Here is a 70,765-nt window from a genome sequence, read left to right on the forward strand (position 1 = left end):
ATACAGTGCAACTCCACCTCCTTTCATGGGCTCTGGGGTTTCTTGAACAGTTTGTATCCTTCTATCAGTATGTTCCAGTCATGGGTTTCGTCCCACCACCTTTTTGTGATTCCAACTACATTGGATATCAAGAATCAAGATCAGGTGAAGTGTTAATACCATTTTATAAGGCCTTGGTAAGGCCACACTTGGAATACGGCACCAGTTTTGGTCGCCACGATGTAGAAAAGATGTGGAGACTCTAGAAAGAGTGCAGAGAAGAGCAACAAAGAGGATTAGGGGACTGGAGACTAAAACATATGAAGAACGGTTGCAGGAACTGGGTTTTGTCTAGTTTAATGAAAAGAAGGACTAGGGGAGACATGATAGTCTTCCAATATCTCAGGGGTTGCCACAAAGAAGAGGGAGTCAAGCTATTCTCCAAGGCACCTGAGGGTAGAACAAGAAGCAATGGGTGGAAACTAATCAAGGAGAGAAGCAACTTAGAATTGAGGAGGAATTTCCTGACAGTGAGAACAATTAATCAATGGAACAGAAGTTGTCTCCAGATGTTGTGAATGCCCCAACACTGGAAATCTTTAAGAAGATAGGCATTTGTCTGAAACGGTATAGGGTTTCCTGCCTAGGCAGAGAGTTGGATTAGAAGACCTCCAAGGTCCCAACTCTGCTATTGTATATTATTGTATATATCTACGTTCATGTATTAATAATTCAAGTTTACCCTGTTTCTTCCCCAAACTTTGTATATCGGCACTTGAGATATTTATGTCTGACTCTTTATGCTTCCTATGTCTTCTACTTGGTGTTTGTCTTCCTTCCCATCCCTCCTTATCTGACTTAATTTGACTTGTTTTCTAGGGTTTTTTGCTTGGAATTAGATCCTGGAGATTCTAAAGATTGATCGACGATTGATTCTCCACTCCAAATTAAGTCAAAAAAAGAATTATGTCCAGATTTTGCCACATAAATAAGCTTAAAATCTATTAGATAAAAGCCTGTGCCAAAAACATATTTTCATGATGAAAACATTCAAGAATGCATGGAAGTTCGGAGTTGTTTACCAAACTTTTATTAGGCCTGCTGAAATTGTATGCCGATGCTATGCCTGGAAAATGAATACCAAATCATAGCCATTTTAGCATGAGCAGTAATAAGCAATTCTCAAGGTTGAAGAACCCAACGTGACATTTGCCAAATAAAGATGGACCCTCAATTGCCCCACAACTACTAGTAGCAAATGCACTTGTCTTTGCCTGTGGAGATTCTCAGTCACCCAGCTCATTTTTTTTTTCAAAAGACAACTGGACTTTCTTGTTTTTCTTTGAAGATGTTTCGCTCTCATCCAAGAAGCTTCTTCAGCATGGGATTGAACTAGAAGACCTCTAAGGTCCCTTCCAATTCTGTCCTCTTATTCTGAATATCAAACTGGGCTTGATACGCCCCTAATCTGATTTTGTCTCCTTTCCTTCAAGCTCCTCGGTCACAAGGAAGTCACAACACCACAAACGGTCAGAAGCTTCTGCTCAGGCATGAAAGAAGCAGATAAGGGTGGAATGAGAGATAACCATTGATGACTGGGGTGACAATGAAAGTGGATAGAACCACCAGATGCTCTATCTTCCTTGAGTCACTAAGTGGGACCTTTGGTGAAGAGTCCTTCAGTTGATTACTAGTAGCCCTCGCCGCATGATGAGGCCAGGGGAAAGAGCGTTCCAGTACGGGCCCTCCCGAAGAACAGGTACAGGAAGGCACGCTAAATTTCACGAAGGGGTATGTGTTCTGTCCCCCTTTCTCCGCTTGCTAACAGACGACAGGCAACCAAACTTAAAAGGAACTCTCTTTATCAGTTCTCGGCTCAGACTGGCTGCGAGCCCAAAAATAAACAGAAATAAAGTCTCTTTCAAGAAGATAACAAAATACAAAACAAAAACTCTTACAAGCAATGCACTTCTCCAAGTGCCTCCTTGAATCAGGGTTACAGAAAGCAAATCACTTCTCCAAGTGCTCTCAGATAAACCACGACCGATGATCAATGAATGTTGAACGAACGAAGGAATGTTAACTCCTGCAACCAGGGCGTGGCACCATCTGTCCTTTTATCACCAGAATACGCCACTAGCAAGCCCCAGCTGCATTGGTCATCTTGCATCCTGAAAAGACTCACAGAAGACGTCTGCTGAGTCACAACAGGTATGTGTGTACTGGTGCGTACCGGCTGAAACCCACCCATGGTACAGGACCACATGGGTTTGAGGTCCTGGTGCAGTTGAACACATGGAGAGTGAGGGTTATATATACCCTCTCTTGGCCCTTGACCTTGAGCTTCCTGTTTCTATGGCAAGGGCATGTATTCTATTGGTTGCTGTCCCACTCCCATGCGGCCATGCAGTGGGTCATAGCTGATTTTATAGGTTATCTGAGTCAAGCTTGGTTGAAACTCGGGCTGATGCAATGCAGTTCCTATTGTGGCTGATTGGCTTTGCTCTGAATAATAATCCCATCATCCTGGAGCTGAAGGTCTTTTGTCTTGTAGACAGGATGGGCAAATATCTGCTGGGGGCAGGAAGATGAAGCTGTGAATTTCTGTCTTTAGAAACATGTTTCTCCTTTAGGGAAAATATAATATTCTGCCTTCTTTGAGTTGTTCTATGCTTTGCTAGTGTTAGATTTGATGGTGTCCAGCCATCCTATTCTTTGGTGGCCTGGTTTCCTTTTACCGCCAATTATTTCAAACATAATTGCATTCTCCAGTGAAAGGCCCCAAAAATGGGACCCATTCTAAGTAATGGTTTGCAATAAGAAGAGGGAACTAGCAAAGTCAATGAAGGAAACTGTATTTGCTTAATTATGGCTTGATACACTTAACAACTACAGTGATTCTGTCAGCTTCTGCCTTGCTGTTGCTTCAGCTGTCATGAAACGGGGAGGGAGGGTTGGTATTTGGGAGGGGTTATTCGATGTGCTGGAGGAATGTTCTAGTATGTACCAGATGGTTGAATTGCGCATGCGTGAGTGCTTCCCGCCTGGACCAACGGCCTCGACATTCCATCTTCGTGATGTCTTTTGAAGTTATCTCACACCTGACATTTGAAGGACTTATGATTGGCCTGAGGCTATGATCCCAAGGGGTGGGGAATGGACTATTCTATATATCAATCGCTTTCGCGCCTAATTAAGCAGACTTTGCTTCGCAACTGCTCGCTAACCATTTGTAATTAGTAAAAGTACTTTTGATTTCCAACACATGGAATCTCTTAGTCTTTCTTTCCTAATTATATAATGGAGGGATGCTGACAGATTCATTTAACAACCCGAGCAAAAAAATGATAAAATTGGGCATGATTCACTTAACAGCTGTCTTGCACCCACTCTTTAATGGATATATCTAGTCTGACAAAGAGAAGGACTGGGGTGACACGATAGCTGTCTTCCAATATTTGAGGGCCACAAAGAAGAAGGGCTTAACCTACTGAGCACTGAAGCACCTGAAGGCAGGATCAGAAGCAATGGATGGAAGCCAACCAAGAAGAGAATCAACCTGGAATTAAGAAGATATTTCCTGACAGTTAAAATAGTTAAATCAATGGAACAGCTTGCCTTCAGAAGTTGTGGATGCTTCATAATTGGAGGTTTTTAAGAAGAGATTGGACATCCGTTTGTCTGAAATGGTATAGGGTCTCCTGCTTGAGCAGGGGTTGGACTAGAAGGCCTCAAAGGTCCTTCCCAGCTCTGTCATTCTGATCGATTAACCCAAAGAACAAATAAGATCTCTCCCTTGTTGCACACTTGCCCATCCTATTAATTCCCGTCTCATTGTTGACTTCCATCACTGACTCATTCTGTTCTTTCGATGAATGCATGCACAAACCCAACTTCCTGCTTGCCCCGCCATGTCAACCCACATGGCTTTAGCCAGCCCAGCCATGGGATCTTCCAAGGTCCCTTCTAATTCCGCTATTCTGTTATTCTCTTAGCCTTCCTCCTTTGCTTCTCAGCCTCAAGAGGAGCAGCCTGTCCCACCGAGCCTCAGAGCTCTTCTGCCACCTTCGCCTTCAAAAGCCCTCAGAAATTGGAGGGAGTCTCCAAGGGCAACAGTGGGCAGAAATTGCTGCAGCCTGTGATTGGCTGCAGAGGAGGAAGCCATCACCCAATCGGAATCCCCAATTTTCCCGCCTTTTCCCCCCCTCCTCTCTGAAGTACAATTACAGTACTGGGCAGCTCTTATAATTTTATTACAACATTAGGTTTTTATCCTGCTTTTAACATAGAACTCAAGGCAGCAAACATATACATACCTCCTGCCTCATATTTTCCTCACAAAAAACAACCCTGTGAGGTGGTTTGGCTGAGAGAATGACTGACCCAAAGTCACTCAGTTAGCTTTTATGACTAAGGCAGGCCTGGAAATTATCATCTCCATATCTAAGCCAGCACCTTCACCACTACCCCAAACTGGCTCTCTTTTATGGTTCAGAGGATAGCATGCTTTAAATTTTGTTTTTATTCAGAACAACCGGCATTTCCTGTCTCATGGAGTCACAGCTCTTCTTTAAGACTTGTGAACTTCAGCTCCCAGAATTCCTCAGCTAGCCACACTGGCTGGGGAATTCTGGGAGCTGAAGTCCACAAGTCTTAAAAGTTGCCAAATTTGTAAACCTCTTTCCAAGGGCAACAGTGGCAGAGGTCATTGGACCCTGAATTTGATCCCCCTTCTTTGTGGCAGCCCCTCAAATACTGAAATACTGCTATCATGTCGTCCTGAATTCTTCTTTTCTTTAGACTAGCCAGACCCAAATCCTGCAGCCGTTCTTCATATGTTTTAGTCTCCAGGCCTTTGGTCATCTTAGGTCTTCTCTGAACTGTTTCCATCTTTTTTGTAGTATGGTGACAAAAATTGGTTGCGGTATTCCACCTGTGGTCTTACTAGGGTTTTATAAACTAACACTTTGCGTGATCTTGATTCTATGGCTTGGACTGTATTAGGGATTTTTTGCTGCTACTGCACACTGCTGGGTGATGAAATGTCTGCAAGAAAGCAGCCAAGCTCAGAGAACAGCGCGGGGGGTGTCCCACAATCCAATCTTCAGCTACAGTTACAAATATTTTCTTTTACTGACAGCCCAACGAGAGACATTGAAAAGGAGTCGGATATCAGTTGTTCTGCCAATTGTTACTACTTAATTGGTATCCATTGCCGATTGCTAGTTTTTAATCTTTCTTATCCCATGCCATCTTTTAGTTAGGCCTAAGTATCAGCTGAGAAGCACAAAGCCAACGTAGCACCACCCACAATACGGCAATTAAAAGATTAGAGTAGTAGTAACAGGATAACAGATTTGAAAGTGACCTTGGAGGTTTTCTAATCCAACCCTCTGCTCAAGCAGGAGACCCGAAACGATTCCAGACAAATAGTTGTCCAATCTCCAGGGTTGAAAACCTCCAGGGATGGAGCATCCATAATGACTGAAGGCAATTCAGTCCAGAATGCAGCCACGCGAGCGATATTGTGTGTACCAAGGTACACCCGTATTACACCTATCCTCCGCGAGCTGCACTGGCTTCCCATTGGTCTCCGAGCACGATTCAAGGTGCTGGTTATCACCTTTAAAGCCCTACATGGCCTAGGACCCGGATACCTGCGAGACCGTCTTCTGCCACATACCTCCCTTAGACCAATAAGATCGCACAGGATGGGCCTTCTCCAGGTGCCTTCAGCGGGACAATGCCAGCTGGCGACACCTAGGAGTTGGGCCTTCTCTGTTGCCGCTCTGGCCCTATGGAATGAGCTGCCCCCAGAGATCCGGGCCCTACCCACTCTCATGACCTTCCGCAAAGCTATTAAAACCTGGCTTTTCCGGCATGCCTGGGGCTGTTGACCTCTTGATTGAGGTCCAGCCCCACTCTGATTGGGTGTATGTTGTGCTTCTTCTTAACTTTGTTGTGTTTTATTGTTTAATTCTTTTTTAATATTTTTCATTTCTGTAAGCCGCCCGGAGTCCTTTGGGATTGGGCGGCCTAGAAATTCAATAAATGAAATGAAGCCCATTCGCTGGTTGATTGCTCTCACTGATGAGAAATTTCTCCTTAGTTCTAAGTTGGTTCTCTTTTTATAAGTTTCCAGCCGTTACTCCTTGTCTTGCCCTCAGATGCTTTGGAGAATAGGCTGTCCCCATCCTTTCTGTGACAGCCCCTCATATATTGGAAGACTGCTGGCATGTCACACCCCCTAGTTCTTCTCCATGTTAGACTAGACATATGCAGTTCTTGCAACCATATATTTCATCCAGTCTAAACTAAGCCGAAAAGGAAATATGTCCAGATTTTGCCAATTAATTTTGCAAATTAAGTTAGACAAAAGTCTGTACCAAAAAGCATATTTTCACTAATATTCAAGAATGCAAGACAGTTTAATGTCCAATGCATATAAAGAGACTATATAATGTATTAATAGAAATGGATTCGGAAACAGAATTAGTTAAAGACTGTATGATAAAATGGGCACAAAATTTTGAAGAACCAATAATGTTGGATACATGGGAAAAGATTTGGGTAAGAAATGTAAAGTTTACACAAGCCCAAAATTTGAGAGAAAACTTTTATGTTTTATAGATGGCATTTAGATCCTAAAAAACTGGCCTCTATGTATCCAAATTTACAACCTAAATGCTGGAGATGTGATTGTGCTGATGCTACATACTATCATATATGGTGGACTTGTAAAGCATTTTGGATAAAAATATGGTGATTATGTAAAATGTTCTTAAAAAAGGATAAAGTTTACCCCTCGGTTATTTTTGTTAGGTATAATTACTGATTGTACAGTTGTAGAGATTAATCTGATTTTGCATTTAATAATCGTAGCAAGACGATTATTAAATCGTGGCGCAATACTGGAAGAAGCAAGATTTGCCTACTATTCAAGAATGGACATTAAAAGTAACAAACTTAGCAGAGATGGCTAAAATATCAGCACATCTCAAGGACCATTCAAATGAGAGATATAAACTGGAGTGGAGAAGATGGATTGACTATACTCAAATTAAATATGGGACTAAGAAATTCCAGATAGTTTATGACTGAAGAAACAAGGGATGATATAATCTGTTTAGAGCTAGCCTAGCAAAGAGGAGTTAAAGCTCAAATGAAAGATGATACTAAGTTTATCTTAGAATATCTTTGTTAAAGATTTATACCCTGTATTGGTTCTGGGAAGCCGGGGGGGGGGGGGGGAGATTATTGCCAAACCTTTATAGGTAGTCCTCGACTTACAACAGTTCACTCAGTGAACATTCAAAGTTGTAACAACACTGCAAAAAGTGAGTTATGACCATTTCACATCCCCATGGTCACATGACTTACATTTGGATGCTTGAAATCTGACTCACATTGCAATGTCCCAGGGACACGTGATCAAATTAATTGGCAATTGGTTCATATTTATGACCGTTGCTCAGTGGTGGGTTTCAAAAATGTTTCGAACCTACTCTGTGGGTGTGGCCTCCTTTGTGGGAGTGCCTTGCTGGCCATGTGTTCCCTCTCTCTCTCTCTCTCTCTCTCTCTCTCTCTCTCTCTCCTTCCTTTTGTCTCTTTGACACTTTTTCCTTTTTTTCTTTCATCTCTCTCTCACTTTTTCTTTCTTTTTTTCTTTTTTTCTTTATTTATTTCTTCCTTTCTTTCTCTTTCTCTCTCTATGTGAGTCTGTCTGTCTGTCTGTCTGTGTGTGTGTGTGTGTGTGTGTGTGTGTGTGTCAGTGGTGGGTTTCAAAATTTTTTGGAACCTCTTCTGTAGGTGTGGCCTGCTTTCCGGGTCCACTGGTGGAACCCCTTCTAACCGGTTCGGTAGATTTGACGAACCGGTTCTACCGAACTGGTGCGAACTGGCAGGAACCCACCTCTGCCGTTGCTGTGCCCCAAGGTCATGCAATCCCTTTTTCTGACCTTTTGACAAGCAAAGTCAATGGTGAAACCAGATTCCCTTAACAATGTGTTACTAATTTAATAACTGCAGTGCTTCACTTAACAAATGTGGCAAGGAAAGTCGTAAAAACCCACTTAACAAATTTCTCACTTAGCAACTTTGGCCACAATTGTGATTATAAGTTGAGGGCTATCTATATTGGGCCTGCCGAAATTGCACGTAGATGCTATGTCTGGAAACAATAAATAATTCACAAGGTTGGAGAACCCATTTTCACAAATAAAGATGGACACTCAATTGACATATTCCCCACATGTTATTACCCCACAGTTAGTAATAACTGCCATTGTTTTTGTATCTCCTGCTTGGGTGGAGCAGAGTGGAGCTCATGATTTTACCAAGAAGCAAGATAGACAGAAGAGCTAGATAGAAATCAAGCATGAAATTTATCTTCATAGGACATTAAAACGGCTGCAACCACACAAAGTCAACAAAATTTCCATGGTTAGGAGATACGATTTAGGTCAGCAATCTAATCAGTGGTTTTCTTGCAGCTATTTTGCTTTATAGGACTTCCTTCCCCCCAAATAAAATCTCCAAGAAAGAAAGTTGAAAGATCATGATCTTACTGAAATGGGAAAAAAAACCATTACTTTCTAAAGAATTCTAAAGATATGCTCTTTCCTTGTAAATGTCAATTAAGGGCAGTGGGAAGTGGCAATTATATGTTCGCTTATAAAAGGGGCTGCTGAAGTTTTGTTTAACATCTGCCTTTCTGCCTTCTGTATACACCTGTTGAGGTGAGGTTCCAGTTGGCTACCTCAAACTTTCCAAAGATGTTCATGCTCTCATTTAATTTAAGCATTTATTAACAATAATTGAATAGTTTTAATCTGTTTTTTTAGCACTGTAAGTGAGGGTTTGGAACCTGTTCTCAACCAGATGTTACTGGGCTGTAACTTATCATGGTGCCACATTAAGGCTGAGTTCTTCAATTCTCTTCTTTTCCTTCTCCTAGAGAAGGACAATGTTGTCCGTCTCGGTGGTGGCCCTGATCTGGTTGGTCTCCCTGAGGACCTTGTCCACAGCTTTGGATCCAACCCTGGAGGGGACATGGAGAGACTGGAAGGCCACTCACGGTAAAGAATACACTCAGGTGAGTTTGCTCCACTGATACTCAAATGAAATTGCTGTATACTGCTTTAAAAATTCCGATACAGTGTGGGCTGGCTGTCACTCCTGATGTTCTTCTGTAGTTTCTGTCCCAGTTTCCAGTTTCCAGTTTAATAGAATTTGTATGCCGCCCACTCCCATTGGGACTCTGGACGACTCACAAGCAAGATAAAAACAATTTAAAAGTTTAAGAAAAAATACAGTTATTAAAATAATACACCATCCATTCAGTGTAAGTGGGGCTGGATGCAATCAACAGCCCCAGGCCTGCCGGAACAGCCAGGTCTTGGTCGCTTTACGGAAGGCCGGGAGAGTAGTAAGGGTCCGGATCTCTACTGGTAGATCGTTCCACAGGGCCGGTGCAGCTACAGAGAAGGCCCTCCCTCGGGGGGCCGCCAGCCGGCATTGTCCGGTTGACGGCACCCGAAGGAGGCCCAACCTGTGCGATCTTATTGGTCGTTGGGGGGTAAATGGCAGGAGGCTCTCAGGTAGCCAGGTCCTATACTATGTAGGGCTTTAAAATTAACGACTAGGACCTTAAAGCGCGTCCGGAGACCAATGGGGAGCCTGTGCAGCTCGCGGAGGATAGATGTAACATGGGTGTATCTAGGTACACCCATTATCGCTCGTGCGGCTGAGTTCTGGACCAACTGTAGTCTTCGAACACTCTTCAGGGGCAGCCCCATGTAAAGCGTGTTACAGTAATCCAGTCTTGAGGTGACGAGGCCATGAGTGACCATTCGAAGGGCCTCCCGGTCCAGGTAGGGCCGCAATTGGTGCACCAGGCGAACCTGGGCAAAGGCCCCCCTGGTCACAGCTGACAGATGGTGTTCTAACGTCAGCTGTGGATCCAGGAGGACACCCAAGTTGCGGGCCCTCTCCGAGGGGTATATAATTTCACCCCCCCAGGCTAAGAGGTGGAATGTCTGGACCATCCGTGGGAGGAAGCATCAATAGCTACTCGGTCTTGTCTGGATTGAGTGCAAGCTTGTTCGCTCCCATCCAGACCCTGACAGCCTCCAGGCACTGGCACATCACTTCAACTGCTTCGCTGAGTTGGAACGGGGCAGACAGATACAATTGAGTATCGTCCGCATATTGATGAAATTTGATCCCGTGCTGGCGTATGATCTCACCCAGCGGCTTCATGTAGATATTAAATAGGAGGGGGGACAGGACCGAACCCTGCGGCACCCCATATTTGAGGGGCCTAGGGGTCGATCTCTGTCCCCCAACCAACACCGACTGTGACCTGTCCGGGAGGTAGGAGGAGAACCACTCTAAGACGGTGCCTCCCACTCCCACCTCCCATAACCGTCACAGAAGTATACCATGGTCAATAGTATAGAAGGCCGCTGAGAGGTCAAGAAGCACTAGGATAAAGGAATGTCCTCTATCCCTGGCCCGCCAGAGATCATCGATCAGCACAACCAAAGCAGTTTCGGTGCTGTAACCAGGCCTGAAACCCGACTGAAAGGGATCCAGATAATCTGTTTCATCCAAGGTCCGTCGGAGTTGAAAGGCCACCAACTTCTCAACAACCTTCCCAACGAATGGGAGGTTGGAGACTGGGCGATAGTTGTTCAAGATGGCTGGATCCAGGGAAGGTTTCTTAAGGAGGGGTCTCACCACCGCATCCTTTAGAGGGTGCGGGAAGGATCCCTCCCGAAGAGAGGTGTTAACAATCCTCTGGAGCCAGCCACGTGTCACCTCCCTGCTGGTTGAGACCAGCCAGGAGGGACACGGGTCCAGTAAACAGGTGGAGGCACTCACTGCTCCCATGGCCTTGTCCACTTCCTCAGGAGCGACAAATTGAAACTCGCTCCATAAAATCTGATCAAGACCTTCTCCCGGCATCTCGGCTGGTACCGTCCAAGTGGAGTCCAGGTCCGTTCGAATCCGAGCGATTTTATCTGACAGAAAGTGAACAAACTCCTCAGCTCTAACCTGTAGAGGCTTGTCCGCATCCCTCCCTTTTAAGAGGGAGCGGGCTATCCTAAACAGGGCGGCTGAGCACGATTCTGCGGATGCAATAAGAGTGGAAAAATGCGCACATTTTACCGTCTGTATCGCCACTAGATAAGTCCTAATAAAGGCTCTTAATTGTGTTCGGTCGGATTCAGAGTTACTAGCCCTCCAGGGTTGCTCTAGGCATCTCTTTTGGTGCTTCATCTCCCGGAGTTCCTCGGTAAACCAAGGAGCCCTCCTGGATCCACTGCCGCGGAGAGGCCGTAAAGGCGTAATCCGGTTTAGAGCTTCCGCCGCCGCTTCCAACATAGTTGGAAGGTAGGTACATTAGAAACAAACCCGCTTGACCCCCAAGGTCCAACTTCACCAGAAGGGACTCACACCCAACAGCCTCCGGAGCAGGGATCCTACAAGAAACTAGTGACTCTCAGATGATGACTGCCCCTCCCCCACCCCTTCCTGGTGTCGCGACTGGTGGAGCACCTGAAACCATTCTGGGCACATTTCAGTAAGGGGGACTCCTCCCTCATGGCCCAGCCAGGTTTCAGTAATACATGCCAGGTCTGCCCCCTCGTCTAATATTAGGTCCCGGACGAGGGGAGATTTGTGAACCACAGACCTGGCATTTAGCAGCAGCAGCCTGAGACCAGAGCCCTGACAAGTCTCGCCATCTGGTCCTGGAGTGGAGCTAATAGGGCGGAAGAGGGGATAGCTGTAACATAGCGAACCCACCTTCCCCGGTAATGGCTAGCCCTACAACTCCCGTCAAACCTGTCTCTCCCAACTATGACCGGGACGCACCGTCCCACATGAACAAACATCCTACTTTCACTTCAAGTGTTCCAATTCCATAAAATTATCTTGATTTCAACTTAGAATAGCAATGTTTAGAAACTTACTTTCTGCTCTCTGTCTTCATACATGCTTTGCGAGGAATAGTGTCCTGTGTACTAAATGAAAATTGAAGGGAATTTCTTCCATTCCTGCGTGATTGAATTCTAGTCTGAGAAATCTTTTATGGAAGAGAATATGAGTTCTAGATCTTCTAGGTGCCACTTGTTTACGCTGATGCAACTAAGGGATCTTCCCTTTCTTGGCTTCCCAGGAGGAGGAGGAATCCTTTCGAAGAGCCGTGTGGGAGGAGAATTTGCAGATGATCCAAGACCATAACAAGCAGGCTGACCTGGGGAAATATACCTACTGGCTTGGCATGAACCACTTTGGCGATTTGGTAAGCCTGGATCATTTGTCTGTCTCTCTGTCTGTCTGTCTGTCCATCCAACTGTCTATCTACCTACCTATCTCTGATTTCTTTAGCCTCCATCTCAACAAATGACTGTAGTTTTCACTTATTTATTAGGCATAGATTTCCATTTTCCTTGAAGTTCCAGATGCCGAATGTACGATCCCCACTTCCCATGTCAAAAACCACAAGACAAAGATTGGGGTGCTTGCTCTTTCTCAGCCCAAAGGCCCCCAGTGAGCTTCCATGAATGAAGTGGTCATGGACTTTTCTCTTTCCAGTCTCTTTCCTGGCTTTTATAATCATACAATATTAAAGATTGAGAGAAATTTAGATTGAGATTTGTTTTATTTATATGTTTATTTATATGTTTTATTTATATGCCGCCCTATTCCCGGAGGGACTCAGGGCGGCGAACAACTCAAAGGGGGAAAGGGAACACAAAAGTACAAGACAAGCATTTAAAATAGCCAAGAGCCACACAAGTCGAGAGGGGAAGGGAGCTCATCAACCCCAGGCCTGCCGACACAGCCAGGTTTTAATGGCTTTTCGGAAGGCCTGGAGAGAGGTGAGGGTCCGAATCTCTGCGGGGACTTCGTTCCAAAGGGCCGGAGCTGCCACAGAGAAGGCCCTCCCCCGGGTCGTAGCCAGATGGCATTGGCTGGTAGACGGAACCCGGAGGAGGCCAACCCTGTGTGATCTAATGGGTCTTTGGGAGGTAATTGGCAGCAGGTGGTCTCTCAAGTAAAGAAATTGAATCAATGACCAATGTTATATTGATGACCGCATGATTGCTATTCTGACATCACATTCATTTACATCACATTGTAGCTTCAGAATGCCAAGAGCACATCAAGCAGACCCAGCCAAAGGCCACCAGCAACGGAATTATTGATAATTTGCAATCATTTCATCTGAGTAGAGTTCTAATATTCCAGCACTTACAAATATATAATTTTTAACACTGGATGCATTTAACCACCTCTGTGAATTCATCTTTACAATCTCTCCCAGTCTATTATCCAGAATGGGAATGTTAGCATTTTATCTGCCAGGTGTTTGAGCTGATTCACGGAGGCTGCAGAATTCTGGGAGTTGAAGTCTAGACATCCTAAAAGTTGCCAAAATTGGGAAACATGCAGTAGACTTAACTATACAAAAACTCCTCTGTGGTAACCAGATTTTGTTTGTTCATAAAATAATTCTTTGCATTTGATCATAGGATAAAACTGATTAAGGAGAAATATGAGAAGTAGAAATGGAGATCTGTTAAGATTGTTTTTCTCCTCCTCAGACCAATGAAGAACTTGGCAAGAGGCTGCATTGCCTGCTTTCTCATAATGTAAGTAAAGTCAAAGGGATCCCGTTCAAATCTTCAGAAAATGCGGATATCCCTGACCACGTGGACTGGAGAATCAAAGGTGGTGTCACCAAAGTCAAGGATCAGGTGGGTTGTGGTGGGTGGTTCTGGGTATTACGTAGAAATGTTTTGAAGGAAAAGAAGAGTGTTCTGATCTGTCCATTTGGTCCCATTAGAATTTGACAGATTCACAAAGACTTGCAGATAAAGCTAAATTCTTTTCTCTTAACTTCATCCCCAAAACTTTAATCCTGTTAGAACTCATTTTTGTCCACCTGCTTTCTACCAAGTACTGAGAATTGTTAAAGGAATATAAATTGAGAACAATTAATCAGTGGAGGGGCTTCCTCCAGAAGTTGTGTGTGTTCTGTCACTCAAGGTTTTAAAGAAGAGATTGGAAAGCCGTTTGTCAGCAATGGCATAGTATCTCCCGCCCAAGCAGAGGGCTGCAGATGCACTACAAGAGCTTTGATTTCCCTTCCAACTCTGCTCTTCTATATTGAGGTTTCACATGCTCAGTGGATCACTCCAGCTTTTCTTTTTTCTTTTTTTAACCCAGGGTGAATGTGGCTCTTGCTGGGCCTTCAGTGCCACTGGTGCTCTGGAAGGCATGCATTTCAGGAAGACAGGGAAGCTGGTCTCGCTGAGCGAACAAAATCTTATTGACTGTTCCGGTGGCCCAGATTATAAAGGGTGCCGGGGTGGATTTGAGTGGAAAGCTTTTGAAACTGTGCGGAAGCGAGGTGGGATCAATTCAGAAAAATCCTACCCTTATGACAGAACGGTAATAAACTATGAAATCTGTGTATGCCTCTGTCCATTCCTTCTGCATGCTTTAAGCTGAACTGTTTTGCTCTGTCTCTAGTTGATAATGCCTCCAGCAATAAGATGGAAATCGTTTGAATCATGGATGGAGACAATTTCTATTAAATCCCTTCAATGGCAACAATCTCTTAGAATCACCATTTTCTTCTGCAGGATGGTATGCCTTGTCGCTATAAGCCTGAGGAATCTATTACCAGATGTAGCTCATTCGGAAAGATCATGAAGAAGGATGAAAAAGGTCTTCAGGAGGCTGTGGCCAGGATTGGTCCAGTTTCTGTTGGAATAGATGCTAGGAGTAGCAAGTTCAAGTTCTATAAGTCAGGTAAGGTTCCTGAGGGGGCTCACATTTGACCTTGTGGTTCTTGCCATCTCCTCTGCCAACTAATATTTAACACTGATGAGGCCATACTCTTTCTAAGTACTTTTCTTTCCAAGATGGTGACAAGATCAGCTTATGTAGATTTTTCTATTAGGTAGGGTGATTTGTTTTGAAGGCTTGGCTGTGTTGAATGCACTATTGCAGGCTAACTCTGCCAATTGCCAGCAGTTCGATTATCACCAGCTCGAGGTACACTAAACCTTCCATTCTCACAGGGTTGGTAAAATCAGGAACCAGATTGTTGTGGGCAAAATGAACTCTGTCAATCGCTTAGAGAGGGCTGTAAAGCACCCTGAAGAGGTATATAAGTCTGTGCTATTGCTCAGGCGGTTATTGGGGCAATTTTCATTTGGTCCCAGAGACTTCTCCGGTTGCATCATCGCTGGGATTGTGGGGCCAGCTATATGACTCTTAGAGCCCAACTTTTGAACACAGCTCCTTCCTTGGAGATGGTCACTATTTTCCATCTTCCTGGCCAACTAACAGCCTGGTGCCAATCAATATTCTCCACCATTAACTGCTTTATTTATTAGTTATCTGTCTTGGAATTGTGTGTATCTCTGGAGAAGAAAAATGGTTGTGTGACAGAATGCCTATCATCTTGCTTCTCCTGGACCTTTGCTATTCCTTGTCTGTGGGTAGTTTCCTGCATCTTTTGTGTGATACAATGGGATGGGCTGGGAGCATTTGGTCCCAACAGGATCAAATATTTTGGGGTTTTGGCAATTGAATGTAAGCCCAGGATGGCCTGGAAAAGGGGCAGAGAAGAGCAACAAAGATGATTAGGGGACTGGAGGCTAAAACATATGAAGAACAGTTGCAGGAATTGGGTGTCTCTACTCTAATGAAAAGAAGGACGAGGGGTGACATGATAGCAGTCTTCCAATATCTAAGGGGCTGCTACAAAGAAGAAGGGGTCAACCTATTCTCCAATGCATTGGAAGGCAGGACAAGAAGTAACCAGTGGAAGATCATTAAAGAGAAATCCAACCTACTACTAAGGAGAAATGTTCTGACAGTGAGAACAGTTAATCAGTGGAACCGCTTCAGAGGTTGTGGATGCTCCAACATTGGAGCTTTTCAAGAAGAGATTGGAGAGATGTTTGAACAATATGCTGTTTGATGTCTTGATTGAGCAATGTTTGGAGTAGAAGCTCTCCCAGGTCCCTTCTGATTCTGTTATTCTGTCTCCTTTAACATCAGTGCCTGACATTTCTATATGGCGCTGTTCACCTTTTGTTCCTTTGGTTCCCTTATAGCTTCTGGGTGGAGTTAATAGAAAATAACAGAATAATAGAGTTGGAAGGAACCTTGGAGGTCTTCTAGCCCAACCCCCTGCTCAAACAGGAGACCATTTTTGACAAATGGTTATCCAGTCCCTTCTTAAAAGCTTCCAGTGTTGGAGCTCCCACAAACTTTGAAACCAAGTTTTTCCATTGATTGATTGTTCTTACTGTCAGGTTGATTTAATAAAGCCACCATGTTTCTCTGGGGTGCTTCAGACAGTTGGAGAAATTGTTAAGGCTATTCTTTGAAATACAAAAGAGCTGACTAAGGTGCTTCAGGAATTTAAGGTCCAGGCTTTCGCCGACGACCTCGTTTTTATCCTGGAGGATCCTATGGCTTCTGGGATACAACTTTTACGTAAAATAGAGGGGTACGGTAGGATAGCGGGGCTACGTATAAACAAAGAGAAGACAAAACTGTTAATTAAGAATATGACTCTGAACCAGAAAAGGGAAGTACAAAGCCTCTTAGAGATTAAAATGGCCCATAAAATACAATACTTGGGAATTTGGCTCACGAAGAGATGTTCCTCTATCAAGGTAGATAATTATATGAAATTGCTACAGCAGGTATCTAAGGATATGACTAATTGGAGTGGTAAACAACTGTCTTTGATGGGCAGGATTGCAACAGTTAAGACATATGTATTACCGAAATTTTTGCTTCTGTTTCAAGCGGCACCAACTAAATTGGACAATTTTTTTAAAAAATCTTTGGAGACAATAGTGGCTCGATTTATATGGCAAGGCAAGAAAGCACGAATTAAAGCCCAAATATTGCAAAAACGTAAAGAACTGGGAGGCTTCGGAGTACCCAACTGGGAAGCATATTATAATGCAGCAATTATGACATGGGTGAAGGATTGGGTGATGTTGAGTAGAAGGCGCCTATTGGCTATAGAGGGACATGACCTCCCCCAGGGATGGCATGCCTCCCTCTGGCAAGAAAGAGACACCCCCCATAGGTACTTCATGGGACATTATATTCGGAAGATTTTGATGGGGGTCTGGGAAAAGATGAGGAAAAAATACTATCTTAGGGTTCCGTGCTGGTTGGCACCGTTAGAGGCCTTAACGCATCCCAGTGTATTTAATTGGACAAGAAACATAACATATAAAGACATTATGACAGAAGATGGCAACATGAAAACAAAGATGGAATTAGAGCAGCAGGGCAGGAATCTGGAATGGTGGGAATATTTACAGGTTAGAAACAGGTTTAAAAGCAATAAGGTATGGTTTGGGATCTACCCAAACCCTCAGGGGCTAGATAAGATTTTGTTTGGCGGAGACAAGAAAATGTTATCGAAGATTTATCAATTTTTGACCTGCCAAGATGCTAATGAAGAGATGGATAAAAGCCTTCTAATAGCATGGGAGAGAAACTTTGGCTATGAGATTGAAATGGGCAAATGGTGGGATCTATGGAGTAAGACCATTAAACTTACAATATCTACAGCATTCAAAGAAAACATATAACCAGAGATGGTTTATAGGTGGCACTTCCCCCCAACGAGGTTAGCCAAAATGTTTCCTGGGTTATCTCCACTGTGTTGGAAATGTGGAAGAAAGGATGGCACATTCTACCATATTTGGTGGTCCTGTACTGAGGCCACGAAATACTGGAGAAGGATTCAAGAATGGCTAAAAGAGGTTACCGGGGCAAGCATGGAATGGGAACCCGAGAACCTTCTACTAAGCATTAAACCAGAAAACATGAGCAATTCAATATGGCATTTGAGCCTACATATAATTGTGGCCGCAAGAATAACTTATGCACAATTTTGGAAATCCACTATCATACCGTCAGAAGATGCTATAATTAAAAAGATCTATAAATGTGCAGAAATGGACAGAATGACGGGTTGGCTGAGGGACAAAGGAGAAACGGAACATTACCTTAGCTGGAACTTATGGTATATGTGGGCGACAAGGAGAAGAGCAGGGACTTAAAACGGGGAAAGTTAAACAGCAGTTGTTAGCAATGGGAACTAAAAGTGAACATGGGTATTGTAACAGATCCCTGAATTTTGTAATGAGAAGATGTGGCTTAGAGACCTAACAATGAGGAAGGAAAAAAAAAAGTTGGGCTGTGAATGACTGTCACCGCGGGGGGGGGGGTTGTATGTTTAAAATTGTATTTGTATGTTTTACTCTCTAAAAAAATGTATAACTAATAAATATTACTTAAAAAAAAAAAATAAAGCCACCATAGTTTCTCTGGGGTGCATCAGACAGTTGGATAAATTTTTAAGGCTATTCTTTGAAATACAAAAGAGCTGACTAAGGTTCCAGAAAAATCTCTATTTACTCATCCCACTGGGATCCCAACCAGAGATTGTCATGTTTCCTCCTGGCTTCAAATCAGAGGTGGGTTCCTACCAGTTCAGACCGGTTCGGCCGAACCAGTAGCGGTATGACGGGCTGGGTCACTGGAACAGGCAGCGACCCAGGCCTGTCACACCCCGGAACCAGTTTCCCAGTCGCCGCCCTCATCTTGTTTTTAATTGAACTGCACATGCACGCACAGCGCGCACGCTCAAGCAAACCGGCAGTAAAGCCGGCCAGAACCCACCCCTGTTTTAAATGTATATATTGAGTATAGAACTGTTAAGTTTATAACTAAGACACTGGTCCTATGAACCCAATACATTGGAGGCACCTTGCAAGGGGGATTCATTTATTTAATTATTGTCTCTTGGTATTAACAAATTTATATCTCAAGAATGAAGGTGAAAACACATATCCCAGGATAATGCTGCAGGATTGAATTTGGGTTGGTCACCGGGACCAGAGATTGTCGTCTTCTGAGCTTTTGGACTCATGCTGGAGAGAAGTTCCCTGAAGATGAGCTCCAGCACCAGTCCAAAAGGTCAGAAGACAAAGCCTCTGGTCCCGGTTACCGATCCACATTGGATCCTGCAACATTTCTATCTTACCATTAATTTCCTCCCATATACCCTATTCTGAAATTAGACAATGTAATTTATTTTATTTTATTGATAAGATTGCAAGGCTAATCAGTTAATCAACTATCATGTGAACTGTTAACACCTCTTTATAATGCCTTGGTAAGTCCACACTTGGAATACTGCATTCAGTTCTGGTCACCACAATGTAGAAAAGGTGTGGACATTCTAGAAAGAGTGCAGAGAAGAGCAACAAAGATGATTAGGGGACTGGAGACTAAAACATATGAAGAATGGTTGCAGGAACTGGGCATATCTAGTTTAAGATAAAGAAGGACTAGGGGAGACATGATAGCAGTCTTCCAATATCTCAGGGGTTGCCACAAAGAAAAGGGAGTCAAACTATTCTTCAAGGAATCTGAGGTAGAACAAGAAGCAATCGGTGGAAACTAATCAAGGAGAGAAGCAACTTAGAATTCAGGAAAAATTTCCTGACATTGAGAACAATTAATCAGTAGAACAGAAGTTGCCTTCAGAAGTTGTGAATGCCCCAACACTGCAAGTCTTTAAGAAGATGTTGGATAGCCATCTGTCTGAAACAGTATAGGCAGGGGGTTGGACTAGAAGACCTCCAAGGTCCCTTCCAACTCTGCTATTGTATTATTATACTAGTATGCAGAAGTAAAGCTCAGAATTTTTCTTGAGTTACACCAAACTACACAAACCCTTCTCAATCGATAGAAGAATATTTGAAGCTCAGGGTTGAAATGAGGGTTCATTGGTGTTCACTGAGGTTGGTTGTTTCCTTGCAGATGTTTCATCGCTAATGATGTTACCCAGTTCAGTTATGAAACGTCTGCAAGAAAACAGCCAAGCTCAGAGAGCGCCAAGGACCCTTCTCAACATTCTTTATTTTTAGAGTGACTTTTTTCTGCAGCACAGGATAAAATAGTTGCTAAACATATTAAACAGACAAAAAAGAAAAAGAAAAACTAAAGGACTCTCATGAAAAATAAGAAATCTCTTTGATCAACATAGTCGTAGGGGATTGGTTCTCTGGAAAAAGCTGGGAAATACCATTATAGCCTAAGGGTTTCGTCCAGTGCCTGCACAAAGGAGGCCCAGGGAAAACATCTCCAGTAAGACATATTTCAAATTAGAGATGCAATCATTAAAAAGGCCTCTGCTGCAGCTAAGATAGAGTGGGGCATCTGGCTGCCAGTAAGGATGGGTTATTCACTAGGTTGTTTCTTATTCTCTCTACCCAGGTATATATAGAGAAGACTATCGTGGAAAAAGACACATAACTCATGCTATGCTGATTGTGGGTTATAACAACACCAGCGGGGGCAAAGGCTATTGGATCGTAAAGAACAGGTGAATAAACAGACGTCAGTCTGCAGAGGTGTAAAAAATGGGAAATTCACTTATTGTATAACATACTTGAATGCCCTCAGTTTACAGTCAGTCATGATATGATATGCAGTTTGATATGGGACCCCACAGAATGGAGCCGGCTATTATGTCCCATTTGTGCAGTGAGTCCCAGCAGATGCTGTGTGAGGTCTGCAGGCTAAACATACCCAGATCTTCTTTTGCTTAGTTTCCATCTTGAAGTCGGGTTGCCTATTCTCTGTGAAGCCATGGACCAGGAAGTGGTCTAATGTTGCCATATAGATTATCTTTTTAAAATGTTGGCCTCCCTGTTAACGCATGGCAAAAAGCCACCTTTTGCACCGTGCTTTTGGAGATGGCGAAACTTCAGCTAGAATCATGAATGATCCACTGTGCTGCAGAACTGCAGAAATAGAATCAATAGAATGAATGAGCTGGAAGGGACCTTGGAGGTCTACTAGTCCAGCCCCCTGCTCAAGCAGGAGAACCTATACTATTTCAGATAAGTGACTGTCTACAACTCTAGATAAATGTTCTGTATTCTTACCTTCACAGCTGGTCCACTCTTTGGGGAGAGAAAGGTTACATGCGCATAGTCAAAGGATCAAATCAATGCGCCATTGCTGAAGGCGCTGTCTTTCCTATCCCAGATCCAGAGAAGGGAAGATAATTTCTTCTTTCAGCATAAGGATCGTTTGAAATGCGGAGCTAAAAGTCACCAATGAATGACCTGCTGCTTCTGAAGCTTCTAGATGAAAATAAAAAAGTTAATAAATGCTTTTGGGCAATGCAATTCAGAACTGTCAGAGCACATTCTATTCTACCATATGCATGTTAATGAGATTATTAGAATAACAGAGTTAGAAGGGACATTGGAGGTCTTCTAGTCCAACCCGCTGCTTAGACAGGAAACCCTACAGCACTTCAGACAAATGGTTATCCAACATCTTCTTAAAGACTTCCAATGTTGGAGCATTTGCATCTTCTATGAAGTTAATTGTTGTTAGTTAATTGTTCTGTCAGGAAATTTCTCCTTAGTTCTAAGTTATTTTTCTTCTTGATTAGTTTCTACCCATTGTTGTTGTTGTACCCTCAGGGGCTTTGGAGAATAGCCTGACTCCCGCTTCATGTCATGCCACCCCATCCTTATTTTCATTAAGTTGGACATACCCAGTTCATGCAACTGTTTTTCATATGTTTTATCAAATAGCTTACTGAAATGTTTATTAGAGACCTAGTGTTTTGTATAAATATGGCATATTTCCACATGGAATGTCAGAATTCCTGCTGCATCTAGCACTGTAAAAAAAAACCCACAGAAAATATGCATTAGAAATATGTATTAATTTCATACATATGTGGTTTGAGATAACAGTTGAGATGACACTATTTATTGGACTCCAATGGGCCATTAAGAAGGCCAAGCTAGTCCACTTTACATAATGAAGACTTCTCCACTTCAGCTACAGGGGGATGGGATTAAAGCATGATAATATTGGCCCCAACTGACCACATGGCATCTGAGAACTCAACCAAACCTGGATCCAAAACACAGCCTAGAGAGTTGCCTCTGCATGACCCCATGGGAGTCTGACAACCAATCAGAATACATTTCTTACACAGGAACAGGAAACGGCATTAGCGGGGATGCTTACCTCAGAAAAATGCCACCAGTGCTTTCGTGGTGTGGAAAGGGGCGCTTTCTGAAGAACTCGATTTATCGTATTGGAGCAGGTTTTGAGAACCTTCCATGGGGTCATTTATGTGAGGGGGGGGGGGATTAGACTCTTTTTGTCTCCCCTGTGTTTGCAGCGAGACTTTTATTATATAAAATTAATCTGATTTTCTACCTAACCATTGTTACTAACCTGTTGTGGCCCAGCAGGAACCGTTGGAGCTGCCAACAGTCTCTGATAGCAAGGGACCCTATGAATCGGCTCTGGACGATGTGGAGGACCCTGGGCAGGGTTCAGACTCTGAGCAGGAACCAGAGAGGCTGGTTGGCCACCAGGAAAAAAAAATCCATTGTTTATATATTTGATTTCTATCCTGCCTTTATTACTTCATCACTCAGGGCAGCAAACATATCTTTCTTTACTTCTTCCTCCTCTTTTCCCCATGACAATCACCCTCCTGAGGTGGATTGGGCTGAGAGAGATAAGGCCAAAAAGTCTATGGAGATTCTCAGTCAGCCAAGTCCGGGTTGTCCCAAATGGGCTTTTTTTTTCCAAGAGGCAACTGGACTTCCTTCTTTTTCTTTGAAGATGTTTAGCTTCTCATTAAAGGTGCTTCTTCAGTTCTGACTGGATGGTGGGGAATGGAAGGGTTTCTATTCCTTGCAGACAGCTGGTCATTTGCATCCTTTGAGAGAGTTGTGGGAGAACCCTCAACAGGGGGAGAGATAACAACATCATCTATCTCCAGTCTACAGCCCAGTCTTTTCAGTAGTTTCAAGAAGCCTCCACACCCATTTGCACCACTGGGGTGATCCTGATGACACAGATAAATATCCAAGTGGCCTTAATGATTCTCAAAGGATGCAAATGACCAGCTGTCTGCAAGGAGTAGGAATAGGATAGGAATAGGAAAGTTTATTTATAGGCCGCCCTTTTCCCTGAGGGGACTCAGGGCGGCTTACAATTCATGGGGAAGGGGATACAAACAGTGAGACATAAAACAATACATAATTAAAAATAAACACAACATTCATCATTCGGGTGGGGACGGATTACAATCTAACCCCAGGCCTGACGGGATAGCCAGATCTTAAGGGCTGTGCGGAAGGTCTGGAGGGTGGTGAGGGTACGGATCTCCATGGGGAGATCGTTCCAAAGGGTCGGAGCTACTACAGAGAAGGCTCTCCTCCGCGTAGTCGCCAGTCGACACTGACTGGCAGATGGGACTCGGAGGAGGCCTAATCTGTGTGATCTAATTGGTCGCGAGGAGGTGATTGGCAGGAGGCGGTCTCTCAAGTACCCAGATCCACTACCATGAAGGGCTTTATAGGTGGTAAGTAGCACCTTGAAGCGCACCCGGAGATCAACAGGTAGCCAGAGCAGCTCGCAGAGGATAGGTGTTATGTGGGTGAACCGAGGTGCACCCACAATCGCTCGCGCGGCTACATTCTGGACTAGCTGAAGTCGCCGGATGCTCTTCAAGGGCAGCCCCATGTAGAGCACGTTGCAGTATTCCAGCCTTGAGGTCACAAGGGCACGAGTGACTGTTGTGAGCACCTCCCGGTTCAGGTAGGGTCGCAACTGGTGCACCAGGCGAACCTGGGCAAATGCCCCCCTGGTCACAGCCGAGAGGTGGTGATCAAAGGTCAGCTGTGGGTCCAGGAGGACTCCCAAGTTGCGAACCCTGTCTGAGGGGCATAGTGTTTGACCCCCCAGCCTGAGTGATGGAACACTTGCCAAATTATTGGGAGGGAAGCACAACAGCCACTCGGTCTTATCCGGGTTGAGTACCAGTTTGTTAGCCCTCATCCAGTCCCTAACGGCTTCAAGGCCCCGGCTCATCACGTCCACCGCTTCATTGAGTTGGCACTGGGCGGACAGATACAACTGGGTATCGTCCGCGTATTGATGGTATCTTATCCCGTGCCTCCGAATGATCTCGCCCAGCGGTTTCATGTAGATGTTGAATAGCAGGGGGGATAAGACCGAACCCTGCGGCACCCCATATGTTAGGGGCCATGGGGTCGATCTCTGCCCTCCAACTAACACCGACTGCGACCTGTCCGAGAGGTAGGAGGAGAACCACTGCAAAACAGTGCCTCCCACCCCCACCTCCCGCAGTCGTCGCAGAAGGATACCATGGTCAATGGTATCGAAAGCCGCCGATAGGTCAAGGAGAATCAGGATGGAGGCATGGCCTCCATCCCTGGCTCTCCAGAGGTCATCGGTCAATGCGACCAAAGCGGTTTCTGTGCTGTAACCAGGCCTGAAGCCGGACTGAAATGGGTTCAGGTAACTAGTTTCCTCCAAGGTCCGCTGAAGCTGGGAGGCCACCACCTTCTCAACAACCTTCCCCACAAAGGGGAGGTTGGAGACTGGACGATAATTTTTGAGAATGTCTGGATCCAAGGATGGTTTCTTCAGGAGGGTCTCATCACCGCCGCTTTAAGTGCGGAGGGGAAGAGTCCCTCCTGAAGAGAGGCGGTAACAACCGCCTGGATCCAGCCCCGTGTCACCTCTCTGCTGTTGGCAACCAGCCAGGAGGGGCACGGGTCCAGTACACAAGTGGAGGCACTCACAGCTCTCATGGCCTTGTCCACATCCCCAGGGGCAACATCCTGAAACTCAACCCAGCGATGGTGTGCCAGATTATCCTCCTGTGCCTCGGCTGGATCTGCAAAGTCGGAGTCCAAATCCGATCGAAACAGAGCAACTTTGTCCACTAAGAACTGGACATAGTCCTCAGCCCTACCCTGCAAGGGGTCCCCCGCATCCCTCCTATTTAGTATAAATCCTTCCGTTCCCCACCATCCAGTCAGAGCTGAAAAAAAGCCCTCTTGGGTGGGAAGCAAAATATCTTCAAAGAAAAACCAGAAAGTCCAATTACCTTTTGAATAAAAGCATCTTTGGAATAGGTCCCAAAACACCTACTGTAGTTGGCTTTTATGCTTAAGGTGGAACTGGAACCCGCTGTCTCCTGGCAATGGGCCCAAAGTCATCCAGCTGATTTTCATATCTGGGACTAAAACTCACCATCTGTTACTTTCTCTAACTATTGCGTATTACATACATTTGGAAAACAAAGCACATGATCAATAGCAATTAACAGGTAAGAAGCAACAACATATATTCACACCCCTGATAGAGTAGAGGATACTCCTTCCAGGTGGGTTCATTCCTACAATATTACAGCCCTCACCCCTCTATCCTAAGGTGACCAGATTTTCAGATTGGAAAAGAGGGACACCCTTGACCGGGGGCGGGGGGGGGGGCTTGATTAAAAAAAAATTTTTTTGTCAAAAGGTCACCCCAGGACACTGAAACCAGCATAAATACGAATCTGTTGCCAAACAAAATTTTGATCACGTGACCATGAGGATGCTGCAATGGCCGCTAAGTGTGAAAAATGGTCGCAACGGTCGCTAAGTGTGAAAAATGGTCATCAGTCACTTTTTTCAATGCCATTGTAACTTTGGTCACTAAATGTTTTCCCCCTCCTCGAGACTCCTCACTTAGCGACCATCAGAAATACGAAGCTGTTGCCAAACATCAACATTTTGATCGCGTAACCATGAGGATGCCACAACGGTCGCTAAGTGTGAAAATGGTCGCTAAGTGTGAAAAATGGTCATCAGTCACTTTTTTCAATGCCATTGTATCTTCCTGATTATTAAAAGTGCAAATTCACTCAGTGTCAATCATGACTCCTGAGTCCATTTCAAAGTATTGTGCATAGAAATTTTTAAAATGGCTTGTTTCAATTTATTTTGGATAGAATCTTTTTTTAAATAGTCTAAGACAATTTAAAAAAAGAATCAACACAGAATACCACTATTTTAAAAAATCATATGCACAATAAATAAAATATTATTTTAAAATACATTGAGCCTATACTCCTTACAGTAAATGACTCATCTGGAAACAAGCCAATAGCAGTTTTGTGCTTTAAAATTTACAGATTTTCCAAAATCAGCTTAAAGTCCAAATATTTAAAGACCACCCCGCTCAAAGCTATCTTACCAGAGCTTTAAATATCTTCTGGGGAGGCCCTGCTAGTAATCCCATTCATGACAAAGGTAGGGCTTTCTCAGGAGGAAGGTCTCAGCTGGTGCCCATCCTTTGGAAACCTCCTCCAGAGCAGGGAGCCCTAACCTGCTGTCCATTCAGGAAGGCTGTACAAATTATTCTGTCTTCTAGAATCTAGAGCCATTGGGATTTAATATGGTTTTATCACTGGATTTTCTTTTTATTGTTTTTGTGGAATTGTTACAATGATTTTATAATAATATAATTTTATTTGACATTTTTGTTGCTGTAAACTGCTGAAAGCCCCTGATAGAATACAAATTATTTAATAATAAATTAAGAAATGTGTAGCTGTTTTCTACACATTGGTTTGTTTGAACAGCTGAAATCAAGCCTGTTCACCCAAGGCAATTCTAGAGTAACATGTGCTTCAGGACAACCTCCCTCTTAGACTGCTTTTTAAAAATGAATTATGCCTTGCTTTTTCTATATTATCTTCACTGACACTGTTAGTTTTATTGTTTTCTTGAAGAGATATTTTATTATTCTTTTGTAAATCCTTTTGGATTTTTTCATGAAGAATTCCAGTATAAAAAGAAAAAAAACAACACCATAGAGTAAGCTATCTTTTTCAAATACACTTGCAGTGGCAACCTATTATATATTACCTGGCAAAAGAAATCAGTGTTTCTTAAAATCTCTCCTTGGAGTCCAGAGGGTCAGACCCAATCAAGGGTACTCAAAATTCAAATTTGCCAGCCTATGTTGAAATCCCATCAAACAATTGTGAGAATCCACAGTAGCAGTGAATACTTAGATTTCAATATTTAATGCAATACATATTGATAAATATAACCCATACAAACAAATACCATTTTGGGATCCTGCGAGAAAATTTTTAAAACAAAGACAGTAATATAGATTCAGGCGGCTAACACATACAACTGTAATGTTTTGAACATATTTTTCTCTCTACACTATACAGCCTTCTGATGCATGAAATGAAACTCTTACTCTTACTCTTAACTCTATAGGCACACAATCTTTCCAGTAGTTCACATACTAGTTGGTAACATCTTAATTTGAGGCTTGCTTGGAACATTATACAGTTACTGAAAGACAGTAAAATGGACATCAACAATCTCACACCCTGCTCAAAGTTGTGACAGCAAGTTTAAATTTTTGACCTTAACTATCAAGAAAAAAAACAATTTTAAAACTGGCATGTCAGTGACTTCTTAAAAGTCAGGATGCCTGGTCAAGATTAAATTGCAGGTAGATTTCTTATCACTTTCTAAAAAGAGAAAAATTCAGAACATAACAAATAAAAGGTTGTGAATTTCACAGATGAGACAGAAAACCACAAATGGGCAAATATGATCTAGAAAGGCATGACTCTCCCATATTATGGGAATCCCATAAACCCTGCAGATGTTCATAATGAAATTATATTTAACTATTTGGGACAGAAAGACAACACAGACTATTTTTTAAAAAAAATTCACCAATATCACACCATAAGATTCTTTATCTTTTCTTTGCAACAATTCCTAATGGCACAAGAAATCTCCATCAATATCTATCCCCAAGAAGAAAACTCTTCTTTAACAGCAAAATAATGTAGAAAAATTACAAACAATAACTCTTTTCAGCTTTATGCACCACCCCAGTAAACACAAATGTTTGATCAGAAAAAATATGTCCAAGATAGGAGCAATAAGCTATACACCATGATTTAGGAGTTTGATTTTTTTCAAAAATAAATGCTAAAATACTAAACTGTATATATGCACATTTAGGTAAATAGTGTTCTGTATACCCTCTCGGAGGCGGCGATGGATCCCAATCACGAACGGACGCCGCCAGCAGATAACTTCCACGCGATTCAGGGGCTTCTGCCAGGCGGCGGGACCCCCGGAAGCGAGAGGAAATTGTCTGCGGGCGGCTGGCAGCGCCCCAACCTCTCCTCCTGCCGCGCGGATCCATTTTGATTCACGAACGGATTCCGCGGCGGTTCAGGGGCTTCTGCCGGGCGGCGGGACCCCCGGAAGTGAGAGGAAGTTCCGGAAGCGAGAGGCTGCCCTGGCGATCGATCCCAATCACGAACGGACGCCGCCCGCAGATAACTTTCCATAACTTTATTTATATGCCGCCCTATTCCCGGAGGGACTCAGGGCGGCGAACAACTCAAAGGGGGAAAGGGAACACAAAAGTACAAGACAAGCATTTAAAATAGCCAAGAGCCACACAAGTCGAGAGGGGAAGGGAGCTCATCAACCCCAGGCCTGCCGACACAGCCAGGTTTTAATGGCTTTTCGGAAGGCCTGGAGAGAGGTGAGGGTCCGAATCTCTGCGGGGACTTCGTTCCAAAGGGCCGGAGCTGCCACAGAGAAGGCCCTCCCCCGGGTCGTAGCCAGATGGCATTGGCTGGTAGACGGAACCCGGAGGAGGCCAACCCTGTGTGATCTAATGGGTCTTTGGGAGGTAATTGGCAGCAGGTGGTCTCTCAAGTAAAGAAATTGAATCAATGACCAATGTTATATTGATGACCGCATGATTGCTATTCTGACATCACATTCATTTACATCACATTGTAGCTTCAGAATGCCAAGAGCACATCAAGCAGACCCAGCCAAAGGCCACCAGCAACGGAATTATTGATAATTTGCAATCATTTCATCTGAGTAGAGTTCTAATATTCCAGCACTTACAAATATATAATTTTTAACACTGGATGCATTTAACCACCTCTGTGAATTCATCTTTACAATCTCTCCCAGTCTATTATCCAGAATGGGAATGTTAGCATTTTATCTGCCAGGTGTTTGAGCTGATTCACGGAGGCTGCAGAATTCTGGGAGTTGAAGTCTAGACATCCTAAAAGTTGCCAAAATTGGGAAACATGCAGTAGACTTAACTATACAAAAACTCTTCTGTGGTAACCAGATTTTGTTTGTTCATAAAATAATTCTTTGCATTTGATCATAGGATAAAACTGATTAAGGAGAAATATGAGAAGTAGAAATGGAGATCTGTTAAGATTGTTTTTCTCCTCCTCAGACCAATGAAGAACTTGGCAAGAGGCTGCATTGCCTGCTTTCTGATAATGTAAGTAAAGTCAAAGGGATCCCGTTCAAATCTTCAGAAAATCCGGATATCCCTGACCACGTGGACTGGAGAATCAAAGGTGGTGTCACCAACGTCAAGGATCAGGTGGGTTGTGGTGGGTGGTTCTGGGTATTACGTAGAGATGTTTTGAAGGAAAAGAAGAGTGTTCTGATCTGTCCATTTGGTCCCATTAGAATTTGACAGATTCACAAAAACTTGCAGATAAAGCTAAATTCTTTTCTCTTAACTTCATCCCCAAAACTTTAATCCTGTTAGAACTCATTTTTGTCCACCTGCTTACTACCAAGTACTGAGAATTGTTAAAGGAATATAAATTGGGAACATTTAATCAGCAGAGGGGCTTCCTCCAGATGTTGTGTGTGATCTAGCACTCAAAGTTTTTAAGAAGAGATTGGAAAGCCGTTTGTCAGCAATGGCATAGTATCTCCCACCCAAGCAGAGGGCTGCGGATGCACTACAAGAGCTTTGATTTCCCTTCCAACTCTGCTCTTCTATATTGAGGTTTCACATGCTCAGTGGATCACTCCAGCTTTTCTTTTTTCTTTTTTTAACCCAGGGTGAATGTGGCGCTTGCTGGGCCTTCAGTGCCACTGGTGCTCTGGAAGGCATGCATTTCAGGAAGACGGGGAAGCTGGTCTCGCTGAGCGAACAAAATCTTATTGACTGTTCCGGTGACCCAGAGTTTAAAGGGTGCCAGGGTAGTCTTATGGAGAATGCTTTTGAAACTGTGCGGAAACGAGGTGGGATCAATTCAGAGAAAAGCTATCCTTATGACAGACAGGTAATAAATGAATGAATCTGTGTATCTCCCAGCCCATTCCTTCTGCATGCATCGAGATGAACTGTTTTGCTCTGTGTGTCTAGTTGATAATGCTTCCAGCAATAGGATGGAAATCATTTGAGTCATGGATGGAGACAATTTCTATTAAATCCCTTCAATGGCAACAATCTCTTAGAATCACCATTTTCTTCTGCAGGATGGTATGCCTTGTCGCTATAATCCTGAGGAATCTATTACCAGATGTAGCTCATATGGACAGATCACGCCGGTGGATGAAAAAGGTCTTCAGGAAGCTGTGGCCAAGATTGGTCCAGTTTCTGTTGGAATAGATGCTGGGAGTAGCAAGTTCAGCTTCTATAAGTCAGGTAAGGTTCCTGAGGGGGCTCACATTTGGGTTATGTTTTTCTTTCCAAGATGGTGACAAGATCAGCTTACGTAGATTTTTCTATTAGGTAGGCTGATTTGTTTTGAAGGGTTGGCTGTCTTAGGATAACATGTGATTTGAATGCACTATCTATCCAGGTATATATGAGGAACAACATGGTGGAGAAAGAGAGATAAATCATGCTATGCTGATTGTGGGTTATAACAACACCAGCGGGGGCAAAGGATATTGGATCCTAAAGAACAGGTGAGTAAAGAGAAATCGGTCTGCAGAACTGTAGGAAATTTACTTACTGTGTAAGTTACTTGTTTTCCTCATGGGATTTTCCCATTGAAATTTTTATTTTATTTATTAAATGTATTGGCCGTCCATCCTACCACAGGGTAATTCTTGGCAGCTTAAAATGTTAATTTTGCATCTCCCAAGAGTGTCTTTCAGCTGGGTTTGAAGAGAATGTTCCTGAAGTACTTGGAGATGGTGGGTGTTGTCATCCAACTCATACCAAGGATGTTAGCTGAGGAAGGTGATCTCCAAGTAGCATCACCTGAAAATACATAGAATGGGAAGCTTTTTCTTACCTGGAGCACTTGGATATTTCTGTAAAAATGGGCAAGGCACCCACAATATTCTCAGGGGTGCATCTGCCTTATAACCTCTATCTTCTGTTAAAATTACATGTGAAGATATCATCTGCACTGTGGGAAATTGCAAATGAATTCTCATTCGGACCAAACATTTATCCAAATTATGGGGAAAGCCCTTCGGGGGGTTAGCTTGTACCATCTTCGTTGTAGTTTAGGCCCATTGCTTCTTTTATGCTCTTGTCTTCTGGGGCAATATGGAATAAGGCCATTTCCGCTTCCATGTTACAACCTTCTTCAGACATCAGTCTCCCTTGGCTGCCCCTTCTGCAAACAATTTATTTATTTAGCATAGTTAGCATATGGCATATCATCCATGGACCTGCATTTTATATTGACATTTTATCTAGATTAAAAAGTCCATGTAAAATATGAATGTTTAAAAATTCCATATTCAGGTAGTAATGCCTAGGCCATCTAACCATTAAGGCACAGCAACATTTATATGAAGAAGAATAAATCTGATACAATAGCAGTAATGTGCCCTCAGTTTATAGTTGGTCATGATATGATATGGACACAGGAACCCACAGAGGGGACGAGGATACAATGCCCCATTGATGCAGTGAATCCCAGCAGATGCTGGGTGAGGTCTGCAGGCTAACCATATTCAGATCTTCTTATGTTTAGTTTGAAGTCAGGTTGCCTCTCCTCTGTAAAGCCATGGAGCAGGAAGTTGGTGTAATGTTGCCATATAGCTCTTCTTTTAAAAATGGCAGCCTCTCTGTTAACACATGGCAAAAAGCTTCCTTTTGCATCATGCTTTTGGAGATGGTGAAACTTCAGCTAGAATCATGACTATGCTGCAGAATTCTAGAAATAAAGATTCTGTATTCTTCCCTTCACAGTTGGTCCACTCTTTGGGGAGAGAAAGGTTACATGCGCCTCGTCAAAGGATCAAATGCATGCAATGTCGCCGATTACGCCGTCTTTCCTATCCCAGATCCAGAGAAGGGAATGTAATATCTTCTTTCAGCATAAGGATCATTTGAAATGCGGAGCTAAAAGTCACCAATGAATAACCTGCTGCTTCTGAAGCTTCTGGGAGAAAAAAAGTTAATAAATACTTTTGGGCAATGCTATTCAGAACTGTCAAAGCACACTCTATTTTATCATATGCATGTGAATTAGATTATTAGAATAACAGAGTTGGAAGAAGCCTTGGAGGTCTTCTAGTCCAAACCTCTGCTTAGACAGAAAACACTGTACCACTTCAGACAAATGGATATCCAACATCTTCTTAAAAACTTCCAGTGTTGGAACATTTACAAATTCTGGAAGCAAGCTGTTCCCCTGATTAATTGTTCTAACTGTCAGGAAATTCCTCCTTAGTTCTAAGTTGCTTCTCTCCTTGATTAGTTTCTACCTATTGCTTCATGTCCTACATGCAGTGGCTCTGGGGAATAGCTTGACTCCTTTGTGGCATCCCCTGAGATATTGGAACACTGCTATCATGTCTCCCCTAGTCTTTCTTTTCATTAAACTTGTTCCTGTAACCATTCTTCAAATGTTGCAGCCTCCAGTTCGCTAATCATCTTGGTTGGTTTTCTCTGAACTCTTTCTAAAGTCTCAATATCTTGTTTACATCGGGGTGACCAAAACTGGATGCACTATTCCAAGTGTGGCCTTCCCAAGGCCTTATAAAGTGGTATTAACACTTCACGTGATCTTGATTCTCTCCCTCGGTTTATGCAGTCTAGAACTGTGTTGGCTTTTTTGGCTGCTGCTGCACACAGCTGGCTCATATTTAAATGGTTGTCCACTAGGACTCAAAGATCCCTCTCACAGTTACTATTATTGAGCAAGGTACCAAATATACTGTACCTGTGCATTTTGTTTTTATTGACTAAATGTAGAACCTTACTTTTTTCATCATTGAATTTCATTTTGTTAGTTAGAGGTCAATGTTCAAGTCTGTCAAGATTCTTCTGTATCTTGAGCCTGTCTTCTGGAGTGTTGGCTATTCCTGCCAGTTTAGGGTCATTGGCAAATTTGATGAGTTCCCCATCTATCCCCTTGTCCAAGTCATTGATGAAGATGTTAAAGAGTACTGGGCCTAAAACAGAGCCCTGGGGTACTCCACTGCATACTGCCCTCCATGTAGAAGCAGTTCCATTGAGAACTGTGCGTTGAGTGTGGTTGGTCAACCAGTTAGGAATCCATCTGGTGGTGATACTCTCTAACCCACATTTTTTACTTTGTCTAGTAGTAGGTTATGATCTACTTTATCAAATGCCTTATAGAAGTGTTAGTTAGGGTTATAGTGTTGGTATAAATGTGGCAAATTTCCACATGGAATGTCAGAATTCCTGGTGTGACTAGTACTGTAAAAAAAAACCACAGAAAATGTGCATAAGAAATATGTATTTTGAGATAACAGTTGAGATGACACTGTTTATTCGGTGCAGTGCAAAGAAATATGCTTTCAGGACTACATCACACAACATCGTCCATTGAGAGCCCTCAGTACTCAAATTGGCATGTGTATTACACACATTTGGATAGTTAAGTGTGCAAATCCTTCAAGATATGAAACGCGAAAATGGGAGATGATGATGATGATTATACTCATTCAATGACTCAATCATGTCCAACTCTTGGCAATTCTATGAGTCAGGTTATTCCACATCTTCAATTCTTGCACTATTAATTTGAATTGTTCTATGCTTTGTTGGTATTAGGTTTGATGGTGTCCAGCCCTCCTATTCTTCGGTAGCCTGGTTTCTTTTTCCGCCAATTCTTTCAAGCATATCATATAGCCTTTCAAAAATTTTAAGGTCTGGGTGTAAGGCCAAAGAATGAGAGACCCCAAGACAAAAACACCTTAAAAATGGGCGAGCCAAATGAACATCTTTCAATAAATGGGGGTCTCTCTGGCTAAAACCAGCTATACTGGCAGTCTTCAACATATCACCATTCGCTTAATGACTCTTCACAGTTATAACACCACAGAAAAAAGTGACCTACAACCAGTTTTGATACGTGTGACCGTGGCAACATTCTCACACTCAAGTGATCAAATTTCGAGAACTTGGCAACAAGCTTGTGTGAAGATGGTTGCAGCACCTCCGGGTTTTGTGATCGCCATTTGCAACCTTCCCAGGTGCCTTCTGACAAGTGAAGTCAATGTTCAGCAAAATCACTGAGCAACCGTGCTACTAATTTATCAGCTGTAGTGATTCAATTAACAAATGTGTCAATAGATTTCTCACTTAGCAACATAATCTTGGGGCTCAATTTTGATTGTAAGTTGAGGACTACATATATTAGGCCTGTGTGAATTGCATGTTGAACCCATGTCTGGAAAATAAATACCAAATCATAATCATTTTAGCGTGAGAATTTAATAAACAGTTCTCAAGGTTAAAGAATCCATTCTTCAACCTTGAGTGACATTTGTCCAAATAAAGATGCACCCTCAATTGACATATTACCCCACAGTTAGTAATAACTGCCATTGTTTTTGTATCTCCTGCTTGGGTGGAGCAGGGTGGAGTTCATGCTTTTACCAAGAATCAAGATAGACAGAAGAGCTAGATAGAAATCAAACATGAAATTTATCTTCATCGGACAATAAAACGGCTGCAACCACACAAAGTCAATAAAATTTCTATGGTTAGCAGATACGATTTAGGTCAGCAATCTAATCGGTGGCTTTCTTGCAGCTATTTTGCTTTCTCCAAGAAAGCAAGTTAAAAGAACATTATCTTGCTGAAATGAAAAAAAAATACTTTCTAAAGAATTCTAAAGATATGCTCTTTCCTTGTAAACGTCAATTAAGGGGAGTGGGAAGTGGCAATTATATGTTCGCTTATAAAAGGAGCTGCTGCAGTTTTGTTTAACATCTGTCTTTCTGCTTTTTGTATAAACCTCTTGAGGTGAGGTTCCAGTTGGCTACCTCAAATTTTCCAAAGATATTCATGCTCTCATTTAATTTAAGCATTTAACAATAATTGAATAGTTTTAATCTGTTTTTTTAGCACCGTGAGGGTTTGGAACCTGTTCTCAACCAGACGTTACTGGGCTGTAATTTATCATGCTGCCACATTAAGGCTGAGTTCTTCAATTCTCATCTTTTCCTTCTCCTAGAGAAAGACAATGTTGTCTGTCTCGGTGGTGGCCCTGATCTGGTTGGTCTCCCTGAGGACCTTGTCCACAGCTTTGGATCCAACCCTGGAGGGGACATGGAGAGACTGGAAGGCCACTCATGGTAAAGAATACGCTCAGGTGAGTTTGCTCCAGTAATACTCAAACGAAATTGTTGTATACTGCTTTAACAGTTCCGATACAATGTGGGCTGGCTGTCACTCCTGATGTTCTTCTGTAGTTTCTGTCCCACAGGAACAAACATTCTACTTTCACTTCAAATGTTCCAGTTCCATAAACTTACCTTGATTTCAACTTAGAATAGCAATGTTTAGAAACTTACCTTCTGCTCTATGTCTTCATACATGCTTTGCGAGGAATAGTGTCCTGCGTATTAAATGAAAATTGAAGGGAATTTCTTCCATTCCTGGGTGATTGAATTCTAGTCTGAGAAATCTTTTATGGAAGAGAATATGAGTTCTAGATCTTCTAGGTGCCACTTGTTTAGGCTGATGCAACTAAGGGATCTTCCATTTCTTGGCTTCCCTGGAGGAGGAGGAATCCTTTCGAAGAGCCGTGTGGGAGGAGAATTTGCAGATGATCCAAGACCATAACAAGCAGGCTGACCTGGGAAAATACACCTACTGGCTTGGCATGAACCACTTTGGCGATTTGGTAAGCCGGGATCTTTTGTCTGTCTCTCTGTCTGTCCATCTGACTGTCTATCTACCTACCTACCTCTGATTTCTTTAGCCTCTAGCTCAAGAAATGACTCTAGTTTTCACTTATTTATTAGGCGTAGATGTCCCCTTTTCTTGAAGTTCCAGATGCCGAATGTACTATTCCCACTTCCCATGTCAAAAACCTCAAGACAAAGATTGGGGTGCTTGCTCTTTCTCAGCCCAAAGGCCCCCAGTGAGCTTCCATGAATGAAGTGGTCATGAACTTTTCTCTTTCCAGTCCATGGCTTTTACAATCATACAATATTGCAGAAGTTGACTCCAATGACCAATGTTATATTGATGACCGCATGATTGCTATTCTGACATCACATTCATTTACATCACATTGTAGCTTCAGAATACCAAGAGCACATCAAGCAGACCCAGCCAAAGGCCACCAGCAATGGAATTATTGATAATTTGCAAGCATTCCATTTGAGTACAGAGTTCTAATATTCCAGCACTTACAAATACATAATTTTAAACACTGGATGCATTTAATCACCTCTGTGAATTCATCTTTACAATCTCTCCCAGTCTATTATCCAGAATGGGAATGTTAGCATTTTACCTGCCAGGTGTTTGAGCTGATTCAAGGAGGCTGCAGAATTCTGGGAGTTGAAGTCTAGACATCTTAAATGTCGCCAAAATTGTGAAACATGCAGTAGACTTAACTCCTCTGTGATAACCAGGTTTGGTTTGTTCATAATTTAATTCTTTGCATTTGATCATAGGATAAAACTGATTAAGGAGAAATATGAGAAGTAGAAATGGAGATCTGTTAAGATTGTTTTTCTCCTCCTCAGACCAATGAAGAACTTGGCAAGAGGCTGCATTGCCTGCTTTCTGATAATGTAAGTAAAGTCAAAGGGATCCCGTTCAAATCTTCAGAAAATCCAGATATCCCTGACCACATGGACTGGAGAATCAAAGGTGGTGTCACCAACGTCAAGGATCAGGTGAGTTGTGGTGGGTGGTTCTGGGTATTACATAGAGGTGTTTTGAAGGAAAAGAAGAGTGTTCTGATCTGTCCATTTGGTCCCATTAGAATTTGACAGATTCACAAAGACTTGCAGATAAAGCTAAATTCTTTTCTCTTAACTTCATCCCCAAAACTTTAATCCTGTTAGAACTCATTTTTGTCCACCTGCTTACTACCAAGTACTGAGAATTGTTAAAGGAATATAAATTGAGAACAATTAATCAGCGTAGGGGCTTCCTCCAGATGTTGGGTGTGTTCTATCACTCAAAGTTTTTAAGAAGAGATTGGAAATTCGTTTGTCAGCAATGGCATAGTATCTCCCGCCCAAGCAGAGGGCTGCGGATGCACTAGAAGAGCTTTGATTTCCCTTCCAACTCTGCTATTCCATACAGAGTTGTCACATGCTCAGTGGATCACTCCAGCTTTTCTTTTTTCTTTTTTAACCCAGGGTGGATGTGGCTCATGCTGGTCCTTCAGTGCCACTGGTGCTCTGGAAGGGATGCATTTCAAGAAGACGGGGAAGCTGGTCTCACTAAGCGAACAAAATCTTATTGACTGTTCCGGTGATCCAGAGTTTAAAGGGTGCCAGGGTAGTCTTATGGAGAATGCTTTTGAAACTGTGCGGAAGCGAGGTGGGATCAATTCAGAGAAAAGCTACCCTTATGACAGAACGGTAATAAATGAATGAATCTGTGTATCTCCCAGCCCATTCCTTCTGCATGCATCAAGATGAACTGTTTTGCTCTATGTCTCTAGTTGATAATGCCTCCAGCAATAGGATGGAAATCATTTGAGTCATGGATGGAAACAATTTCTATTAAATCCCTTCAATGGCAACAATCTCTTAGAATCACCATTTTCTTCTGCAGGATGGTATGCCTTGTCGCTATAATCCTGAGGAATCTATTACCAGATGTAGCTCATATGGAGAGATCACGTCGGAGGATGAAAAAGGTCTTCAGGAGGCTGTGGCCAGGATTGGTCCAGTTTCTGTTGGAATAGATGCTGGGAGTAGCAAGTTCGGCTTCTATAAGTCAGGTAAGGTTCCTGAGGGGCTCACATTTGACCTTGTGGTTCTTGCCATCTCCTCTGCCAACTAATGTTTAACACTGATGAGGCCATACTCTTTCTAAGTATTAAAGGGTTATCTTGTTGTTTTCAAGATGGTGAAAAGAGAGCTTTTATTTTATTTTAGGTCAGCTTATGGAGATTTTTCTGTTAGATTTGCTGGTTTGGTTTAAAGACTTTGCTGTGCTAGGATAGCATGGTGGTACAGTGATTGGAATGGAATATTGCAGGATAATTCTTCCCACTCTCAGCAGTTCAAACCCCAACAGCGCAAGGTTGACTGCTTTCCATTCTTCCGAAGTCAGTAAAATGAGGACCAGATTGTTGGGGGCAAAATGAACTCTGTCAATCGCTTAGAGAGGGCTGTAAAGCACCCTGAAGAGGTATATAAGTCTAAGTGCTATTGCTCAGGTGGTTATTTGGGCAATTTTCATTTGGTCCAAGAGGCTTCCCGGGTTGCATCATTTTTGGGATTGTGGGGCCAGCTATATGACTCTTAATAGCCTGATGCCAATCAATATTCTCCATCATCAACTGATTTATTTATTAGTTATCTGTCTTGGAATTGTGTGTATCTCTGGAGAAGAAAAATGGTTGTGTGACAGAATGCCTATCATCTTGCTTCTCCTGGACCTTTGCTATTCCTTGTCTGTGGGTAGTTTCCTGAATCTTTTGTGTGATACAATGGGATGGGCTGGGAGCATTTGGTCCCTCCAGGATCAAATGTTTTGGGGTTTTGGCAATTGAATGTAAGCCCAGGATGGCCTGGAAAAGGGGCAGAGAAGAGCAACAAAGATGATTAGGGGACTGGAGGCTAAAACATATGAACAACAGTTGCAGGAATTGGGTGTCTATTGAAAAGAAGGACTAGGGGTGACATGATAGCAGTCTTCCAATATCTAAGGGGCTGCTACAAAGAAGAAGGGGCCAGCCTATTCTCCAAAGCATTGGAAGGCAGGACAAATTTTCTGACAGTGAGAACAGTTAATCAGTGGAACAGCTTCAGAAGTTGTGGGTGCTGCAACATTGGAGCTTTTCAAGAAGAGATTGGAGAGATGTTTGAACAATATGCTGTTGGGTGTTTTGATTGAGCAATGGTTGGAGTAGAAGCTCTCCCAGGTCCCTTGTGATTCTGTTATTCTGTCTCCTTTAACATCAGTGCCCAACGTGTCTATATAGCGCTGTTCACCTTTTATTCCTTTGGTCCCCTTACAGCTTTTGAGTGGAATTAATAAAAAATAACAGAATAATAGAGTTGGAAGGAACCTTGGAGGTCTTCTAGCCGAACCTCCTGTTGAGGCAGGAGACCATTTTTGACAAAGGGTTATCCAGTCCCTTCTTAAAAGCTTCCAGTGTTGGAGCAGCCACAACCTTTGAAAGCAAGTTTTTCCATTGATTGATTGTTCTTACTGTCAGGTTGATTTAATAAAGCCACCATAGTTTCTCTGGGGTGCATCAGACAGTTGGAGAAATTGTTAAGGCTATTCTTTGAAATACAAAAGAGCTGACTAAGGTTCCAGAAAAATCTCTATTTACTCATGCTACTGAGATCCCAACCAGAGATTGTCATATTTTCTCCTGGCTTCAAATCAGAGGCTAAGAAAGGGTGGGGCATCTGGATGGCAGTAAGGATGAATTATTCACTAGGTTATTTCTTTTTCTCTCTATCCAGGTATATATAAGGAACAACATGGTGGAGAAAGACAGATAAGTCATGCAATGCTGATTGTGGGTTATAACAACACCAGCGAGGGCAAAGGATATTGGATCCTAAAGAACAGGTGAGTAAAGAAAAATCAGTCTGCAGAACTGAAGGAAATTGGAAATGTACCTACTGTGTAACTTACTTGTTTTCCACATGGTATTTTCCTATGGAAAATTTTATTTTATTTATTAAATTTATTGGCCGTCCATCCTACCACAGGGTAATTCTTGGCAGCTTAAAATATTAATTTTGCATCTCCCAGGAGTGTCTTTCAGCTTGGTTTGAAGACAATACTTCTGAAGTATTTAGAGATGGTGGGAGTTGTTGTCCAACTCATACCGAGGATGTTAGCTGAGGAAGGTGATCTCCGAGTAGCATCACCTGAAAATAGAATGGGAAGCTTTTTCTTACCTGGAGCACTTCGATATTTGAACTCTGTCTTAGCTTTCTGTAAAGATGGGCAAGGCACCCACAATATTCGCAGGAGTGCATCTGCCTTATAACCTCTATCATCTGTTAAAATTCCATGTGAAGATATCATCTGCACTGTGGGAAATTGCAAATGAATTCTCATTCGGATCAAGCATTTATCCAAATTATGTGGAAAGCCCTTTGGAGGTTTAGCTTGTACAGTCTTCGTTGTAGTTAAGGCCCATTGCTCCTTTTATGCTCTTGTCTTCTGGGGCAATATGGAATAAGGCCATTTCCTCTTCCATGTTACAACCCCCTTCAGACATCAGTCCCCCTTGGCTGCCCCTTCTGCAAACAATTTATTTATTTAGCATAGTTAGCATATGGCATATCATCCATGGACTTGCATTTTATATTGACATTTTATCTAGATTAAAAAGTCCATGTAAAATATGAACGTTTAAAAATTCCATATTCAGGTAGTAATGTCTAGGCCATCTAACCATTAAGGCACAGCAACATTTATATGAAGAAGAAGAAATCTGATACAATAGCAGTAATATGCCCTCAGTTTACAGTTGGTCATGATATGATATGGACACAGGAACCCACAGAGGGGACGAGGATACAATGCCTTATTGATGCAGTGAATCCCAGCAGATGCTGGGTGAGGTCTGCAGGCTAACCATATTCAGATCTTCTTATGTTTAGTTTGAAGTCAGGTTGCCTCTCCTCTGTAAAGCCATGGAGCAGGAAGTTGGTGTAATGTTGCCATATAGCTCTTCTTTTAAAAATGGCAGCCTCCCTGTTAACACATGGCAAAAAGCCTCCTTTTGCATCATGCTTTTGGACATGGGGAAACTATGGCTAGAATCATGAATGATCCACTGTGCTGCAGAATTCTAGAAATAAAGATTCTGTATTCTTCCCTTCACAGCTGGTCCACTCTTTGGGGAGAGAAAGGTTACATGCGCCTCGTCAAAGGATCAAATGAATGCAATGTTGCCGATTATGCCGTCTTTCCTATCCCAGATCCGGAGAAGGGAATGTAATATTTTTTTTCAGCATAAAGATCTTTTGAAATGCGGAGCTAAAAGTCACCAATGAATAACCTGCTGCTTCTGAAGCTTCTGGGAGAAAAAAAAGTTAATAAATACTTTTGGGCAATGCTATTCAGAACTGTCAAAGCATACTCTATTCTATCATATGCATGTTAATTAGATTATTAGAGTAACAGAGTTGGAAGGAGCCTTGGAGGTCTGCTAGTCCAACCCCCTGCTTAGGCAGAAAACACTGTACCACTTCAGACAAATGGATATCCAACATCTTCTAAAAAATTTCCAGTGTTGGAACATTTACAAATTCTGGAAGCAAGCTGTTCCACTGATTAATTGTTCTGTCAGGAAATTCCTCCTTAGTTCTAAGTTGCTTCTCTCCTTGATTAGGATTAGGATTTATTTCATTTATATGCCGCCCTTTTCCCCGAAGGGGACTCAGGGCGGCTCACAACTCAGTCAAGGGAAAGGAGGTACAAATAGGGGATAAAAGACAAACAAACAATACACAATTTAAAAAACACACAACCACCATACCATTCGAGAAGGGGGGGCAGAAGCTCTTTAGCCCCAGGCCTGCCAGAATAGCCAGGTTTTAAGGGCTTTGCGGAAGGCCTGGAGGGTGGTGAGGGTTCGAATCTCCACGGGGAGTTCGTTCCAGAGGGTCGGAACAGCCACAGAGAAGGCTATCCTCCGGGTAGTCGCCAGTCGGCATTGGCCGGCGGATGGAATTCGGAGGAGGCCTAATCTGTGGGATCTAATCGGTCTATTGGAGGTAATTGGCAGCAGGCGGTCTCTCAAGTACCCAGGTCCAATACCATGAAGGGCAAGTTTCTACTCATTGCTTCATGTCCTATCCGCAGTGGCTTTGGAGAAAAGCCTGACTCCTTCTTCTTTGTGGCATCTCCTGAGATATTGGAACACTGCTATCATGTCTCCCCTAGTCTTCGTTTTCATTAAACTTGTTCCTGTAACCATTCTTCATATGTTTCAGCCTCCAGTTCGCTAATCATCTTGGTTGGTCTTCTCTGAACTCATTCTAAAGTCTCAATATCTTTTTTACATCGGGGTGACCAAAACTGGATGCGTTATTCCAAGTGTGGCCTTACCAAGGCCTTATAAAGTGGTATTAACCCTTCACATGATCTTGATTCTGTCCCTCTGTTTATGCAGCCTAGAACTGTGTTGGCTTTTTTGGCTGCTGCTGCACACAGCTGGCTCATATTTAAATGGTTGTCCACTAGGACTCAAAGATCCCTCTCACAGTTACTATTATTGAGCAAGGTACCAAATATACTGTACCTGTGCATTTTGTTTTTCTTGACTAAATGTAGAACCTTACTTTTTTCACCATTGAATTTCATTTTGTTAGTTAGAGGTCAATGTTCAAGTCTGTCAAGATTCTTCTGTATCTTGAGCCTGTCTTCTGGAGTGTTGGCTATTCCTGCCAGTTTAGGGTCATTGGCAAATTTGATGAGTTCCCCATCTATCCCCTTGTCCAAGTAATTGATGAAGATGTTAAAGAGTACTGGGCCTAAAACAGAGCCCTGGGGTACTCCACTGCATACTGCCCTCCATGTAGAAGCAGTACCATTGAGAACTGTGCATTGAGTGTGGTTGGTCAACCAGTTAGGAATCCATCTGGTGGTGATGCTCTCTAACCCACATTTTTCTACTTTATCTAGTAGTAGGTTATGATCTACTTTATCAAATGCCTTATTGAAGTGTTAGTTAGGGTTATAGTGTTGATATAAATGTGGCATATTTCCACGTGGAATGTCAGAATTCCTGGTGTGACTAGTACTGTAAAAACCCCCACAGAAAATGTGCATAAGAAATATGTATTAATTTCACACACATGTGGTTTGAGATAACAGTTGAGATGACACTGTTTATTCGGTGCAGTGCAAAGAAATGTGCTCTCAGGACTACATCACACAACATCGCCCATTGAGAGCCCTCAGTACTCAAATTGGCATGTGTATTACACACATTTGGAAAACAAAGCACATGATCAATAGCAATTAACAGGTAAGAAGCAACAACATATATACACACCCCTGATAGAGTGGAGGATACCCCTTCCAGAAGGTGGGTTCATTCCTACAATATTACAGCCCTCACCCCTCTATCCCTAATCAATACGGCTGATCGTTAAGTGTGCAAATCTTTCAAGATATGAAACATGAAAATGGGAGATGATGATGATGATGATTATACTCATTCAATGAATCAATCATGTCCAACTCTTGGCAATTCTATGCGTCAGGTCATTCCACATCTTCAATTCTTGCATTATTAATTTGAATTGTTCTATGCTTTGGTGGTGTTAGGTTTGATGGTGTCCAGCCCTCCTATTCTTCGGTGGCCTGGTTTCTTTTTCCACCAATTCTTTCAAACGTATCATATAGCCTTTCAAAAATTTTAAGGTCTGGGTGTAAGGCCAAAGAATGAGAGACCCCAAGACAAAAACACCTTAAAAAATGGGCGAGCCAAATGAACATATTTCAATAAATGGGGGTCACTCTGGCTAAAACCAGCTATACAGGCAGTCTTCAACATACCACCATTCGCTTAATGACTCTTCACAGTTATAACACCACTGAAAAAAGTGACTTACAACCAGTTTTGATACGTGTGACTGTGGCAAAATTCTCACAGCCAAGTGATCAAATTTTGAGAACTTGGCAACAAGCTCATGTGAAGATGGTTGCAGCACCTCAGGGTTTTGTGACCGCCATTTGCAACCTTCCCAGCTGCCTTCTGACAAGCGAAGTCAATGTTCAGCAAAATCACTGAGCAACCGTGCTACTAATTTATCAGCTGCAGTGAATCAATTAACAAATGTGGCAATAAATTTCTCACTTAGTAACATAATCTTTGGGCTCAATTTTGATTGTAAGTTGAGGACTAACTATATTAGGCCTGTCTGAATTGCATGTTGAACCCATGTCGGGAAACTAAATACCAAATCATAATCATTTTAGCGTGAGCATTTAATAAACTGTTCTCAAGGTTAAAGAATCCATTCTTCAAGCTTGAGTGACGTTTGTCCAAATAAAGATGCACCCTCAATTGACATATTACCCCACAGTTAGTAATAACTGCCATTGTTTTTGTATCTCCTGCTTGGGTGGAGCAGGGTGGAACTCATGATTTTACCAAGAATCAAGATAGAAAGAAGAGCTAGATAGAAATCAAGCATGAAATTTATCTTCATAGGACATTAAAACGGCTGCAACCACACAAAGTCAATAAAATTTCCATGGTTAGGAGATACGATTTAGGTCAGCAATCTAATCAGTGGCTTTCTTGCAGCTATTTTGCTTTATAGGATTCCCTTCCCTCCAAATAAAATCTCCAAGAAAGAAAGTTAAAAGAACATTATCTTACTGAAATGAAAAAAAAATACTTTCTAAAGAATTCTAAAGATATGCTATTTCCTTGTAAATGTCAATTAAGGGCAGTGGGAAGTGGCAATTATATGTTCGTTTATAAAAGGGGCTGCTGAAGTTTTGTTTAACATCTGCCTTTCTGCCTTCTGTATACACCTCTTGAGGTGAGGTTCCAGTTGGCTACCTCAAACGTTCCAAAGATGTTCATGCTCTCATTTGATTTAAGCATTAATTAACAATAATTGAATATTTTTAATCTGTTTTTTAGCACCTTAAGTGAGGGTTTGGATCCTGTTCTCAACCAGATGTTACTGGGCTGTAACTTATCATGGTGCCACATTAAGGCTGAGTTCTTCAATTCTCTTCTTTTCCTTCTCCTAGAGAAAGACAATGTTGTCGTTCTCGGTGGTGGCCCTGATCTGGTTGGTCTCCCTGAGGACTTTGTCCACAGCTTTGGATCCAACCCTGGAGGGGACATGGAGAGACTGGAAGGCCACTCACCGTAAAGAATACGCTCAGGTGAGTTTGTTCCAATGATACTCAAATGAAATCTCTGTATTTTGATTTAATAGTTCTGATACAATGGGGGCTGGCTGTCACTCCTGATGTTCTTCTGTAGTTTCTGTCCCACATGAACAAACATCCTTCTTTCACTTCAAATGTTCCAGTTCCATAAACTTACCTTGATTTCAACTTAGAATAGCAATGTTTAGAAACTTACTTTCTGCTCTATGTCTTCATACATGATTTGCAAGGAATCATGAAAATTGAAGGGAATTTCTTCCATTCCTGGGTGATTGAATTCTAGTCTGAGAAATCTTTTATGGAAGAGAATATGAGTTCTAGATCTTCTAGGTGCCACTTGTTTAGGCTGATGAAACTAAGGGATCTTCCATTTCTTGGCTTCCCAGGAGGAGGAAGAATCCTTCCGAAGAGCCGTGTGGGAGGAGAATTTGCAGATGATCCAAGACCATAACAAGCAGGCTGACCTGGGAAAATACACCTACTGGCTTGGCATGAACCACTTTGGCGATTTGGTAAGCCTGGATCATTTGTCTGTCTCTCTGTCTGTCTGTCTGTCCATCCAACCGTCTATCTACCTACCTATCTCTGATTTCTTTAGCCTCCATCTCAACAAATGACTGTAGTTTTCACTTATTTATTAGGCATAGATTTCCATTTTCCTTGAAGTTCCAGATGCCGAATGTACGATCCCCACTTCCCATGTCAAAAACCTCAAGACAAAGATTGGGGTGCTTGCTCTTTCTCAGCCCAAAGGCCCCCAGTGAGCTTCCATGAATGAAGTGGTCATGGACTTTTCTCTTTCCAGTCTCTTTCCTGGCTTTTATAATCATACAATATTAAAGATTGAGAGAAATTTAGATTGAGATTTGTTTTATTTATATGCCGCCCTATTCCCGGAGGGACTCAGGGCGGCGAACAACTCAAAGGGGGAAAGGGAACACAAAAGTACAAGACAAGCATTTAAAATAGCCAAGAGCCACACAAGTCGAGAGGGGAAGGGAGCTCATCAACCCCAGGCCTGCCGACACAGCCAGGTTTTAATGGCTTTTCGGAAGGCCTGGAAAGAGGTGAGGGTCCAAATCTCTGCGGGGACTTCGTTCCAAAGGGCCGGAGCTGCCACAGAGAAGGCCCTCCCCCGGGTCGTAGCCAGATGGCATTGGCTGGTAGACGGAACCCGGGGGAGGCCAACCCTGTGTGATCTAATGGGTCTTTGGGAGGTAATTGGCAGCAGATTGTCTCTCAAGTAAAGAAATTGAATCAATGACCAATGTTATATTGATGACCGCATGATTGCTATTCTGTCATCACATTCATTTACATCACATTGTAGCTTCAGAATGCCAAGAGCACATCAAGCAGACCCAGCCAAAGGCCACCAGCAACGGAATTATTGATAATTTGCAATCATTTCATCTGAGTAGAGTTCTAATATTCCAGCACTTACAAATATATAATTTGTAACACTGGATGCATTTAACCACCTCTGTGAATTCATCTTTACAATCTCTCCCAGTCTATTATCCAGAATGAGAATGTTAGCATTTTATCTGCCAGGTGTTTGAGCTGATTCACGGAGGCTGCAGAATTCTGGGAGTTGAAGTCTAGACATCCTAAAAGTTGCCAAAATTGGGAAACATGCAGTAGACTTAACTATACAAAAACTCCTCTGTGGTAACCAGATTTTGTTTGTTCATAAAATAATTCTTTGCATTTGATCATAGGATAAAACTGATTAAGGAGAAATATGAGAAGTAGAAATGGAGATCTGTTAAGATTGTTTTTCTCCTCCTCAGACCAATGAAGAACTTGGCAAGAGGCTGCATTGCCTGCTTTCTCATAATGTAAGTAAAGTCAAAGGGATCCCGTTCAAATCTTCAGAAAATCCGGATATCCCTGACCACGTGGACTGGAGAATCAAAGGTGGTGTCACCAAAGTCAAGGATCAGGTGGGTTGTGGTGGGTGGTTCTGGGTATTACGTAGAGATGTTTTGAAGGAAAGGGAAAGTGTTCTGATCTGTCCATTTGGTCCCATTAGAATTTGACAGATTCACAAAGACTTGCAGATAAAGCTAAATTCTTTTCTCTTAACTTCATCCCCAAAACTTTAATCCTGTTAGAACTCATTTTTGTCCACCTGCTTTCTACCAAGTACTGAGAATTGTTAAAGGAATATAAATTGAGAACAATTAATCAGTGGAGGGGCTTCCTCCAGAAGTTGTGTGTGTTCTGTCACTCAAGGTTTTAAAGAAGAGATTGGAAAGCCGTTTGTCAGCAATGGCATAGTATCTCCCGCCGAAGCAGAGGGCTGCGTATACACTAGAAGAGCTTTGATTTTCCTTCCAACTCTGCTATTCTATATTGAGGTTTCACATGCTCAGTGGATCACTCCAGCTTTTCTTTTTTCTTTTTTTAACCCAGGGTGACTGTGGCTCATGCTGGGCCTTCAGTGCCACTGGTGCTCTGGAAGGCATGCATTTCAAGAAGACGGGGAAGCTGGTCTCGCTGAGCGAACAAAATCTTATTGACTGTTCCGGTGACCCAGATTATAAAGGGTGCCAGGGTGGATTTGAGTTGGAAGCTTTTGAAACTGTGCGGAAGCGAGGCGGGATCAATTCAGAAAAATCCTACCCTTATGACAGAACGGTAATAAACTATGAAATCTGTGTATGCCCCTGTCCATTCCTTCTGCATGCTTTAAGCTGAACTGTTTTGCTCTGTCTCTAGTTGATAATGCCTCCAGCAATAAGATGGAAATCGTTTGAATCATGGATGGAGACAATTTCTATTAAATCCCTTCAATGGCAACAATCTCTTAGAATCACCATTTTCTTCTGCAGGATGGTATGCCTTGTCGCTATAATCCTGAGGAATCTATTACCAGATGTAGCTCATTCGGAAAGATCATGGAGAAGGATGAAAAAGGTCTTCAGGAAGCTGTGGCCAAGATTGGTCCAGTTTCTGTTGGAATAGATGCTGGGAGCAGCAAGTTCGGCTTCTATAAGTCAGGTAAGGTTCCTGAGGGGGCTCACATTTGACCTTGTGGTTCTTGCCATCTCCTCTGCCAACTAATATTTAACACTGATGAGGCCATACTCTTTCTAAGTACTAAAGGGTTATGTTTTTCTTTCCAAGATGGTGACAAGATCAGCTTATGTAGATTTTTCTATTAGGTAGGGTGATTTGTTTTGAAGGCTTGGCTGTGTTGAATGCACTATTGCAGGCTAACTCTGCCAATTGCCAGCAGTTCGATTATCACCAGCTCGAGGTACACTAAACCTTCCATTCTCACAGGGTTGGTAAAATCAGGACCCAGATTGTTGGGGGCAAAATGAACTCTGTCAATCGTTTAGAGAGGGCTGTAAAGCACCCTGAAGAGGTATATAAGTCTGTGCTATTGCTCAGGTGGTTATTGGGGAAATTTTCATTTGGTCCCAGAGACTTCTCCGGTTGCATCATCGCTGGGATTGTGGGGCCAGCTATATGACTCTTAGAGCCCAACTTTTGAACACAGCTCCTTCCTTGGAGGAGGTCACTATTTTCCATCTTCCTGGCCAACTAACAGCCTGGTGCCAATCAATATTCTCCATCATAAACTGCTTTATTTATTAGTTATCTGTCTTGGAAGTGTATGTATCTCTGGAGAAGAAAAATGGTTGTGTGACAGAATGCCTATCATCTTGCTTCTCCTGGACCTTTGCTATTCCTTGTCTGTGGGTAGTTTCCTGAATCTTTTGTGTGATACAATGGGATGGGCTGGGAGCATTTGGTCCCTCCAGGATCAAATGTTTTGGGGTTTTGGCAATTGAATGTAAGCCCAGGATGGCCTGGAAAAGGGGCAGAGAAGAGCAACAAAGATGATTAGGGGACTGGAGGCTAAAACATATGAAGAACGGTTGCAGGAACTGGGTATGTCTACAGACAAAAAAGAAAAAAAAAACCTAAAGGACTCTAATGAAAAATAAGAAATCTCTTTGATCAACATAGTCGTAGGGGATTGGTTCTCTGGAAAAAGCTGGGAAATACCATTATAGCCTAAGGGTTTCGTCCAGTGCCTGCACAAAGGAGGCCCAGGGAAAACATCTCCAGTAAGACATATTTCAAATTAGAGATGCAATCATTAAAAAGGCCTCTGCTGCAGCTAAGATAGAGTGGGGCATCTGGCTGCCAGTAAGGATGGGTTATTCACTAGGTTATTTCTTATTCTCTCTACCCAGGTATATATAGAGAAGACTATCGTGGAGAAAGACAGATAAATCATGCTATGCTGATTGTGGGTTATAACAACACCAGCGGGGGCAAAGGCTATTGGATCGTAAAGAACAGGTGAATAAACAGACGTTAGTCTGCAGAGGTGTAAAAAATGGGAAATTCACTTATTCTATAACATACTTGAATGCCCTCAGTTTACAGTCAGTCATGATATGATATGCAGTTTGATATGGGACCCCACAGAATGGAGCCGGCTATTATGCCCCATTTGTGCAGTGAGTCCCAGCAGATGCTGTGTGAGGTCTGCAGGCTAAACATACCCAGATCTTCTTTTGCTTAGTTTCCATCTTGAAGTCGGGTTGCCTATTGTCTGAGAAGCCCTGGAGCAGGAAGTTGGTCTAATGTTGCCATATAGATTATCTTTTTAAAATGGTGGCCTCCCTGTTAACACATGGCAAAAAGCCACCTTTTGCACCATGCTTTTGGATATGGCGAAACTTCAGCTAGAATCATGAATGATCCACTGTGCTGCAGAACTGCAGAAATAGAATCAATAGAATGAATGAGCTGGAAGGGACCTTGGAGATCTACTAGTCCAGCCCCCTGCTCAAGCAGGAGAACCTATACTATTTCAGATAAGTGACTGTCTACAACTCTAGATAAATGTTCTGTATTCTTACCTTCACAGCTGGTCCACTCTTTGGGGAGAGAAAGGTTACATGCGCATAGTCAAAGGATCAAATCAATGCGGCATTGCTGAAGACGCTGTCTTTCCTATCCCAGATCCAGAGAAGGGAATATAATTTCTTCTTTCAGCATAAGGATCGTTTGAAATGCGGAGCTAAAAGTCACCAATGAATGACCTGCTGCTTCTGAAGCTTCTAGATGAAAATAAAAAAAGTTAATAAATGCTTTTGGGCAATGCAATTCAGAACTGTCAGAGCACATTCTATTCTATCATATACATGTTAATTAGATTATTAGAGTAACAGAGTTGGAAGGGACATTGGAGGTCTTCTAGTCCAACCCCCTGCTTAGATAGGAAACCCTACAGCACTTCAGACAAATGGTTATCCAACATCTTCTTAAAGACTTCCAATGTTGGAGCATTTGCATCTTCTATGAAGTTAATTGTTAATTGTTAGTTAATTGTTCTGTCAGAAAATTTCTCCTTAGTTCTAAGTTATTTCTCTTCTTGATTAGTTTCTACCCATTGTTCTTGTTGTACCCTCAGGAGCTTTGGAGAATAGCTTGACTCCCGCTTCATGTCATGTCACCCCGTCCTTATTTTCATTAAGTTGGACATACCCAGTTCATGCAACCGTTTTTCATATGTTTTAGCCTCCAGTCTCCTAATCCTCTCTGTTGCTCTTCTCTGCACTCTTTTTTACATTGTGGCAACCAAAAGTGGATGCAGTATTCCAAGGGTGGCCTTTCCAAGGCATTATAAAGTGGTATTAACACTTCATGTGATCTTGATTCTATCCCTATTTATGCAGCCTAGAACTGTGTTGGCTTTTTTGGCAGCTACTGCACACTGCTGGCTCATATTTAAATGGTTCTGCACTAGGACTCCAAGATCCCTCTCACACTGTTACTACTATTGAGCAAGGTACCACACATACTGTACCTGTGCAATGTGTTTCACCATTGAATTTCATTTTGTTAGATAGCGTCCAATATTCAAGTCTGTCAAGATTTTTCTGTATCTTGAGCCTGTCTTCTAGAGTATTGGCTATTCCTGCCAGCTTGGTGTCATCTGTAAATTTGATGAGTTCCCCATCTATCCCCTTGTCCAAGTCATTGATGAAGATGTTGAAGAGTACTGAGCCTAAAACAAGAGCCTTGGGAATGCATGTAGATACAGTTCCATTGAGGACTACACGTTGAGTGTGGTTGGTCAGCCAGTTACGAATCCATCTGGTGGTGATGCTGTCTAACCCACATTTTTCTATTTTATCTAGTAGTAAGTTATGGTCTACTTTATCAAATAGCTTACTGAAATGTTTATTAGAGAACTAGTGTTGGTATAAATATGGCATATTTCCACATGGAATGTCAGAATTCCTGATGCATCTAGCACTGTAAAAAAAAACCACAGAAAATATGCGTTAGAAATATGTATTAATTTCATACATATGTGGTTTGAGATAACAGTTGAGATGACACTGTTTATTCGGTGCAGTGCAAAGAAATGTGCTCTCAGGACTACATCACACAACATCGCCCATTGAGAGCCCTCAGTACTCAAAGCCGAGGTGGCGCAGTGGTTAAATGCAGCGCTGCAGGCTACTTCAGCTGACTGCAGTTCTGCAGTTCGGCTGTTCAAATCTCACCGGTTCAGGGTTGACTCAGCTTTCCATCCTTCCGAGGTGGGTAAAATGAGGACCCGGATTGTTGGGGGCAATATGCTGACTCTGTAAACCGCTTAGAGAGGGCTGAAAGCCCTATGAAGCGGTATATAAGTCTAACTGCTATTGCTATTGCTAAATTGGCATGCGTATTACACACATTTGGAAAACAAAGCACATGATCAATAGCAATTAACAGGTAAGAAGCAACAACGTATATTCACACCTGATACTCTGATGCTCCTTCCAGAAGGTGGGTTCATTCCTACAATATTACAGCCATTTGTCGCTAATCAATAAGACTGATAGTTAAGTATGCAAAACTTTCTAGATAATTTATCTGCAACAAGGAAACAGGAGATGAGCTTGAGGATGTTATTCAGTCATGTCCAACTCATGGGAATTCTATAGGCCAGGTCTCTCCATATCTTCCAATCTTACACTATTTCTTTGAGTAGTTCTATGCTTTGGCTGGTGTCAGGTTTCATGGTGTCCAGCCAGCCTATTCTTTGGCAACCTGGTTTCTTTTTACTGCCAATTCTTTTAAATATAGCAATAGCAATAGCAGTAGACTTATATACCGCTTCATAGGGCTTTCAGCCCTCTCTAAGCGGTTTACAGAGAGTCAGCATATTGCCCCCAACAATCTGGGTCCTCATTTTACCCACCTCGGAAGGATGGAAGGCTGAGTCAACCCTGAGCCGGTGAGATTTGAACCGCTGAACTGCTGATCTAGCAGTAGCCTGCAGTGCTGCATTTAACCACTGCGCCACCTTGGCCCTTATAAGTGTTATATAAGTGTTATAAGTGTTTTCTCCAGTGAATGGCCAAAAAAATGGGACACACATTCTAAGTCAGTGGTTCCCAAACTTGGCAACTTTAAGACTTGTGGACTTCAACTCCCAGAATTCTCCAGCTAGCTCTTCTGGCTGGAGAACTCTGAGAGTTGAAGTCCACAAATATTAAAGTCGCCAAGTTTGGGAACCACTGTTCTAAGTAATGGTTTGCAGTAAGAAGAAGCCTTATTTCCATTGCTGTTTTCCTTCAGGATGATACAAGTTCTTCGCTGTCACATGGCCTTCCAAGAATTTTAGGATGCAAGGCCCAAGAATGAGACGCCCAAAGACAAAAACTTCTAAGAAAAAGTAGTGAGTCAAATGAACATCTTTCAACAAATGGGGTCTCCCTGGTTAAAACTAACTATACAGGCAGTCCTCAACATACAGCCATTTGCTTAATGACGGTTCAAAATTATAACACCATGGGGAAAAAATTACTTACGATCAGTTCTCATACCTGTGATGGTAGCAACATCCTCACAGTCAAGTGATCAAAGTTCGAGAATTTGGTAATAAGTTCATGTGAAGATGATTGCAGCATCTCAGCATCTCACCATTTGCAACCTTACCAGCTGCCTTCTGACAAGCAAAGTGAATGAGGAGGAGAGCTGGATTTGCTTAATGATGGCTTGATTCACTTAAGAACTACAGTGATTCATTTAACAACCCCAGCAAAACAAGGTTCTAACATCGGGCATGATTCACTTAACAACTGGCTCGCTTAACAATAGGGAGGACCCTAGGCTGCCAACCTAGTAACATGTTTATTGCAGCTCCTCTCAATTTTATCACGTTATTAGTTTTTTTTACATTTTTATCGCTTAACAGCAGAAATTCTGGTCTCAATTGTGGTCGTAAATCAAGGACTACCTGTACCAATCTTACATGAGGACATCTAAGTATCTAATCTGGAGATTTTTAAGAAGAGATTGGACAGCCATTTGTCTGAAGTAGTGTAGGGTTCCCTGCTTGAGCAGGGGGTTGGACTAGAAGACCTCCAAGGTCCCTTCCAACTCTGTTATTCTGTTAGCTAGAGTAGGCATAAGGTCTTTCCCTTCAACACTGCTATATAGCAGGACTTGAGGAGCATGCCTTTTCCATGATGGCCTTTTTGTCCTGGAAAGCCCCTTTCCCCTTAAGGCCTAGCAGATGCCCACCCTCTTGCAAGAACTGGGTATATCTAAACTGACAAAGGAAAGGACTAGGGTGATACGATGGGCTTCCAATATTCGAGAGCCACAAAGAGGGCCTCAACCTATTGAGCACTGAAGCACCTAAAGGCAGGATAAGAAACAATGGATGGAAACTAATCAAGGAGAAATTCAACCTAGAACTAAGGAGGAACTTCCTGACAGTGAGGACAATTAATCAGGGGGGTGGCTTTATGCAATGCAATGCAATGCAGTGCAATGCAATGCAATGCAATGCAATGCAATGCAATGCAATGCAATGCAATACAATAGCAGAGTTGGAAGGGATCTTGGAGGTCTTCTAGTCCAACCCCCTGCCTAGGCAGGAAACCCTATACAAATGGGTATCCAGCAAAGATTTCCAGCGTTGAGGCATTCACAACCTCTGGAGGCAACTTCTGTTCCATTGATTAATTGTTCTAACTGCCAGGAAATTCCTCCTCAGTTCTAGGTTGCTTCTCTCCTTGATTAGTTTCCACCCATTGCTTCTTGTTCTACCCTCAGGTGCCTTGGAGAATAGTTTGACTCCCTCTTCTTTGTGGCAGGTATTGGAAGGCTGCTATCATGTCTCCCCTAGTCCTTCTTTCTCTTAAACTAGATTTACCCAGTTCTTTCTCTCAGAAGATGTGAGTGCTCTATCACTGGAGGTTTTTAAGAAGTGATTGGACAATATTTGTCTGAAATGGTCTCCTGCTTGGGAGAGGGGCTTGGACAAGAAAGACCTCCATGCTTCCTTCCAATTCCGCTATTCTGTTATTCTCTTAGCCTTCCTCCTTTGCCTCTCAGCCTCAAAGGGAGCAGCCTGTCCCACGGAGCCTCAAGGCTCTTCTGCCACCTTCGCCTTCAAAAGCCCTCAGAAATTGGAGGGAGTCTCCAAGGGCAACAGTGGGCAGAAATTGCTGCAGCCTGTGATTGGCTGCAGAGGAGGAAGCCCATCACCCAATCGGAATCCCCAATTTTCCCGCCTTCCCCCCCCCCCCCCCTCCTCTCTGAGGTACAATTACAGTACTGGGCAGCTCTTATAATTTTATTACAACATTAGGTTTTTATCCTGCTTTTAACATAGAACTGTTGAAAGAAATGTCCTTTTGGGTTCAGCTCCAAGTGGGGAAGAAGACACTGGGGACATGGAGGCTGCTTGGAAAGATGGTTTATTGTTGGACAGGGTCACATGGCTTGAGCCCTGTACAGAAAAGGGGATCACATGTTTCAATGTTGATGGAGAAGAAGAGAAGGGCTGAGGGAGGGGCTTGCTAGGCTTTTTATACCCTGTATTTAATCCCACCTCTCTGTTTCCTGTTCCTGTGTAAGAAATGTATTCTGACTGGTTGTCAGACTCCCATGGTGCCATGCAGGGGGCTACTCTCTAGGCTGTGATGAGTTCTCAGTTGCCTTGTGGTCGGTTGAGTAATATCCCTTCCCCCTTCAGCTGCAGTGAGGAGAAGTCTTTATTATGTAAAGTGGGCTAGCCTGGCCATCTTAATGGCCCATTAGCTGGGGATGGGCAGAAAGCTATAGGCAACTATTATCTTTTAAAACATGTTTCTTTTCACATCCAGAGAAATATTCTGCCTTTTCGATATTTCCTAGGATATTTCATTTTTCTGGGAGAGGGCTGGATTGAGTTCTTCCAACAGAACTCAAGGCAGCAAACATATACATACCTCCTGCCTCATATTTTCCTCACAAAAAACAACCCTGTGAGGTGGTTTGGCTGAGAGAATGACTGACCCAAAGTCACCCAGTTAGCTTTTATGACTAAGGCAGGCCTGGAAATTATCATCTCCATATCTAGGCCAACTCTTTCACCACTACTACCCCAAACTGGCTCTCTTTCATGGTTCAGAGGATAGCATGTTTTAAATTCTGTTTTTATTCAGAACAACAGGCCCTTGCCTGTCCCACGGAGTCACAGCTCTTCTTTAAGAACTTGTGAACTTCAGCTCCCAGAATTCCTCAGCTAGCCACGCTGGCTGGGGAATTCTGGGAGTTGAAGTCCACAAGTCTTAGAGTTGCCAAATTTGTAAACCTCTTTCCAAGGGCAGCAGTGGGCAGAGATTGTTGGGGACTGTGATTGGCTGGAGAGAAGCAAGCCTTCACCCAATCAGAATGCTCATTAAAGGAAACAATTTGATAGAGGAGGAAGATTTACCCAGCAGTATTGATAGATTATGGATCTGCTGTATAGTATTAAGTGAATGTATTCTAACCCAGTTTAAAATGATGCTGCTGTTCTACCGTTTCCCCATATATTCCACCTGGTCCTGTTACCTCACAGTTACAAAGAAACAGGGAAGAAAAGCAAAACTGAAAATTTAGCAGCAAGACCACTAGATGGTTTAGAGATTCCTGAGTTAAATCTACTCTTAGATTTGAAAGAAGAGAGAACAGGAGAGGAGGGATCCATAGCAGTGCTGGACACGTGCCAACAGCCCTGAACTTCACGCCTGAATGAGAATTTAGGGGTCAAACTAAGTTTCCCACCCAAGTACACTTAGCCAACTGTCATAAAATATTTAGAAAGCCAAGGAAAGCTGACATGCTGAAAAAGACTTGGGAGAAACTGTGGGAAGTTATCACCCAGCCCTCTCCCAGAAAAAAATGAAATATCCCCTAGGAAATATTGAAAAGGCAGAATGTTTCTCTGGATGTGAAAAGAAGCATGTTGTAAAAGACAGAATAGTTGCCTGTAGCTTCCTGCCCACCCCCACTTTGTCAATAGGCCCATTAAGACTAGCCAGGCTAGCCCACTTTACATAATAAAGACTTCACCAGCAGCTACAGAAAGGCTCAACTCTCCACATGGCATCTGAGAACTCATCTATGGATTCAAAACAGCCTAGAGAGTAGCCCCCCTGCATGGCACCATGGGAGTCTGACAACCAATCAGAATACATTTCTTACACAGGAACAGGAAACAGAGAGGTGGGACTAAACAGGGTATAAAAAGCCTAGCAAGCCCCTCCCTCAGCCCTTCTCTTCTTCTCCACCTATGTTGAAACATGTGATCCCCATTTCTGTTCAGGACTCAAGCCATGTGGCCCTGTCCAACAATAAACCATCTTTCCAAGCAGCCTCCATATCTCCAGTGTCTTCTTCCCCACTTGGAGCTGAACCTAGAAGGACATTTCTTTCAACAAAACCAAATAATTTAGTTATCGTGCATATTGATATTTTATTTATGAATGAATGCATTCCCTAGAAGTAGAGACTATGAAAGAAATTCTGCTCATGGAATAGTGTCCCTCTGCTCTTTCAAAATCCTGGACTTTTGTAGTCCTCCTGCCTCAGGACTTCATAGCTGAATGGCCTCTGTAACCTCACTAAGGATCAATCAAATAACTGAGGGTCCTTGGTGCTCTCTGAGCTTGCTTGTTTTCTTGCAGAATTTTCATTACCCAAACTAGGTAACATCATCAGTGCTAGTGCTAATCAAATTAAAAGGCATTTTGCTTGGATAATCATTTTTCTGAAGTGGTGGAGAGGTCCCTTCCAACTCTTCTATTGTTCTATTGTCCCCCTGATGAAAGAAATGTCCTTCTGGGTTCAGCTCCAAGTGGGGAAGAAGACACTGGAGACATGGAGGCTGCTTGGAAAGATGGTTTATTGTTGGACAGGGCCACATGGCTTGAGCCCTGAACAGAAAAGGTGATCACATGTTTCAATGTAGGTGAAGAAGAAGAGAATGGCTGAGGGAGGGGCTTGCTAGGCTTTTTATACCCTGTATTTAGTCCCACCTCTCTTGTTTCCTGTTCCTGTGTAAGAAATGTATTCTGATTGGTTGTCAGACTCCCATGGTGCCATGTAGGGGGCTACACTCTAGGCTGTGATGAGTTCTCAGATGCCTTGTGGTCAGTTGAGTAATATCCCTTCCCCCTACAGCTGCAGTGAGGAGAAGTCTTTATTATGTAAAGTGGCCTAGCCTGGCCATCTTAATGGCCCATTAGCTGGGGATGGGCAGAAAGCTATAGGCAACTATTCTGTCTTTTAAAACATGTTTCTTTTCACATCCAGAGAAATATTCTGCCTTTTCAATATTTCCTAGGATATTTCATTTTTCTGGGAGAGGGCTGGATGATAACTTCCCACACTATTCTATCTATTCTACTAACTCTATGTTATTTTACCCTAAAGTCATGCCAGTGTTTATATTTATCTTATTCCTAAAGAATCCATTCTCGGCTTATTTATATATTAAATGTCTATCCTGCCTTTATTACTTCATTAAGTAACTCAGGGCAGCAAACATACATTTTTACTTCTAAGAGGCAACTGGATTTTATGGTTTTTCTTTTGAAGACATCTTGCTTCTCATCCAAGAAGCTTCTTCAGCTCTGAAGAAGCTTCCTGGATGAGAAGCGAAATGTTTTCAAATAAAAACCAGAAAGTCAAGTTACCTCTTGGAAAAAAAAAAACACCTTTAGAACATGCATGGAAGATGCTACCTAGTTGGGTAATGATTGCAAGAAAACAACCAAATTTGGAGAGTGTACCAAAATCTTCACAGGACCCCCTATATTTCTCTGTACAAGGGTAGCAAAGAGATGGAAAGCTCAAGATGACGCATTAGATGGATTGATTATATTCAAAATAAATATGGGACTAAGAAACTCCAGATAGCTTATGATTGGAGGAGCAAGGAATGATATAATTTGTTTAGAGCTATCTTAACAAAAGGCGAGTTAAAGTACAAGTGAGGGATGATGCTAAAGTCTGTTAGTTTATTTTGGAATATGATTGTTAAAGATTTATACCCTGTATTTGCTCTGGGAGGTTGGGGGGGGGGGAGGTTGTGGGGGGGAGGTGGGTTTGGGTGGGGGAGGGGAGGTAAATATTTGTAAAACTTTTTTAAAAAAACTTTTAAACTCTCTAGGCTGTGTTTTGAGTCTCAGGTTTGGTTGAGTTCTCAGATGCCATGCGGTGAGTTGGGTAAAGGGCTAATACTATCATGCCTTAATCCCATCACCCTGGAGCTGAAGGGGAGAACTCTTTATTATGTAGAATAGACTGGCATGGGCATCTTAATGGCCTATTGACAAAGGGGGATGGGCAGGAAGCTACAGGGAGCTATTCTGTCTTTTAAAACATGTTTATCCCTTTTCACCTCCAGGGAAATATAATATTCTGCCTTTTAAATATTTCCTAGGATACTTCATTCTTCTAGGAGAGAGATGGGTTTTAACTTCCTACACCCCACTTGGAACTGAACCCAGAAGAATATTTCTTCCAACAGTGGTAAGGATAAAGGAAGGAAGATGCAGAAAATGCAGACACTACTGTGCCCACTTCACCAGTTGTTAGGAATATAATTCTAACGGTTGGGTTGGCAATATATAAATGGGAATTCAAATATTCTTTCTGCTGAGTATGCACACAGTTGTGATCAAACCTGGTTGGTGAGTTGAGTGTCTTCCTGCTTGCCCATGAGTTGCATGATTTAGTGAGCTGCAAAGATCCCAGGAGGAATTTCCAGGAGATGGAGGGGTGGGGGGCAAGTGACTTCCTGGAATAGCACACACAGCTAGGGAGTCAGACCTGGTGGCATGCTAAAAAAAGAAGAAGAAGGCAAGTAGAATCAAAGGAATAAAGATTTTGGGAGGAGAAATACAGGAAATTTTAATTAAAATACCACAAGAATGTAGCCATGCAATCTGGGGACAATGTTTTTTTTAATTAAAAGAAAGACATGGAGAACATCCCGGGACAGCAATTCAATTTGAAAAGAGGCTAAGAGGAGAGGGGGGAATTCTAGGGGAGGAAATATATATGACAGCTGTCTTTTCTGAAGAACTGTTATGTAGAAGATGGGCCAAAATCGTTCCAGAAGGCAAAACAACAAGCAACGGCTTTAAATGAAAAGTAAGAACATTTGGCTGGACATCAGGAAAGAGTTTCTAATAGAAGTTGGCAGTTCTATGGGTCAGGGGTCTCTTCCACCTCTTTGGATTGTGCATGAGTTGTTCTATGATCTTGCTGGTGTCAGCTTTGATGATATCCATTCACCGTGTTTTTTTGATGACCTGGTTTCTTTTTACCACTAACTCTTCCAAACGTAACTGCTTTCTCCAGTGAATTTCCCTGTGTGAAATGGCTGTGCAGGAATAAGCAATGCTGATTTTATTTTCAGAGGGAGGAGCTTATCTCTGAACATGCCCAAGGTATTCCCACTTGCAAAGATATCCAGGATTAATGATAAAAACATTTCCACATTTAATTCCCCCTTGAGGCTGAACTCAGATGTTGGAACTAATATTTGATGAGGTAATGCGGACCACTGGGGCAAGAACTTCAGAGTTCCTAGTAGATCTTGAAAACTAACTTGACCCGACAAAAGGGCGAACGACAAAACCGCGCCCGACTAAACCGCGTCGCTAAAACCGCGATGTCATCAACACGCCAACAACAGCGTGGCGACAACAGCACGGAGACAGAAGGGCGCTTTACAACAGCGCGTCGACAGAAAGCCGATTTAACTTAAGGTAAGGGTTAGGCTTAGGGTTAGGTTTAGGGTTAGCATTACGTTTAGGGTTAGGGTTAGGGTTTTAGCATTACGTTTAGGGTTAGCGTTACGGTTAGGGTTAGGGTTAGTTTTACAGCGCACTTCTGTCGCGCTGTTGTCAGCGCGATTCAGCACTCATTCGTCGGAGCGCTTTAGAACACGTGGTTTTGTCACCGCGGTTTAGTCGGGCGCGGTTTTGTCGTTCGCCCTTTTGTCGGTGAACCGAAAACTAACTGTAGCGAAAACTGTAAAAGCTCAATGTAACTGTAGGATTTCACTTAAGAATTACAAGCTTTTTCCATGCTAAACACCTGAATGATGTTTGGTGAAATTCACTGCAAAGTTTGAAGGGACTCTGAAGTTTAAATACCTTTCATCTCCAAAATGCAACATGGGATACATTCATAAAGCTTGTGATTCTGTTTCAGGAAGGAAATCTTGAGTATTTGTTTCCACTCTTTTTGTTTCTTTATTTTTATTGATGTAAGTAAGCTTCTTAAAGTAGCCCTCCCTTGTTTTAGAGTCCTAGTGGACAATCACTTAAATATGAGCCAGGCTTGTGGTGCATCTGCCAAAATAGCCAACACAGTTCTAGGCTGCATAAACAGAGGGATAGAATCAAGATCACGTGAGGTGTTAATACCACTCTATAATGCCTTGGTAAGGCCACACTTGGAATATTTGCATTCAGTTTTGGTCACCACGATGTAGAAAAGATGTGGAGACTCTAGAAAGAGGGCAGAGAAGAGCAACAAAGAGGATTAGGGGACTGGAGGCGAAATCATATAAAGAATGGTTGCTGGAATTGGATATGTCTCGTGAAAAGAAGGACTAAGGGATAACATGATAGTAGTGTTACAATATCTCAGGGGTTGCCCCAAAGGGAGGGTCCACCCTTTCTCCAAAGCACCTGAAGGCAGGGCAAGAAGCAATGGGTGGAAACTAAGCTCCCGAGAGGAACGCAGGGAAAAAGCTCCCCTCAGAGGCTGAGGACGTATCGTGATTCCCTCAGAATAACGACCTCAAAGCATTAGCGGGGTTGCTTACGTCAGGAAAATGCCACCGGTGCTTTCGTGGTGTGGAAAGGGGGTGCTTTCTGAAGAACTCGGCTTATCGTATTGGAGCAGGTCTTGACAACCTTACGTGGGGTCATTTATGTGAGTAGGGAGATTAGACACTTTTTGTCTCCCCTGTGTTTGCAGCGAGACTTTTATTATATAAAATTAATCTGATTTTCTGCCTAACCATTGTTACTAACCTGTTGTGGCCCAGCAGAAGCCGTTGGAGCTGCCGACGGACTCTGGTACCGAGGGACCCTATGAATTGGCTCTGGACGATGTGGAGGACCCTGGGCAGGATTCAGACTCCGAGCAAGGATCAGAGAGGCTGGTTGGCCACCAGGAGGCACCTGAGGCATGGAGCAGCGGTGAAAGCCAAAGGGAGTTTGTCTCTGACATCAGGCCCTGGAGCAGTGGTGAAGACGTCAGGCCCTGGAGCAGTGGTGAAGATGTCAGGCCCTGGAGGAGTGGGAGGAGCAAAGGGAGGTGGTCCCGGACATCAGGCAGAGACGGGCAGATAAACGCCGGCAGCAATTATGGAGACTTAAAAGATAATTGGGCCGAGGTGGTTGTGATTAGGCTCTTCCCAAGAGTGTATATAAGAAGAGACTTTGGGAGGAGACCTTTTGCAGGACACAACCGTTTCACTAAAGCTGGAGAAGCTCTTGTGTGTATGATTTTTTTTTTTTTTTATTGAGATTTGTAGGCCGCCCTTTTCCCTGAGGGGACTCAGGGCGGCTCACATAAAATCGGGGAAGGGGAGATACAGACAATAACAAAGACACATATAATAAAAACAGTAACCAACATGCATTCATCATTCGGGAGGGGCAACTATCTTCATCCCCAGGCCTGACGGGCTAGCCAGTTCTTCAAGGCTGCGCGGAAGGCCTGGACGGTGGTGAGGGTACGAATCTCCACGGGGAGTTCGTTCCAAAGGGTCGGGGCGACTACTGAGAAGGCCCTCCTCCTTGTAGTTGCCAGCCGACACTGGCTGGCCGATGGAATATGGAGGAGGCCCAATCTGTGTGATCTTATTGGTCGCAGGGAGGTAATTGGCAGAAGGCGGTCTCTCAAGTATCCAGATCCACTACCATGTAGGGCTTTATGGGTGATTAACAGCACCTTGAAGCGCATCCGGAAGTCGACAGGTAGCCAGCGCAGCTCGCGGAGGATAGGTGTAATGTGGGTGAACCGCGGTGCACCCACTATCGCTCGCGCGGCTGCGTTCTGCACTAGCTGAAGACGCCGGATGCTCTTCAAGGGCAGCCCCATGTAGAGCACATTGCAGTATTCCAGCCTAGAGGTCACGAGGGCCCGAGTGACTGTTGTGAGTGCCTCCCGGTTCAGGTAGGGTCGCAACTGGCGCACCAGGCGTACCTGGGCGAATGCCCCCCTAGCCACAGCCGTCAAATGGTGGTCAAATGATAGCTGTGGATCTAGGAGGACTCCCAAGTTGCGGACCCTCTCTGAGGGGTATAAAGTTTGGCCCCCCAGCCTGAGAGATGGAATATTGGTGGAATCCTTGGGAGGGAAACACAACAGCCACTCGGTCTTTTCTGGGTTGAGCACAAGCTTGTTAGCCCTCATCCAGTCCATAACCGCCTCCAGACCCCGGCTCATCACGTCTGCCGCTTCATTGAGTTGGCACGGGGCGGACAGATACAGTTGAGTATCGTCCGCATATTGATGGTATCTAATCCCGTGCCTGCGGATGATCTCTCCCAGCGGTTTCATGTAGATGTTGAATAGTAGGGGGGATAAGACCGAGCCCTGAGGCACCCCATATGTTAGGGGCCTAGGGGACGATCTCTGCCCCCCCACTAACACCGACTGCGACCTGTCCGAGAGGTAGGAAGAGAACCACCGCAACACGGTGCCTCCCACCCCCACCTCCCGCAGTCGTCGCAGAAGGATACCATGGTCGATGGTATCGAAAGCCGCTGAGAGGTCAAGGAGAACCAGGATGGAGGAATGTCCTCCATCTCTGGCTCTCCATAGATCATCAGTCAATGCGACCAAAGCGGTTTCAGTGCTGTAACCGGGTCTGAAGCCTGACTGGAAGGGGTCGAGATAGTTTGCTTCCTCCAAGGACCGCTGGAGCTGAAAGGCCACCACCTTCTCAACAACCTTCCCAAGAAAGGGAAGGTTGGAGACTGGACGATAGTTATTAAGGACAGCTGGATCCAAAGATGGCTTCTTTAGGAGGGGTCTCACCACCGCCGCTTTCAGTGCGGCGGGGAAGTTCCCCTCCCGAAGAGAGGCGGTCACGACCGCCTGGATCCAGCCTCGTGTCACCTCACTGCTGCTGGTAACCAGCCATGAGGGACACGGGTCCAGTACGCAGGTGGAGGCACTCACAGCCCTCATGGCCTTGTCCACATCCCCGGGGGTAACATCCTGAAACTCAACCCAGGGGTGTTCCATCTGATCCTCTTGTGCCTCGGCTGGAACTGCAGGGGTGGAGTCCAAGTCCGACCGAAACCGAGCAATTTTGTCCGCTAAGAATTGGGCATAATCCTCAGCTCTGCCCTGTAAGGGTTCCCCCGCCTCCCTTTTATTTAATAGGGAGCGGGTTATCTTAAACAGGGCGGCTGGGCGGGACTCAGCGGACGCAACCAAGGTGGCTATATGGGATCTTTTCGCTGCCCTAAGCGCTCTGGTGTATTCCTTGGTGCAGGTGGTTACCATTGCTCGGTTCGATTCGGACTTATTGGACCTCCATCGGTGCTCTAGGCATCTCCTCCGGCGCTTCATCTCCCGGAGTTCCTCGGTGAACCAAGGAGGTCTCCGGGATCCGCCGCCTCGGAGGGGCCGTAGTGGCGCAATCCGGTCGAGGGCCTCTGATGCTGCCGAATGCCAGGCAGCAGCCAAAGTCTCTACCGGATTGTGGGCGAAAGAATCAGGAATGACCCCAAGTTCCGTCTGGAACCTTAATGGTTCCATGAGTCGCCTGGGGCGGAACCACCTGGTCGGTTCCTCCTCCCTACAGTGGGGGTTTGGCCTCCGGAAGTCGAGCCTCAGTAGGCAGTGGTCTGTCCACGACAGGGGTATGATGTCATTACCCCTCAGACCAAGATCACAAATCCACTGCTCCGAGAGGAATACGAGGTCGAGCGTGTGCCCCGCCGAATGGGTCGGGCCCCGAATTACTTGGGTCAAGCCCATGGCCGTCATGGAAGCCATGAACTCCTGCGCCCCGTCAGAGTTTTCACCGAGCGACGGCAAATTAAAGTCCCCCAGGACCATCAACCTAGGGAACTCAATTGCCAGCTCGGCTACCGACTCGAGGAGCGAGGGGAGGGCTGCTGCAACGCTGTTGGGAGGCAGGTACGTTAACAGCAGACCCACTTGACCCTTGAGGTCCAACTTTATCAGCAGAGACTCACACCCGACAAGCTCCGGAGCAGGGACCCTACGAGGAACTAACGACTCCCGGATAACAACGGCCACACCCCCACCCCTTCCCTGGGCTCTCGGCTGGTGCAGCACCTGAAATCCTTCTGGGCACAGCTCTACAAGGGGGACTCCTCCCTCTGGGCCCAGCCAGGTTTCAGTAATACATGCCAGGTCTGCCCTCTCGTCTAAAATTAAGTCCCGGACGAGAGGAGCTTTGTGTACTACAGACCTGGCATTTAGCGACAGCAGCCTGAGTCCAGGGTCCTGATCACTTGCGCCATCTGGTCTCGGAGTGGGACTCATAGGGCCGGAAGGAGGGATCTCTGTAATGTAGCGAACCCTCCTTCCCCGGTAATGGCCTGCCCTAAAGTCCCCGCCGTATCTGCCCCTCCCTGTGTATCTCTTATCTGTGGGAGTCTGGGTTGCTGCCAAAGTCTTTTCTGTGAGTAATTACTGTGAATAAAGTGGCTAACAGTAACCTTGTGTCGGAGCAGGGATCAGAATTTGGAAAGAATTTGGAACACAAATTATAAACTAACACAATCAGCAGCACTTAAAGAAAATATATACAAAATGTTTTATCGCTGGCATTTATCACCAACAAGATTGGCTAAAATGTCCCCAAAAATGAAGCCGACCTGCTGGAAGTGTAAAAAAGTACAAGGGAGTTATTATCACATATGGTGGACCTGTCCAGAAACACAAAAATATTGGACAAAAATTTGGAAATGGGTGCAAGAAATTACAGGAGAACAGATAAAATACAAACCCGAAATCTTTCTACTGGGAATAATCAAAAGGAAATATACAAAGAAAATTAAGTATATATTAACACATCTGCTAACGACAGCTAGAATAGCATTTGCCCAATGCTGGAAACAAAATAATACCCCCTCGGACGAATTCGTGATTTAAAAAAATTTGGATTGTGCAGAGATGGACAAATTAACACTGAAATTAAAAGATAAAGAAGAGTCGGAATATTATGAAATTTGGAACATTTAAATTGTTTATAGCTTAGCAAGAAGAAGCTAAGATCAATGTAGAGATGTTATTAACCTTTTTTATTTTTTATTTTTTTCTCAATATATTTTAGACTGTTTGTTAAAAATCTATACTGTGTACGGGCTCTGGGAAGTCAGGGGGGAGGGAGGTGGGGGGTTGGGGGGGAGGGTGGGGGGGAGGGATATATACTAGGTTAGATTTCAATGTAATATGACTTCACATGTATACTGTTTTTCTATAATTTCTCTGTAAAAATAGGATAAGTTAAGTACATTGACATATAGTGGAAATACACCAAGGGGAGGAGGAGTGGGATAGAAGAAAGACGGGTAGAGAGGGACGGGAGAGAGGATGGGAGGGAGGGTGAGAAGGAAGGGAGGAAGTGGATCGGGAGAGAGGAGTGGTAGAGGGGGAGGGGAAGTAGGGTAGAGGATGATGATGGAGGGAAGATAGAAAGTTGGAGTGGGGTGGAAGAAAGAGGTGTACGGAGAGTGGAAGAGGTATATTGGGTTTCTATTTTGGGGGGTATTGTTGACAAGAGGAATTGCTGCAATTATTGTTTAATGTTGTATGGCGCCGGCTATGCACAGTATATATGTGAGTGTATGAAAATGATAAAATGGAAAATAACAACTTTTATATGTGTAAAAAAAAGAAAAGAAAGAAATTTGGAACAATTGGTACAAATGGCTGCAAAGCAAGAATAAAATTAATTAAGCCAAAAAAAACAATATATATAAATATATATAGAACTGTGTATAAAGGTGTGTAAATATAGAAGTGAAATATTATATACATGTACAGGTATGATGACACAACAATGTTGATGTAACGACTGTAAGGTGTTGTAGAAGGGGAAAAATAATAAAGAAATCTGATTTTTTTTAAAAAAAGTACACTAACCCTATGTTATTTTACCCTAAAGTCATGTCAGTATTTACATCTATGCTTATTTGATTCCTAAAAAAATCCATTGTTTATATACCTGATTTCTATCCTGCCTTTATTACTTCATCAAGTAACTCAGGGCAGCAAACACATCTTTTTTTACTTCTTCCTCCTCTTTTCCCCATGACAACCACCCTTCTGAGGTGGATTGGGCTGAGAGAGATAAGGCCAAAGAGTCTATGGAGATTCTCAGTCATCCAAGTCCTGGTTGTCCCAAACGGGCTTTTTTTCAAGAGGCAACTAGACTTCCTTCTTTTTCTTTGAAGATGTTTAGCTTCTCATTAAAGGCGCTTCTTCAGTTCTGACTGGATGGTGGGGAATGGAAGGGTTTCTATTCCTTGCAGACAGCTGGTCATTTGCATCCTTTGAGAGAGTTGTTGGAGAACCCTCAACAGGGGGAGAGATAACAACATCATCTATCTCCAGTCTACAGCCCAGTCTTTTCGGCAGTTTCAACAAGCCTCCGCACCCATTTGCACCACTGGGGTGATCCTGATGATGCAGGTAAATCTCCAAGTGGCTTTAATGATTCTCAAATGACCAGCTGTATGCAAGGAGTATAAATCCTTCCATTCCCCACTGTTCTGACCCCCCCACTCCGTACAGTGAGTCACGCCGACACGAGGTTACTGTTAGCCAATTTATTCACAGTAATTACTCACAGACAAGACTTTGGCAGCAACCCAGACTCCCACAGATAAGAAATACACACAAGAGCTTTAGTATAACGGTTGTGTCCTGCAAAGGTTCTCCTCCCAAAGTCTCTTCTTATATACTCTCTTGAGAGGAGCCTAATCACAACCACCTGGGCCCGATTATCTTCTATGTCTCCGTAATTGCTGCCGGCGCTTATCTGCCCATCTCTGCTTGGCGTCCAGGACCACCTCCCTTTGCTCCTCCCCACTGCTCCAGGGCCTGACGTCAGGGACAAACTAACTTTGGATAGAGCTGAGGTGGCGCAGTGGTTAAATGCAGCACTGTAGGCTACTTCAGCTGACTGCAGTTCTGCAGTTCGGCTGTTCAAATCTCACCGGCTCAGGGTTGACTCAGCCTTCCATCCTTCTGAGGTGGGTAAAATGAGGACCCAGATTGTTGTTGGGGGCAATATGCTGACTCTGTAAACCGCTTAGAGAGGGCTGAAAGCCCTATGAAGCGGTATATAAGTCTAACTGCTATTGCTATTGATCTTCCCCACTGCTCCATGCCTCAGGCACCTCCTGGTGGGTCCTTGCTCGGAGTGTGGACTCTGCCCAGGGTCCTCCACATCATCCAAAGCTGACTCATAGGGTCCCTCGCTATCAGTCTATCGGCAGCTCCAATGGCTCCTGCTGGGCCATAACACCCCACCATCCAGTCAGAGCTGAAAAAAAGCCCCTCGCGTGGGAAGTGAAATGTCTTCAAAGAAAAACCAGAAAGTCCAATTGGCTCTCGAACAAAAGCATCTTTGGAATAGGTCCCAAAATACCTACTGTATCTCGCTTTTATGCTTAAGGTGGAACTGGAACCCGCTGTCTCCTGGCAATGGGCCCAAAGTCATCCAGCTGATTTTCATGTCTGGGACTAAAACTCATCATCATCTGTTACTTTCTCAACTATTGTCCACATTGATGCCAATCCCTGGCCTTGGCAGTCTCTGCTGGGATAGAAAACGAATGAAGTTGGCTGGAACTTCTGAGTGGAGATGCCTGCTGTTTTCAGTTTGTCTGCTCCTCCTTTACCATTAAGTTGTTGGTTGAGCTGATAATTACTTCTCTCCCTCAATTGCAAATTCTTGTTTTTTAAAATATATTTTTATTCTTTTTAAACAAAACAGCACATACAAAACAAAGCAAGAGAAGAAAAAAGAACAACTTTCCTCCATTTCATCAAGCATGTCGTTTGGTTACAAGTTTTTGTGCGTCAATTCTTAAGCTCAGGATTAACATCACATTAAACATAACTGAATGTTTTGCTGTCATTGAGCATTATGTATTCAAATTACCATTAATATTCTTTCATTTGTAACAATCCTTATTTCCTTAAATTCATAATTATCTATCAAATAACAACGAGTCTTTAAAGTATTATAGTGTCACCCAGAGGTGGGTTCCTACCAGTTCGCACCTATTCGGTAGAACCGGTTCGTCAAATCTACCGAACTGGTTAGAAGAGGTTCCACCAGTGGACCCAGAAAGCAGGCCACACCTACAGAAGAGGTTCCAAAAAATTTTGAAACCCACCACTCACACACACACACACACACACACACACACACACACACACACACTGACACAGAGAGAGAGAGAGGAAGAGAAAGGAAGGAAGAAATAAAGAAAAAAGAAAAAGAGAGAGAGATGAAAGAAAAAATGAAAAAAGGGACAGAGAGACAAAAGGAAGGAAAAGGAGAGAAAGAGAGAGAAAGAAAGAAAGAAAGAAAGAAAGAAAGAAAGAAAGAAAGAAAGAAAGAACGAAAGAAAGAAGAAAGAAAAAAAAAGAAAGAAAGAAAGAAAGAAAGAAAGAAAGAAAGAAAGAAAGAAAGAAAGAAAACACATGGCCGGCAAGCCACTCCCACCAGGTCACATGGCCGGCAAGCCACTCCTTGGACTCAAAGGAGGCCACACCCACAGAGTAGGTTCCAAAATTTTTTGTCACCTACCTCTAAGGAGAAAGAGCGAAGAATAGAACAAAGAATTCCCATTAATTTATAATATACATTCATATTTTCAATTGACCATAATGTCACCAATCATCCAGAGTTCCAAGAATAGTTTCTCATTATTAATTATTAAATCATATAGTGGTTAAGTATTTCAATTCATGTATATATCAATTGTTCCTTACATCATCATTGACTCGTTTAATATACAAAGATCTTTCTAATATAAAATGGTCACTACATCCAATTATACCAAAGTATTCAAATCATCCCATTCTTATACATTAAAATCATTATTGTCCTTTATATAACATGTGAATAGTGCTCTATGTCATAACAAGAAAAGAAAAAACAAAAAACTCAATTGCAAATTCTTGTTTTTGCTCTCCCACACAGTACAGATTTTACTCCCAAACCTACCCACTCTGGGTGCTTCCCTTTTATAATTGAAGTCCAGATATGGTTCAATGCTTCCCGGATTGCCTTAAGGCCCCAGAGAAGAAAACCAAGAGAAGGGAGAATGTCTATAGAGATTCTCGACCATCTAGTGATGGCGTTCCCAAAGGTGTCAACTATTTTGAAGCATGGAAGGAGCAGGTCTTGGGACCTTCAACTGGGTGACATCCAAAAGGCAACTGAATTTGCTTGTTTTTTTTCTTTCTTTCTTTCACTTCTCATCTAAGAAGTTTCTTCAGTTCTAACTGCTGGGGAATAGATTTATATTCTTTGTAGTCATTTGGTTGTTAGCACTCTGAGAATCAGTAGCAGTGGTGATTCAGCCGGTTCGCACCTATTTGGGAGAACCGGTTAGTAACTTCCTAAGCAGTTCGGAGAACCGGTTTTGGGAAGAAATCTTTTTTTTTTTTATAGCAATAGCAGTAGACTTATATACCGCTTCATAGGCCTTTCAGGCCTCTCTAAGCAGTTTACAGAGAGTCAGCATATTGCCCCCAACAATCTGGGTCCTCATTTCACCCACCTCGGAAGGATGGAAGGCTGAGTCAACCCTGAGCCGGTGAGATTTGAACCGCTGACCTGCTGATCTAGCAGTAGCCTGCAGTGCTGCATTTAACCACTGCGCCACCTTGGCTTTTTCCCACTTTAAAGGGCTAATCCTGTAAGTAAGTAAGTAAGTAAGTAAGTAAGTAAGTAAGTAAGGAAGGAAGGAAGGAAGGAAGGAAGGAAGGAGGGAAGGAAACATTTTGGTGTTGTTTCTCTCCTCATCTTTATTGCCCTGCTTACAGAAGCTGCCTCTCTGGTTAACCCTTATTACCATTGTAACAATTAAGGCGAAGTGCCCATCAACCTGAGTGACATTGACTTGGCCACGCCCACATGATCACATGCCCACCGAGCCCCGCCTACCCAGCTGGTCATTAGGGCAGAGAACTGGTTGGTAAATTATTTGAATCCCACCACTGATTAGTAGTAACCCTGAGAAGCAAAAGGTTTTCAAAGAAAAAAAAACAAAGAAAGTCCAATTACTTTTGGAAAAAGCGCCTGTGGGAATAAGGAAATGGTTTTCTTCCACAGTTCAGTGCAAAAGGCATTCTGTATTAGAGGAGGTGGTGTTTTACTAATCACACAACA

At 43.2% G+C, this 70,765-nt stretch overlaps 4 protein-coding genes across 4 annotated transcripts; all 4 read left to right on the forward strand.

Annotated features, from left to right (window-relative positions):
- The first annotated feature begins 8,944 nt into the window (after positions 1-8,944).
- On the forward strand, positions 8,945-21,234 carry LOC148049879 (cathepsin L2-like). The gene is made up of 7 exons (XM_087705044.1): positions 8,945-9,073; positions 12,164-12,289; positions 13,596-13,748; positions 14,221-14,499; positions 14,640-14,808; positions 20,329-20,437; positions 21,011-21,234. Exons 1-7 carry the CDS (start codon positions 8,945-8,947, stop codon positions 21,123-21,125), a joined length of 1,080 nt encoding a protein of 359 aa, XP_087561170.1. The 3' UTR covers positions 21,126-21,234.
- LOC106547280 (procathepsin L) lies at positions 21,177-32,126 on the forward strand. The gene is made up of 6 exons (XM_087705055.1): positions 21,177-21,239; positions 29,218-29,370; positions 29,843-30,067; positions 30,264-30,432; positions 30,590-30,698; positions 31,942-32,126. The coding sequence occupies exons 1-6, from the start codon at positions 21,177-21,179 to the stop codon at positions 32,054-32,056; spliced, it is 834 nt and encodes a 277-aa protein (XP_087561181.1). The 3' UTR covers positions 32,057-32,126.
- A 3,065-nt stretch (positions 32,127-35,191) lies between these two features.
- Positions 35,192-41,221, forward strand: LOC148049880 (procathepsin L-like). The gene is made up of 7 exons (XM_087703371.1): positions 35,192-35,320; positions 35,732-35,854; positions 36,708-36,860; positions 37,332-37,556; positions 37,753-37,921; positions 39,624-39,732; positions 41,005-41,221. The coding sequence occupies exons 1-7, from the start codon at positions 35,192-35,194 to the stop codon at positions 41,117-41,119; spliced, it is 1,023 nt and encodes a 340-aa protein (XP_087559497.1). The 3' UTR covers positions 41,120-41,221.
- Positions 41,222-44,907: 3,686 nt separating this feature from the next.
- LOC148049881 (cathepsin L2-like) lies at positions 44,908-50,098 on the forward strand. The gene is made up of 7 exons (XM_087703369.1): positions 44,908-45,036; positions 45,429-45,554; positions 46,836-46,988; positions 47,461-47,685; positions 47,880-48,048; positions 49,257-49,365; positions 49,940-50,098. Exons 1-7 carry the CDS (start codon positions 44,908-44,910, stop codon positions 50,052-50,054), a joined length of 1,026 nt encoding a protein of 341 aa, XP_087559495.1. The 3' UTR covers positions 50,055-50,098.
- Positions 50,099-70,765: the final 20,667 nt, after the last annotated feature.

The sequence above is a fragment of the Thamnophis sirtalis genome, unplaced genomic scaffold, assembly GCF_051295495.1.
Source record: "Thamnophis sirtalis isolate CommonGarterSnake01/CBP01778 unplaced genomic scaffold, rThaSir2_p1.2 scaffold_1, whole genome shotgun sequence".
Lineage (NCBI taxonomy): Eukaryota > Metazoa > Chordata > Lepidosauria > Squamata > Natricidae > Thamnophis > Thamnophis sirtalis.

Coding starts and splice junctions, on each gene's coding strand:
- LOC148049879 (XM_087705044.1), top strand. CDS start 8,945: ATGTTGTCCGTCTCGGTGGTGGCCCTGATCTGGTTGGTCTCCCTGAGG. Junction 9,074..12,163: donor ACGGTAAAGAATACACTCAG/GTGAGTTTGCTC, acceptor TTGGCTTCCCAG/GAGGAGGAGGAATCCTTTCG. Junction 14,500..14,639: donor CATTCCTTCTGCATGCTTTA/AGCTGAACTGTT, acceptor TTTCTTCTGCAG/GATGGTATGCCTTGTCGCTA.
- LOC106547280 (XM_087705055.1), top strand. CDS start 21,177: ATGAATGACCTGCTGCTTCTGAAGCTTCTAGATGAAAATAAAAAAGTT. Junction 21,240..29,217: donor AAGTTAATAAATGCTTTTGG/GCAATGCAATTC, acceptor TCTCCTCCTCAG/ACCAATGAAGAACTTGGCAA. Junction 30,433..30,589: donor GTTCAGCTTCTATAAGTCAG/GTAAGGTTCCTG, acceptor CTATCTATCCAG/GTATATATGAGGAACAACAT.
- LOC148049880 (XM_087703371.1), top strand. CDS start 35,192: ATGTTGTCTGTCTCGGTGGTGGCCCTGATCTGGTTGGTCTCCCTGAGG. Junction 35,855..36,707: donor TGAACCACTTTGGCGATTTG/GTAAGCCGGGAT, acceptor TCTCCTCCTCAG/ACCAATGAAGAACTTGGCAA. Junction 37,922..39,623: donor GTTCGGCTTCTATAAGTCAG/GTAAGGTTCCTG, acceptor CTCTCTATCCAG/GTATATATAAGGAACAACAT.
- LOC148049881 (XM_087703369.1), top strand. CDS start 44,908: ATGTTGTCGTTCTCGGTGGTGGCCCTGATCTGGTTGGTCTCCCTGAGG. Junction 46,989..47,460: donor TCACCAAAGTCAAGGATCAG/GTGGGTTGTGGT, acceptor TTTTTAACCCAG/GGTGACTGTGGCTCATGCTG. Junction 49,366..49,939: donor TATTGGATCGTAAAGAACAG/GTGAATAAACAG, acceptor TTACCTTCACAG/CTGGTCCACTCTTTGGGGAG.